The 60,948-nt window shown below is 37.2% G+C and overlaps 1 protein-coding gene across 1 annotated transcript; it reads right to left on the bottom strand.

Moving 5' to 3' along the window:
* Positions 1 to 15,126: 15,126 nt before the first annotated feature.
* LOC147567414 (uncharacterized) lies at positions 15,127 to 36,086 on the bottom strand. The gene is made up of 3 exons (XM_086657415.1): positions 35,261 to 36,086; positions 35,020 to 35,158; positions 15,127 to 15,137 (listed from the first exon to the last, which is right to left on the bottom strand). The coding sequence occupies exons 1-3, from the start codon at positions 36,074 to 36,076 to the stop codon at positions 15,127 to 15,129; spliced, it is 966 nt and encodes a 321-aa protein (XP_086513541.1). The 5' UTR covers positions 36,077 to 36,086.
* Between the last annotated feature and the right edge of the window lie 24,862 nt (positions 36,087 to 60,948).

The raw sequence follows: 60,948 nt of genomic DNA, 5'->3' as shown, positions 1-60,948 counted from the left end.
AACGACGGCTACGAAAACATAAAAATCACACTCCTCTTAGTTGTTTCCTATATTCTTTTGTATCTTGGACATATCTTTGTTGTTTCAATTGAAGTTGACAATCAAATTAAGTCGTTGCTTTTCTTGCCCTCTTCCCTATTCAACACTTCGCTTTCAAAACTTGAATTGAAATCTATAACTGAAACCACATCATGGAGTATGATACAAAAGTTGAACTTACTCTTTTGATGCTCATCAATATCTACAGAAACAAGGGATTACCTCCCCTATTATTTATCTAAGTTTCAAGTTTATTCTTCTATTTTTTTGGTTGCTCTTCCCTTTTGCTGCCAATATCAATATTCGCGTCTGGTCAGTTTAATTTTTTGTTTCACCAATTCAGATGTCTTTTAGAAGGTTTATGTGTTTGCATCTTCCAGCTGACATATTTCAACGTTTACTAATTACTACTAACACAACTTTTATCTAGTTAAACTATTAAATAGTTTAGGAACACTGATTCTTCTTTAGAAAGTAATATTTAAATTGGCGTATGTAGTAAATTTCTCTTGAGTTTGCCTTGCTCAGAAAGTGTTTTCTTAAATGTCAATGTGAAATTGAAATTATTTTGTTTTTCTTACAAAGTGTTATGTTATTCAATTTTGAATTTTTCTTCTTCTCGGTGTGAGATCTTATAAATTTAAGTAACTCGATTAGTAGAACATTAATTAAAAACTCACTTAATAATATATTGAGCGATAAGAGTAGGCCTAGGGTAGTTTGACCATGATCAATAGTACATTGAAATTGTCTTGTCTTGCTTAGAAAGTGTTATGTCAATAAATTTTGAATTTTGAATTCAATGTACTTTACGGGCACGGGTCTTATCTAGTAGAATCTATGACTTAAATTCCTCGCAATTATGCATTTGTTCTATCATTACCAAAGATTTTTGGTGAAAGAGAATCGTGAATAGGAAGGGATAGGAAATATACGATGAGACAAAATATTGGAGGAATAAAATCTTGTTGAAATTTTGAAATTATAAAATTTCCTTACAAAATCAGGAAAACAATATACCACGAGCCTTAGGATATTTCATCTCATGAGAGTATTTATGTGAAACCGGTTAAAATTACCAAAATATCCCGTATCACAAACATATATATGACTAGTCTACTTCAACACCAAAAACACAAACATATAACTAAAATGGGGTTTGTTAGGAGTCAGAGTTATACTTATGTTGTTGCAGTGGTGACAATATTTTTAGCTATGTTTGTTGAGTTTTCGTCAGCTGGTGATGCGTTTCGGATGTTTAAAGTGCATCATGTTTATTTACAAAATGATATATCCAATAACGTAACTCTACGCGTGCACTGCCAATCAAGAGATGATGACTTAGGCGAGCATTCACTTGCTTATAATGAGTTTGTACATTGGCACTTTAAACCCAACATCTTTGGGACAACATTATTTTGGTGCAGTACTTGGTGGACTGATTTTCGGGGGAATCAAATTGACTTTAGCTTTGACATTTACAATTATGAGAGAGAAAATGGTGTTTGCGTAAAAGAATGCAAATGGTCAGCTCGTCAAGATGGTTTGTATCAGTATCAAGAAAAGACCACTCAGACATTTGACTTCAAACTTCCTTGGAAAATGTAATTGATGTAAATGACTGAAACACAAATTGCAAGTTTGAGTTGGAGTGTTTTTTCTTTGTCCAAGGGAGGGGATGATACGTGTCTTTATATTTTATTGTATTTTGTTAGATTATTAAGATCTGTAATGAGGTCAGAAATTTTTATCGATGGGCACACATTTTAGTAATAAAATTTCATTAATAAAAAAAAATCATTTGCTGTTGTTGGAGAATATTTGAAGGATATATGTTTCCTTCTTAGACTTGGATGAATATAACAGTTTAGGCAAGATTTTATCTTTATTGTGTTACCCAAATTAGTGTTGGAATCGGAGCCTATTTTGGCTCGAGCCGACTCGTCAAACTCAGAAACGGAACGCGCCATTGCGTTCGTCTCGTCGAGCTCTACAATTTAGAGCCAAGAATCACTCAAATCCGATTCCGGATGAATGAGAAATTCAAGGTTAAAGTTTGAACGAAAAACGGTTGAAATAGGTACTGAACTGTCAAAGAGGAACAGTCATGTTAGGGGGCATTTGCGCGAAGAGGACGCGCGTCAATCTGGACGGTCAGCGTTCATCGCGCGGGTTTACGCGCGATCCAACAGATGGCGTTCTTTCCGCGTTCGGGATAGATCCGGGCTAGCATCTAACGGTAGCTGCCTTCATCTGCGGGCTTCTCGCGGGCACGCGTAACCGGATCTGACGGCCAGCGTTCCGTCCGCGTTTTCAAGCGCGATCCAATGGCCCAAGATCAAACCGACTATAATATTCAGTTATAGCCCCTGGTTTCGAACAGCTATGTCTTTTGAACCCAAAAGACATTATACACCTATTCAATTCCTATATAAACCCATCAAACCCACTTCATTTTTCATCAATTCAATTCATTCTCTTCTTCTCTTCCCTTCTAACAATTAGAGGTTCTGGTTGGCCTAGAATATCTAATTAAAGAAGTTTTTTCTAGAGGTTCTGGATAGACTAGAATATCTAGAAAAGGAAGAAAGAAGTCTCGAGTGAACTTGAATTTCAGAAGCGTCTAGAAGATCATTCGCATTAGTCCAAGAGCTCATAATACTGACACAGGTTCGTCCGCTTTCAGAATATAGAAGTACCATCTTAAAATTCTGAAAGGTTAGTCGTTGTATCCCGAAGGCATTCACCCTAACGTTTGGTACTGTTACGGGGGTGTAAAATGTCTTAAGGAAAGAGAATTTATTCTTGCCTCGACTAAATTAACACCTATCACGGTTAGCCCGAAAGAAGGAATATTAATTATTCTTTATTAGTTTATCTCTCTATAAGTTAGAGAAAGGAAACTCTGTCTAAATCAAGCCAAGACAGAGAGAAATCGACTTATCGATTAATAACCAGAGAACAACAATCTTAAGACATTTTATTATTATTTCTCTGGTTATAAGATATTAATTTGGTATACTTTCTGTGTGTTTCAGAAAAGGAAATGGCACGAACAAGAACCACTCTGCGAGTTATTCCGCCTAACACAAATAATGGGGAAAAACCAGAGAAGTTCAAAGGAACTGACTTCAACCGATGGAAGTTGAAGATGATGTTCTACCTAACGACATTGGGTCTGGTTAAATACTTAACCGAGGAGAGACCCACCCATGCAGAAATAGAGGATGAGGCACAGCGTACCGCTGAAATAGAGGCATGGAAACAAGAAGACTTCTTGTGCAAGAATTATATCCTGAACAGTCTAGATGACGGACTCTATAATCTATATTCGGTTATAGAAACGTCTAAACAACTGTGGGACACCCTTATCAATAAGTATAAGACTGAGAAGGCGGGTGTCAAGAAGTTCATCGTAGGACGATTCTTGGACTACAAGATGACTGATTCAAAACCAGTTATGATCCAGGTCCAAGAACTGCAGAGTCTCCTACAGGAACTACAGGCAGAGAACATGATAACGAATGAACCTTTCCAGGTCCGAGCCCTAATTGAAAAATTACCCACGGGGTGGAAAGACTTCAAAAATTATCTCCGCCACAAGAATAAGGATATGAGCCTTGAAGAACTCATCCTAAAGCTTCGAATCGAAGAGGACAGTCGCATTGCCGAGAAGAACTCTGAAAGACTCTCGAATGTGAACGTCGTAGAGACCGGTCCGAGTAAGAAGCGTAAGCATCTGTCTAAAGACGGAGGAAAGCCGAAGAAAAAGACGAGGTTCGGCCTATGCTACAACTGTGGCAAACGAGGTCATATGGCAAAGGATTGTCGTTCCAAAACCGGCAACAGACAAAAGAAGCCGAATGACCAAGCCTCGCTGATAGAAGATACCGAAACTCAGAACCTGTGTGCTATGGTTACTGAAGCCGAAGAAGTGACTGAGAAACTTCAGAACTTGAACCTCTGTGCAGTGGTATCTGAAGTCAACCTGGTTAACAACCAGAGAGAGTGGTGGGTCGACACCGGAGCTACTCGTCACATTTGTGGTGACAAAGGCCTCTTCTCCTCTTATAACGAAATAAGTGAAGGAGAAACCCTGTTCATGGGAAACGACTCAACCACCCAGGTCAGAGGAAAAGGGAAGATCATTCTGAAGTTCACTTCAGGAAAGGAAGTAACTTTGAACGATGTACTTCATGCTCCAGATATCCGAAAGAATCTGGTTTCTGGTTCTCTTCTAAGTAAGAATGGGTTCAAACTAGTCTTTGAGTCAAACAACTTCGTCCTGTCTAAGAATGGGATGTATGTTGGGAAGGGCTACTTATGTGGGGGGTTATTTAAACTAAATGTAACCTCTGTAACGCCAAAGGCGTCTATTATTAATAAAGTTAATAATTCAGTTTATATTGGTGAGTCCTTTAATATTTGGCATGAAAGACTAGGACATGTGAATAACAAGTCATTAAAGAAATTAATGAACTTAGAGTTAATTCCAAAAGTCGAAATTGATTCAAAACGAACATGTCAAACATGTGTAGAATCAAAGATGACCAAGACATCGTTTGAATCTGTAGAACGAGATACAGAACCTCTAGACTTAATTCATAGTGACATTTGTGACTTAAAGATGGTTCAAACCAGAGGAGGTAAAAAGTACTTCATCACTTTTATCGATGACTCCACTCGGTTTTGCTATGTCTACTTACTAAGAAGTAAGGATGAAGCAGTCGATAAGTTCGAACTTTATAAAACCGAAGTGGAAACTCAACTTAATAAAAAGATTAAGGCTTTGAGAAGTGATCGAGGTGGAGAATATGAATCTCCTTTCGCCGAGATATGTGCGAAGAATGGCATAGTTCATCAAACAACGGCTCCTTATACACCTCAACAAAATGGTGTAGCAGAGCGGAAAAACAGAACCTTAAAGGAAATGATGAACGCTTTCTTGATAAGTTCTGGTTTACCTCAGAACTTGTGGGGGGAAGCGATATTATCGGCGAATCACTTATTAAATAAGTTACCCCATAGAAAGACCGGTAAAATTCCATATGAGTTATGGAAAGGAAGGATGCCATCCTTTAAGTACACGAAAGTGTGGGGGTGTCTGGCGAAGGTATTAGTCCCTCCTCCTAAACGGGTCAAGATAGGACCTAAAACTGTGGACTGTGTATACATAGGGCCCGCAATAAATAGTGGCGCCTATAGATTTCTAGTACAGAAGTCTGAAATCGAAGATATACACGTAAACACCATTCTGGAATCGAGAGATGCTAAGTTCTTTGAACACATCTTTCCTTTCAAACAGAATTCAGAAGTCTCATCTGAAAGTAGAAAACGTGTAAGAGATGAGGAAGAGGAAAGTCTAGAAACATCTAAAGAATATGATATGGAAATCGAGGAAACAACACTCGAACCTCGAAGAGGGAAAAGGACAAAGAAAGCTAAGACATTTGGTCCTGATTTTCTAACCTATATGGTAGAAAATGAACCTCGGACTTTCACAGAAGCAATGGCTACTCCAGAAGCTCCATTCTGGAAAGAAGCTGTTAATAGTGAAATAGAATCCATCATGGGAAATCATACATGGGAGCTAGTAGACCTCCCACCAGGTTGCAAGCCTCTAGGCTGCAAATGGATTTTCAAAAGGAAATTGAAAACAGATGGATCTATAGACAAGTATAAAGCAAGACTTGTCGCACAGGGATTCCGACAAAAAGAAGGGTTAGATTATTTCGACACCTATTCTCCAGTTAGTCGAATCACCTCAATAAGAGTGTTAGTAGCTATAGCATCCTTATATAATCTGGAAATTCATCAGATGGATGTGAAAACCGCTTTCTTAAACGGACAACTCGAAGAAGAGATATATATGAACCAACCAGAAGGGTTCATAGCTCCGGGACAAGAAAAGAAAGTGTGTAGGTTAGTGAAATCACTATACGGGCTAAAGCAAGCTCCGAAGCAGTGGCACTTAAAGTTTGATGACACATTATTATCAAACGGATTTAAGATCAACGAATGTGATAAATGTGTCTATACAAAGGTAACTGCTAAAGGATGTGTTATTCTATGTTTGTATGTAGATGACATGCTAATTATGGGAAATAATTTAGATGTCATTAATACAACTAAAAAGATGCTTTCGAAAACTTTCGATATGAAAGATTTAGGGAAAGCAGAGGTCATTCTTGGAATTAAGGTTTCCAAGACGGCTGAAGGGATAAGTCTATCTCAAACGCATTACGTTGAGAAAATCTTAGAAAAATTCAGCAAAGATGACCTCAAAGTGGCGAATACTCCGATAGATCCAAGTATTCACTTAATGAAGAATACAGGGAACGCAGTAAGACAATTAGAGTACTCTCGGATTATTGGAAGTCTGATGTACCTAATGAACTGTACTCGACCAGACATAGCCTACTCAGTTAGTAAGCTAAGTAGATTTACGAGTAACCCGAATAACACACATTGGAACGCCATAACGAGAGTGTTACGGTATCTAAGAAAGACGAAGGAGTACGGACTCCATTATACCACATATCCCGCAGTCTTAGAGGGATATGCAGATGCAAATTGGATATCAGATACCGACGACACTAAGTCAACCAGTGGTTATGTGTTTACACTGGGAGGGGCTGCCATATCATGGAAATCTTCGAAGCAAACGTGCATTGCTCGATCCACAATGGATTCAGAATTCATTGCTCTAGATAAAGCAGGGGAAGAAGCAGAATGGCTGCGACAATTCCTTGAAGATATTCCAATATGGCCAAAGCCGGTGCCTGCAATCAACATACACTGCGATAACCAAGCAGCGATTGCACTGGCACAAAGCAAGATGTACAACGGTAAGTCTCGACACATTCGTCGGAGACATAATACCGTTAAGCAACTTCTCTCTGAAGGGATCATAACTATAAATTATATAAGATCCAAAGATAACCTAGCGGATCCATTTACAAAAGGGTTATCTAGAGAGTTAGTAGTTGCATCATCAAAGGGAATGGGGCTAACGCCTAAGTAAATGAGTAAAGGCATGGTGAAACCCTACCTAGATGACTGGAGATCCCACGATCTAGGTTCAAAGGGCAACTGAAGCTATATCCTGACTCGACAGTAACACTGTAAGAGATCTCTATCTCTTACCCATTCCTAGGATGACAACAGTGTTACCTGCGTTGAGAGGTTAAGCATTAAGCTTTTAATTAATCCGAAAACTTAGAACTTGATTCTAACGTGAGGTATAGCAGGATACCTTAGTACGGATAACCTATATGTGTGTGAATTGATGCCGGTTCCGTGAGAAGGTCGTTTAGGCAGACTTCTCTAAAGCACACACGAAATCGGGAATGTTCAGGGCCGAAATGAACACAACCGAGAACCTAAGTTAGTAAGGGATTAGCTGTGTGATAACTATTTTGGATTACAATTCCCAGGACCCAGTTCAAGACGTAAAGTTCACTGCCGTCCTTGTAGACCTTGTAGTTATTCACTAGGAAAGGTTCAAAGTCGAAAGACTACCTTCTTCCGATGCAGCGAAGTTCCGCTTATGAGCTCTGTCAGTGTCAGTCTGTCAGTATAGTATGTCTGCATATATCATAGCATAAAACCTCAAATTTTCATTCATGTGGGGGATTGTTGGAATCGGAGCCTATTTTGGCTCGAGCCGACTCGTCAAACTCAGAAACGGAACGCGCCATTGCGTTCGTCTCGTCGAGCTCTACAATTTAGAGCCAAGAATCACTCAAATCCGATTCCGGATGAATGAGAAATTCAAGGTTAAAGTTTGAACGAAAAACGGTTGAAATAGGTACTGAACTGTCAAAGAGGAACAGTCATGTTAGGGGGCATTTGCGCGAAGAGGACGCGCGTCAATCTGGACGGTCAGCGTTCATCGCGCGGGTTTACGCGCGATCCAACAGATGGCGTTCTTTCCGCGTTCGGGATAGATCCGGGCTAGCATCTAACGGTAGCTGCCTTCATCTGCGGGCTTCTCGCGGGCACGCGTAACCGGATCTGACGGCCAGCGTTCCGTCCGCGTTTTCAAGCGCGATCCAATGGCCCAAGATCAAACCGACTATAATATTCAGTTATAGCCCCTGGTTTCGAACAGCTATGTCTTTTGAACCCAAAAGACATTATACACCTATTCAATTCCTATATAAACCCATCAAACCCACTTCATTTTTCATCAATTCAATTCATTCTCTTCTTCTCTTCCCTTCTAACAATTAGAGGTTCTGGTTGGCCTAGAATATCTAATTAAAGAAGTTTTTTCTAGAGGTTCTGGATAGACTAGAATATCTAGAAAAGGAAGAAAGAAGTCTCGAGTGAACTTGAATTTCAGAAGCGTCTAGAAGATCATTCGCATTAGTCCAAGAGCTCATAATACTGACACAGGTTCGTCCGCTTTCAGAATATAGAAGTACCATCTTAAAATTCTGAAAGGTTAGTCGTTGTATCCCGAAGGCATTCACCCTAACGTTTGGTACTGTTACGGGGGTGTAAAATGTCTTAAGGAAAGAGAATTTATTCTTGCCTCGACTAAATTAACACCTATCACGGTTAGCCCGAAAGAAGGAATATTAATTATTCTTTATTAGTTTATCTCTCTATAAGTTAGAGAAAGGAAACTCTGTCTAAATCAAGCCAAGACAGAGAGAAATCGACTTATCGATTAATAACCAGAGAACAACAATTAGTTTTGTATTCAACCTATAAAGTATAAACTGATGTAATCTCACCTCCAAGAACATATAAATGAAAAATACGAGATCCCTTCTTCTCCTGTGGAGTAGGCTTGGCCGAACCACGTAAATCTTTGTTTCGTAATCGTTATTTTTCTACTATATGGTATCAGAGCAACGGTATAAACTCCTTCCGATTTTGCGAGCAAGGAGAACCCCGAACTGAATTTGCTTGATTGACTGAGATTTGAGTCAATCTAACATTCTACTCCAAATTAATAATTATTGTTTGTTGCTGAACACACAGAACCTTCATAATCCTTCTTTGAAGAAATTGATTTTCAAAGAAGATTTGAGTCACTTTAATCTGGTTGATTGGAAGAAGTTTTTTGTTTGAAACACAAAAAGATGGCTGGAAATCAGAAACATGATTTTTTTTTAGGAAGAAGACTAGGTTATGATCTTGTGATTCTGGGCTGAATCCTTCTTTTCCCATACATCTTATTGAAAGAGATCGGGTGCTACTCCTCTCAAGATAATTCCTATAAATCTTAATCTTTCTTAGATTTTTACTCTCTGTTTCGGCTTTATTGCATTTGCACAATTTTTGTGTTCATATTTTCTGTTATTGCTTCTTCTAATGGCGGAAATAGATTACAATACCAGTTTAAAGTTATCTACAGTTCCTCTAAATGGCCTTAATTATGTTCGTTGGTCGAGAATTGTAAGGCTAAATGCCCTGACTTAACAGACCCTAATTATGACGATTGGATTGTTAATGATCAACTTGTTAGATCATGGCTTTTGAACTCAATGGTGCCCGATATTAATGAAATATTTTCATTTTCTGAATCTGCAAAGGATCTATGAAAATCTGTGGCTGATTTATATGGTCATCAAAATAATGCTGCACGTATTTTTGAACTTAAATGTGAAATTATTAAAATAGAGCAAGGTGAAAAAACCTTTACCGAACATCTCGGTACACTAAAGCGAATGTGGGATGAACTTGAGTTATATCGACCTCATACAACTGATGCAAAGGTTCTATTACAAAGGGCAGAGGAAGATAAAATTTTTACACTTCTTAATAGTCTGAAGCCAGAACACGAGTCTTTAAAAAACAATATCCTCATGAGTTACGTTTTTCCCACTTTATCTAATGTTTGTGCTACTATTCAACGTGAAGAAACTCGAAAGAAGGCTATGAATTTGAAGGGTGTTTCTGATATACCTGAAACGAGCGCTCTCATGGTTGAGAAGGGAAAAAAAGGAAAATATTTTAGTAGTGGAAGAGGTAAAAATTACAGAAATAAAGGTCGACATGAAACATATAATTGTGACCATTGTGGTAAAAGTGGGCATACAAAGCATCGATGTTGGGAATTAAATCCTCACCTGAAATCAAATTTTGAGAAAGGTAAGATCGATCGTGCAGAAGTTGCTGATACTTCTATTACCTTGAACCAGCTAAGTCAATTGTTTCAGCAAATGGGTAAGACTGATCGTACAAATATAGTTGATACATCAACTATTAATCAAATGAGTCACCTTTTCGAACAAATGAGTAAGTCTGTTTCGTCTGAATAAAAACATCTACCTCTACTCACACTTCAGGTACTTTAAATGCCTTTCTTACTTCATTTGGTTCAAAATTTAATATATCGATTGTTGATTCTAGAGCGACTGATCACATGACTAACGATCCTTCATCTGTAAGATTTTTCTTCTAAATCTAATATGCATAATGTTGCGGTAGCTAATGGAAGTACAGCCTATGTTTTATTTTTGTTAGCAATCCTTTGTAAATTGGTTTGAACACTTAGACTAGTTTAGGATCATATGATGAATTATTGCTGTTTTGCTCTGCCCAACTTCTGGTGTGCTTCGAGATTGGAGTGAGACCAAAGCAATCAAACAAGGTTCAAATCAAACGGATGACACACATGGCGCCAAATAAAAGTTGAAATTGTACACCTAAGGTCCTAAGGTGTATGCATACGTTAGTAGAGAGAAATACAGAGAGAAATACATATTATAGCTAACCTATAATTTTTTTTTTCAAACAAGTAGAACGAGAGTAGTGTAGGTGGGAAAACTATAGAAAGGAAAAAAATATATATTCTGCATTTTTAGAATCCATGGGTATATAGTGCAAAATAATGTTCAAAAAGGCTTTAGGATCCAATCTTCCCAAAAAATGGATTTTTAGTCCTTTTACCATATAGACATAAAAACCCTCACTTTCTAAAACATAGTCCCGTCAATGTCCTACCTTCATATTTCACGGGTTTTTAATTTGGGGGCAGAAAGAATCTGGAAAGGCAAGATTTGGACTTGATTTGGGGGTTTTTATAGGAAGTAATGGATCAAGGATATTTTCCAAAACAGATTTTCTCTCGCATCCTTTCAGATATGGAAACCAAATCTATATATCACTTTCTCTCACTTAACTTTCAGATTTGGAAAGAGTATATTTTCTGAGATCAATTAGCGTGATTTGGGGGTTAATATTCAAAACATATATATCAACTTTCTCTCACTTAACTTTCGTTTTTATTCATACATAAACACACATCGAATACAAATTATGAAACAAGTTCGTAAATTATGTGTTATTTATGACGAGGAAACCATCATTTGTCATGTATACAACGTAATTTATCATATGTATGTGTGCCATGTCCATTATGTACCACTGAATACTTAGATTATTTTCTGACATAAATTACTTATTTTTTACGCGTACATGTCCATTATGTACCATAAATTATGGTAACATGTTAGGAAATGTAAATCTGAAATCATATTTTTTGTTATAAAGTATGTGATTTATCATAAATTATGTATACTGTATAGTAAATAACACAATCTTTGTACAACTGAAATGAAATTTTATTAAACAATAATCTGTGTTTTATTGTAAATGAAAATAACATAGTAGACTAGGTAACTTAAAAACAAACTCCGTTGGAATGTTGCCCGAGCTCTCGATCCTTACTGTCTTTGGTCTTCCAGGTCTACGGCGAATCAAACATGGTAGTGTTTTTTACTCTTCATTAAATGTACGTGGTTCATCAAAGTTAGGGGCAGGACTTATATGTTCCTTGTAAGTCTTCACATAAGACTCGTTATCCAAACAGGATCATAGAAACAATCTCCTTCATCAAAATTTATACTTCTATAGTTTATGGGATGATTCTGTAGGAAATTCCATCAGTGCTGGTTTACTACAAGAAAAAAAAAAACATGTACATTAGTTAGAATAACTTATAATTTATCACAAACGACATTAAACAATGAATAAATTATCCATAATGTTTGATAAACTTCAACATGGGTTGGAGATAAATAGTATTTTAGTTTGAATCACATTGACACTGTAATATAACACAAATATGTGTAATTTGCTATAAATTACATGTACTGTTTCAGATATTACGCAATTATACGTACTTTATGAATAATTAAACATTCTTTTTAAATAAGGCTACTAAAGTATGTGTAACTGTTAACAGATTACATATATTTTACATTCTGTTATACAGTTGCAGTACGGACGAAATTGGCGTAATGTACTTCAAAGTATGAAAAATTTAATACGAATTACTTATAATGTACATTCTGTTAAGAGAAACCGTACGGAATAATATCTTGATAAAAAATTGTACGGATGCAAAGTTCTGATGTGAAGAAATGTCAGAAAATCAAAAACCTAATATCAAAAAATCAAAAATCTAAATTACAAATCTGAAATCTTCTGTATGAAAAAGAGAATGAAAAATGTTTCAGTTTTAGAAAGAGATCAAAATCTGGTTTGCAAACAAAATAATTAAAACGATTTATTATCAATAGGAAAACTAAATCTAATGAAATATGATATGATGATTCAATGATAAAGTAATTACAACCATTTATAAACAAAATCATATAAATTTTAAAAGATGTTAAGCGAAAACATAAATTTGAAATATGGTTTCTTACCTTATAATAAGATGAAACTGTAGATCTTGAAAATAAACTTGATATGAAGAGATATAAATGGAAATGGAGTTCTGAGCTTGTGTATTGGATTAGAAGACGAATGTTTGAAAAACAATCTAATGAAGATGGAACAAGATTTCTGAGTTTAATAGAGGTTTTGTTATGTGAATCGGATTTAGAGAGAGAGAATAAAAAGGTTTCGGTTACTGAAAATAATGAATCACGTTTCTTTGTTTAGAAACGTTACTGGAGAGAGAATGTGGGAGATAAAAATGGAAGAAGATCTCTATGGATTTTGAAGATAAATCAGTTATAATATATATTTCTTTGTTTAGAAACGTGATTGGAGAGAGAATGTGGAGATAAAAATGGAAGAAGATCTTTATGGATTTTGAAGATAAATCAGTTATAATATATGAGGATTGTTAGATTAGGAATTATGATTTATTTGGTATTCTAGGGATTTGTGTTTTCTCTCTAGATGAGACCAAATGGACTAGATATCCATTTATATTATTATTTTGGTTTTGAAACCCTTTATAGGATTATAGAGGACTATATCTCCTATTAGGACCCGTTTTTTGGGCTATAAACTCAAAAATTATTTTTATTTTTGCGTTTGACAAATCATTAACGGAAAAATCCCATTTTGACAACCATTCTAATCACATTTTCTATTTTGCTCGGAGATTAGTTAGATGTGTTACTGTGTCAACGCAAGACCAAAACTATATGCGTAAGTTTGTTTTTTTTGTTGAATACTATTTGTGTAAGTTAAAAAAACAAATAAAAATTCCGCAACGAGGGAGTTTGTGTTTGCGCCTAACTGAAAATGATATGTTTTTGTCAGAAAACTACACAAAACTAAACTAAAGATACTTTGTTCAGGATATAGTGTGGTTGTTTAAAATCGAACAATCCTGAAAGACATGATTTTATGAGAGAGATTTCAAAATATAAGATCAAACCTTGAACTTTTTTGCTTTTCTGAATAAAAATATTAACAAATATTTTTTTGGATATAGGTATTCAATAGAACGTATGGAGTAAACAAATAGATGGAGACAAAAGGATATAGGTATTCAGCAGAACACCATGAAAACTAACAACACCATCAAAATAGTTTCGTCTTCAATTAAAGACTGAAAGAGAGAGACAAAGTCAGCTGAAGAAGAAGAAACATAGATGATGAAGTTAACCGAAATAACTGCCGAGTCTGAAGGCACCCACAAGAGCAAAGAAGGTCACACGAGTACTTCACATGAGCGTACCAGAGTTTTAAGAGCACCCTCCCCACATGGGTAATAAGTTTGTGGTAAATGATTCAAGAAGCTTAATACAAAAAATTACTCTTCAAAATATTAAAGCTTTTCATGGTATTAGAGTTAGTGCCACACGTGATAGGATTAAAAGCCACACGTGCTCAACATCACCTGAAAAAAAAACAAGTGGCTCAAAGAACGACGCATGTGAGGGGGCGTGTGAGAATAGTCCCACATGGGAGAATTGGTATCTAGCAACCAAGAATATAAAGTCTAGGTCCTCTCTACTCATTGCCAAATGATTTTGAATTTGACGGCCACAAACTTAACGAAGACCAATAAAATTAAATTAAATCTGGAGGCTTTGATAGACATTTTTATTTATGAAAGTTAAATGTTTTTTCTCTAAAACACATAATGAGAACATAATAGTTCTAAAACCTAAATGTTTCTACCTCTAAAACAAACAAAAAAGGGAGATGCAGTGAAAATGAATGAGACATAAAGATGTTTTGATCTAAAATCAACAAGTTGTTTGCTTTTCTGACGAATTGTTTGCTTTTCTGACGAATTGATTGCTTTTCATGCCAGTTGAGGAGAGAGAATGGAGCGCAAAATTAGATTTAAGGTAGCTCTAGGAAAAAAACCAAAAAATTTCTAAAGCAGTTTGTTGTGTTTATAAAAGGTTAAATTAGGTATAATGAAAACAAGAGTTACATAGATATCCTCAAACGAGACATCTATATAACAAATGACACAGGTTTCTTGCCATGTCATAACTTGCATTTATAAATCTACGCCATGAGGTTATTAGGTGAACTTGACCTTTCTTTTTAGGGGAGATGAGCTTTAGGTCCAAAATCACAGGGTCAATTGGTTTAGAGTCCAAAGATAATATTAAATAGAAAATAAACTCCCTAGGAGTAAATTACATGTCTAACCTTTTTTTTTTTCAACTACTACCTAACCTATCCCATGTTAAATAAAATTACCTAGATTAGAAGATACAAATGTCTTTTCAGTTTCATGAAAATAATTCCTTAATAAGAAGTTTCCATCCCTACAAAAAGTTGTCTTTTCCTTTATGACTCTTTCTTTTTCAGTTCACCAAGAGAAAACCTAGAGAAATAGCAGAGAAAAATCATCCATGCTTTTCAGTCTTCACCTGGAGAAAACATAGAACATAATGATGCTCAATGGATTAAATTTTTTCTTTTACCATATTTGATGCACCCGAAAAGGTTACACACCCAAGCGGAGGTATCAAGTAGTAATCCGGCAAAGTCGGGATCGATCCAAGGATAGGAAGGTAGTTTGGATATCGAAGGGTCTTATCCCTCGGCCTAGATATTTCAAGCTAACTTAGACTAAAAAGGAAAGGAAACAAAGATAAATGGGGGTTTGATCGAATAAGGTGATAAGAGAATAAAGCAAACAAGTAAAATAAACTAAACTAAACAATAAAAGTAAACGGGCGAGAGAGATTCGAGAGAAGAGTCGAAGGAACAAGAGTCGGGAGACGGTAAGACTCAATTCGGGCAACAAATACGTGAGAGAGGTGTCGAAGTCCGGGAATCCATAATGATAAACCTACGACTATGTGTAGTCCGATTTGATGTGTCGAGGTACAATCGATATTCGACTCCTAAAGTAGATGTCTCTAAGTACTATGTATATCCGGAGATCATACTTAGTCAAACAAACGTCTAAATCGGTTAATCCCGAGTCATCGAAAGTGTCGTCTAGTCGCCTAACTATGTGAAGTACATGACAAGACACATGAAATTATGACTTAGACTACGATCGATATCGAATACTTCGTTTCTTCTATTAACTATGCGAAGTGCTTGACAAGACACATGAAAATACGATCAAAACGATAATCGAAATAAATGAACATCAATTTGTAATCAAAACATCAAATCATATTAAACATAATCACGAATTCATCACATTTCATCTCATATAATCGACACACTAAAGTTAGCTAAAAATGGTGATTTAATAAGAAATGGAAAGGAAATGATAAGAGAATCCCCCTTTTTCGATGTGGTTCGAGGCTAAGATCGTCGGAAAAAATGAGTCTTTAAGGTGCAGCCGATCTCCCCTAGCAAATTTCTGGGTTCCCCATAGCGACCGCCATCATCTTCCCCATTTAGAACACAACCTCCATTAAAGCTAACCCTAGCTTTCTCTCTCTAGAAATTTGAATCCAAAATCAAATCAAACCATATGGGAAGCTAGCCAAGATGATGGGGAGTAAAAGCCCTAAGGTTTTGGACCAAGAAAGTGGCCGGAAAACTCATAAAAATCCGGTCAAAGTTTGTGGAAATCCGGCCAAAATCAAGATCCCGGCCAACTAAACTTAGATCCGGCCAAAGGAGGTGTTGTCCCATGCAACCGAGCTGTTGTCGCTGCTGCTGTACTGGCCGTCGGTGCTGCTGTGCTGCTGACGCTGCTGTTGTGCTGCTGTCGCTGCTGGCCGTCGCTGCTGCTGTGCTGTTGTCGCTGAACTACTGCTGCTGCCGTTGCTAGCTACTGCCGTCCCATATCCGAGCTCTAGTGGTGCCGGCCAACTTTGCCGGCACCTTCCTTGTCTCTTTCCCTCTTGCTCTCTCAAATTCTTAACCCTAAACTTTGATGAAGAAGATGATGAACCCAAACCCTAGCCTTCTTTAGCCTCTCTCTCCTCTCTCCAAGCTAGAAGATGATGAATAGTGTCTTTTGACCCCTTTCTCTAACTTCATTCAAACCCTAGACTTAGTCAAACTTGACTAAGTCTTTAGACCACAAATGGGTGGCCATAAAATCTCTACACAATTCTTCTTCTCTTAATATTTCTTGGGCTTGAACTTGGTTTTGGGCTTTGATTTAGAAACCAAGAGAGTGCCTCCATCCTTGTCTCTACATCTTCAAATTCTCACAAAGGACTAGAATACCCTCGGACTTCTTTCTTCCACATCTTCCCCGTCCGAACTCCGAATTGAATACCATTTTCACCGTCGGACCCGTCATTGACTATACTTGTCATTTGATTTGCTTGAAGTCTTTTTCTCTCATTTTCGACACATGAAATGATAGTGATAATTCGCTCCTTTTATTCCGAATCACACGCTTAACTCCAAAATAAGTACCTAACATGAAAAACACATAAAATATTATTGATAACACTCAAAAAGAACTAATTAGTCTAAGTTAGGCTCTCCAAATGTGACATTTTCGTGTCACATCAAGATCCCCAAACTTAAACATTGCTAGTCCTCGAGCAAATAAAACAAAATAAAAACCTAACTCACTTTCGGAGGCATCCCGGTTGCATTTAGCTTATGCAACAAGCCTTTAAACCTCTAGGTTACCCCTAGAGGACGAGTGTCGTCTCGTGAGGGTTTCCATAGATGACACCCACAAACATCGTGGTTTCAAATACACAAGGGTCCAAAATCTAAATCATAGATAAACATGGTTCATATAGTAAAGGGTTTAAGCATGTCAATGCATAATGAATCAAGTAAATGAGCTCTTATAAAAGCTAAAGGCCCCTTCACTAATGATCTTACCCTAAAGTGCTAGTGTCATACCATAATGAGCAACATCTATGTTCCGAAGTCACAAAACCTTGATTCCTAAGTTAGTACATTTCGCCTCGACTTCGGCCTCACGGACATACAATCCAAATATGAAATCACTCAAGAATGGTTCGCTCGTATGTGTGAGTGTGATCACTAACATGGACTCAACACATAAAAAGGGGTGAGGGCAATATTTTGGAACGAATGATCTTCGAAAAGGAATTAGCCACTAAATAGAGTGGGGAAGCTCACTCGCCCTTCTCACCCATTCTACCCTCTAAGAATGCCTTCTAAAGGTTAACGGATACTAGAAATGGATGATGATGGTGGATTCCCGAGAATGTCAAACTCTTCATGATAGAACCTCTTAAGCATTTCCACATTCGTTTCTTGCTTCGAATACTTATTCATGAACATACACACAAACACACATATATACAATCACATCACTCACACAAAAGAGCTAACATGCTCAAACATAACATAAACAACTTTATTCATCATTCATTTTTTTCTTTTTGTCTTTCTTTCTTTCTTTTTTTCACTTTTTCACTTTTTTTTTTCTTTCTTTTTTTCATAACACAACATCACACAAAACAAACATAACTCACACAATACTATATTCGTGCAATCAACTTTTTTTTCATACTTGCGTTTGACATTCTTCGTTCTTTTCTTCTCATGTCTTCATTCTCGGGATATAAGATGATGATGGTAATGGAGTATCCGCCTCCCTCTAGTTGCCATTCTCATCGGGTTTCATAGACTACAAGGACAAGGTTAATTCGCTATCCTAATGTCACTCCTAGTGGCTAAGGAAGTTGAGCACACGAGATTAAATGAGCTCTTTTAATAGGTACGAGGTTGAGTAGCTCTTCATTCTACTCGGAGTTAGCGCGGAAGAGTACACTCGAAGGACAATTTAGGCTTTGAGCTCTCACATGGGTTAAGTCTCCACTAATGACTACTCTAGGTCTCTTAGAGATGTTTCTTCTTCACTAAGATGTTACTTTCATAGTATAACACAAACACTCAAAGACTTGACTTTCATGCAAAGACCATTAGCAATCACAAAACTCATCAACTCGACACATATGCATCAACATTCTTAAAACCATCACTACAATCACATGCAAATCTACTCAAAATGTTCAAAAAATTTCAAATTTTGGCTAATTTGAACCCTTTTGTCTTTGAAACTCATGGTCATGCATTGGTTATGGTCATATCCCGCATCCCCAAACTTAAAACTAACATTGTCCTCAATGTTCTAAGCATACACTCACCAAATGATAAAGAGACACATCAATTTAAAGAGAAAGTGGAGAGATATTACCATAACCGAAGGAGATAAAAGATGATACTACCAAGACTCATGTATAACGAGGTTCCAAGTTGATGCCTACCTCACGCTGATGGGCCTGAAAGGTTACCCTAAAAGGTCACCACCCGCAAGTATACGGGCGTCAAGTGATAGTTCCGGTAAGACCGGTTCGTTTCTCAGAGACTAAGTTAAACTAAATTCTAACCTTAAAACTATTGAGATTTAAAATTGGTTTGATGGTGGTAAAGTAAAAATAAAATATAAAACTCAAAAATAAATAAAGAAATAAGTCGGTATTCAGAAAAAGGGAACCTAGGGTTTTCGAATCCGTCTTCCTAATATTTCTAACGACAATTTAATTTTGATCTAATTAGAGAGTTCTTTATATAACTCAGGTTTTAGTCCATGAACGGTCTAAAAATCCGGAAGATTTTATCGTTAAAATGGTAAAAACTTTAATAAATTATCGAGAAAATAATTATTATGACTTCATCTAAAACCCTAGATATAAAAGATTTAGCTACTCATGCTAGAAACGATAAATATTGGAATTAATATAAGAAAAAAGAAGAAAGAAACTTAACTTTTCTGCGATTTTCTCACCAAACAGAGCCTTAAGGAGTTGATTTCCGTCTGTTTTTCCTGGAAATCTGCCAAACGCACCCTCTGGGAAAACGATTTTCTCGTCTTCCCGGAAATGGTTTCCCTCTGGGAAATTTATTTTCTCATCTTCTTCAACCTTCTTTCTCTCTCTAACCTCCTGTTTCTCTCTTTATCTCTTACTCTAATCTCTCTCTCTATGTTATCTACTTCTCTCTCACTAAGAAACAGGAAACAGAAAGAAAGAGAAAATCGAAAATAAAATAAAGATGACTTTAATTTTTACAACCGAGTCTCTCTCTCTCTCTACAATATCTCTCTGTCTCTCTCTCTAACTTTCTCTCTTCCTCTTTAATCTCTCTCTCTCACTCACTAAGAAGCAGAGGGAACAAAAGGAAAATCAAAAAATTCAAGAAAAACTAAAACTGTTAGCTCTCGATTTCTCTCTCTCTCTCTCTCTCTTCTGTTCTTCTTCAAAACCGTGATAATCCTCCTTTCTCCCTGTTCTCCTTCTTCTGTTTTATAGGAAACTAATAGAGATCTCAACCAAACCGACTCGGAAGATCCCTCTCTATCCTTTCCTCTTTCTGTTTTGAATTTGAAATTGCAAAATCGGAGGAGAGGATACCGGAGAAGCAGTTCACGTACTTTTGGTTGAATAAAAACGACGTATTCAGTGCTTCGCGGCTGGATGAATAAAGGTGCAACGGTACTCGTCAGATTAGGCCACATGTTCAGAAATTAAAATGACCGTCGAATCGTGCATCACGAGCAGAGGAGCATCCTAGTATCTTGCTTCGCGTTGCACAATATTAGCACTTAGAAGCAGTCCCGAATATTACCCATTGCGCCCACCAGAGTCTCGGGAATTGGTCCCTCACCGTCAAGTTGCATGCCACGTGTATTTAAGAGATTTGGTCAACCAAATTTGACTCCAACTTTGACTTTGGCTAATTTGCTCGTCCGGACTCCGATTTGACTCCCGTTTTCGCCCACGGACTCGTCATGGACCCCTCTTCTCATCCGAGCATCAATCTTGACCAAGAAGTCAGAATCAACAAATGACCAAAATGCCCCTAGTCTGTATTCTTTCCGACTTTATCCGTTTTGCACGCGTAACTCTGTAAAAAGGTACCTGAACATAAAAGAGAGTAATTCGTGAGAGTAACTGCTCTAGAGAGACTAACTCGTCTAAATTAAGAGACTCAGATGGGACATTTCCATGTCTCATCAAACATCCACAACTTAGATTTTGCTAGTCCTCGAGCAAAACAGATAAATAAACTAATCCCATTTCACCACTTTCGTAGGGAAACACGATTGCACTTAGCACGTGCAACAAGCCGTTAAACCTCTTGGTTACCCAAAAGGACGAGTTTTGTCTCGTGAGGGTTTGCAGTGAATATACCCACAAAATTCAAAAATCAAAAATGCAAAAGGGTCTAAATATGATGTGGACTAAAAATGTTCATCCGGTAGATTTTTGAAAGTTAATAGAAATGAAATCCAAATCAATCGAGCCATACAAACGCTAAAAATCTTTTCACTAGTAATCAAGACTCGAAGTGCATGTGACCAGCCAATATAAGTATCATTTCGGTTCTGAAAAGACAAGACCTCGATTACCGTCTCGATACATTTCGCCTCGACTACTGCCTCACGGTCATACACTCAAAAATCAAAGTCACTCAAGAATGGTTCACTCTATGTGTTGGTATGAATATGAAGGAAAACTCAACACATGACAAAGACGGACTAAAATTCGGTGGACGACTGATCTCAAAGAAGGAAACAACCACTAATATGGAATGGGGAAGCTAACCAACTCTTCTCACCTGATCTACTATCTAACAATGCTTCCTAGAGGTCGATAGACACTACTGATGATGTGACTAGAACACCTGAGAACTCAACGTCTTCAAAACTTCAAGAACTACTTCAAGGGACTCAAACAAAACCACATAAACATTTTTTTTTTCTTTTTTTTTTTTTTTTTTTTTTTTTTTTTTTGCTACTGACTCTGGTAATAAAACTCAAAATACATAACATACTTTCTTCACATTATTCTTTCCTTGGATAATTGGATAAAATTCTATTCACTTTGCTTCATGCCTTATTCTCAGGGTTCTAAATAATGATGGCGTTCCTATCTTCCTCTAGTTGACACTGTTTTCAAGTTTCTCAGACTACAAGAGAAGGTTTGCATTCCTGATGACATCCCTAGTGGTTGTAAAATTTGAACTCAAGAGATCAACTGAGTTCTAAGGAATACTGCGAGGTTGAGTAGCTCTTCATTCTACTCAGAATTAGCTCAGAAGAGATCACTCGAAACAAAAAGAAAGGCTCAGAATCTCACATGGGTTAAGTCTCCACTAATGATCGATTAAGTTCTCTTAGAAAAGTTTATTCTTCACCTATCTAATACTCACATGGCTAGTGCACAGACAACTTCAAGACTCGAAATTCATGGAAAAACCTTTAGCAAAAGCATAGTACAACCAACTAGACTCTATAACTATTAACAAGCAAAAACAACTAGACTCACGTTTCTAATCCAAATTAAAAAATTTGAACCCTTTTGAATTTTTGAAATAAGGACTAAAAAATTCAATCCCCCATCCCCAAACTTAAACCGAACATTGTCCTCAATGTTCTGAAGACTATGCAAAATAACAGGATTAGGGAAAGATGTTACCAGATTCAGAAGTCCTATGCATGGGTTGCCTCCCAGAAAGCGCTAAGTTTAACGTCTTCAGCCAGACGAAACTGATCATAGCGGATCAGTTTTGATAGACAGGATCTTCGATAGGAACGTCCTCTGTATCGGTCAACATCTCTAAAAATGGTTTCAGCCGTTGTCCATTCACTTTGGACACACTACCATTTCTATCTTCAATGTCAACCGCACCATAAGGATACACAAACTTGACCGTGAAAGGTCCTGACCATCTAGAACGGAGTTTACCAGGAAATAAATGCAAACGTGTGTTATATAATAAAACTTTCTGACCCGGTGAAAATGTTTTTCTTAAAATAATTTTATCATGCAACATTTTCATCTTATGTTTATATAACCTAGCACTCTCATATGCATCATTTCTCAACTCCTCCAACTCACTGAGTTGCAACTTTCTCTCTCTACCCGCCTTGTCAAGCGAAAAATTCAATTGCTTGATAGCCCAATATGCTCTATGCTCTAACTCAACGGGTAAGTAGCATGCTCTGCCATACACTAGTCTATATGGAGACATTCCAATAGGGGTCTTAAACGTTGTACGGTAAGCCCAAAGTGCATCGGTTAGTCGTAAAGACCAATCCTTCCTATTGGTGTTAACCGTTTTCTCCTGAATGCGTTTAATCTCCCTATTCGACACCTCGACTTGACCACTAGTCTGTGGATGATATGGGGTAGACACTTTATGGGTAATACCATATTTATTCATCAAAAGCTCGAACTGCCTATTACAAAAGTGTGTGCCCCCATCACTAATAATTGCCCGCGGTGTACCAAAACGTGAAAGTATGTTTTCCTTCAAGAAAGTGATCACAACTTTGTGATCATTCGTTTTGCAAGCAACCGCCTCTATCCACTGAGACACATAGTCAACTGCCACTAGGATGTACAGATTTCCAAATGAATTTGGGAAGGGACCCATGAAATCGATGCCCCACACATCGAAGACCTCAACTACCAAAATAGGATTAAGGGGCATCATGTTCCTACGTGAAATGCTTCCCAACTTTTGGCATCGTTCACATGCCAAACAATATGCATGGGTATCCTTAAATATAGACGGTCAGTAAAAACCACATTGTAGAATTTTGGCAGCCGTCTTTTTTACTACTAAAATGCCCTCCACATGCATGATCATGACAAAAGGAGATGATTTTCAATTGTTCCTCATCAGGAACACATCTCCTAATGATCTGATCGGGACAATACTTGAATAAGTATGGATCGTCCCAGAAGAACCGTTTCACCTCAGATAAAAATTTATCACGATCTTGCTTGGTCCAGTGTTTGGGTATTTGACCAGTAGCAAGATAGTTCACTATATCAGCAAACCAAGGTAATCGGGAGACACTAAAGAGTTGCTCATCCGGAAAGCTCTCTCTCATGGGTAACTTGTCTTTGACAGACTCGACTACAAGTCTAGACAAGTGGTCCGCTACTAAATTTTCGGAACCCTTTTTGTCCCGAATCTCTATGTCAAATTCCTGTAGCAGTAGTATCCATCTAATCAGCCTAGGTTTTGCATCCTTTTTAGAAAGGAGATATTTTAATGCAGCATGATCAGAGAATATAATGACCTTAGACCCAACGAGATATGATCTGAACTTCTTTAAGGCATACACTACAGCTAACAACTCTTTTTCAGTGGTAGAGTAGTTTAGCTGTGCATCATTCAACGTCTTACTGGCATAGTATATAACGTGAAGAAGTTTATTCTCACGTTGACCTAACACGACTCCAATAGCATAATCAGATGCATCACACATGATCTCAAATGGAGTACTCCAGTTGGGAGGTTGAACAATAGGGGCGGAAGTAAGCATAAGTTTCAGTTTTTCAAAGGCTTCTAAGCAAGGACCGTCGAAGACAAATTTGTTCTCTTTTGCCAAAAGATTACAAAGAGGTCTAGATATCTTGCTGAAATCTTTGATAAACCGCCGATAAAATCCAGCATGTCCTAAGAACGATCGAATATCTTTGACCGTTTTAGGGACTGGGAGGCTTTTTATCAACTCAACTTTTGCTTTATCTACTTCAATGCCCTTTTCAGAAATGACATGCCCTAAGACTATTCCTGAGCGAACCATAAAGTGACATTTCTCCCAATTAAGAACTAAGTTCTTCTCTTTGCATCGAACCAACACGAGTGTGAGGTGATGCAGACACTGATCGAATGATGAGCCAAAGACTGAAAAATCATCCATAAATACCTCGAGAAACCTCTCTAACATATCTGAAAATATGCTCATCATACATCTTTGAAAAGTGGCGGGTGCATTACACAACCCAAAAGGCATCCGACGATAAGCATAAGTTCCAAATGGACAGGTAAATGTGGTTTTCTCTTGATCTTCAGGGGCTATAGGAATCTGATTATAGCCAGAATAGCCATCTAAGAAACAGTAGTAGCTATGCCCAGCTAGTCTCTCTAACATCTGATCAATGAAAGGAAGAGGAAAATGGTCTTTCCTCGTGACCGTGTTCAATTTCCTGTAGTCAACACAAACACGCCACCCAGTGGTCATCCTGGTGGGTATTAACTCATTTGCTCCGTTCTTGACTACAGTAATGCCTGATTTCTTGGGTACAGTTTGAACAGGACTGACCCAAGTACTATCTGAAATAGGGTATATGATACCCGCACCTAATAATATCAGGACTTCAGCTCTAACTACCTCCTTCATGTGAGGGTTAAGTCTACGTTGCATTTCCCTTGACGGTTTAGCAGCTTCCTCTAGGTAGATATGGTGCATGCAAACAGAAGGACTTATACCATTTAAATCTGATATTGACCACCCTAAGGCCTCTTTGTGGTTTCTAAGGACATCTAACAGTCTACTCTCCTGTTCTTTTTCTAACTCAGAAGCAATAATGACAGGTAGAGTTTCAGATGGGCCTAGAAACGAATACTTTAAGTTGTCAGGCAAGGGTTTCAATTCTAAGGAAGGTGATTTTTCTGTGGATGTAGACAACTCTGGGATAGAAGGACCACTGGACTCATTGGTCGATGATAGTTGATTTGTCTCTAAAGTTGGCGAGTCAATTGGCTTTGACAAAATGAGGGGTTCAACTTTCGCTTTCCACTTATCAGTATCCAGTAATGGGGTAGAATCCAGCAAAGCATTTACCTCATTGATACTTCCCTCCTCGTCAAAGTCTAAGCCAAAATGAGCCAACAATGTTTCTAAGGGATCCTCGGATAAAGTTTCAGGTAAAGAATCCTGAACAAACATATCTATCAGATTCAACTCGGTAAAATCCTCAACATCATCTGGAAAAAGTCCAGCTTTATAGATGTTCATCTCTATAGTCATGTTTCCAAAAGACAATTTTAAGAGTCCACTCCTACAATATATGATAGCATCAGATGTAGCTAAGAATGGTCGTCCTAAAATGACTGGAATCTGACTTTGGGTATCACGAACAGGGTCGGTATCCAAGATGATGAAATCTACAGGAAAGATGAATTCACCAACTTTTATTAAAACATCTTCCACTATTCCACGTGGTCGTCTAATAGACCGATCCGCCAACTGGAGAACTACAGGAGTGGGTTTTCTTTCTCCTAAACCTAACTGTACGTACACCGAGTAAGGAAGGAGGTTAACACTAGCACCTAGATCTAATAATGCTCGTTCGATCTCATGTTCCCCTATGGTGCATGGTAATGTAGGACTTCCTAGGTCTTTGTACTTAGATGGAAGGGTTTGTTGGATAATAGAACTCACTTGATTAGTCAAGAAGACTTTCTTATGCACGTTCATCTTACGCTTTCTAGTACATATGTCTTTAAGGAACTTAGCGTAAGATGGGATCTGTTTAATAGCATCTATTAATGGAATGTTAATACTAACCTGTTTGAACATTTCCATTATCTCCTCAAACTGAGACTTCTTCTTAGGTTCTACCAGACGCTGAGGATAAGGGGCTCTAGGAACATATGGCTCAGGCACAATGGGTGGGTTTTCAGACTCAGGAGCCTTCACAGGCTCTTTACTAGGGGTACTAGTTGGTAAGGTTGGTGGTTCAGAGTTTGGTTCATTATCTTCGGGAACTCCTACCTTATTGTCAATTGCCCTACCACTTCTAAGGGTGGTTATTGCATTGGCCTGGTCCATTGACATTTTACCCTTCGGGTTTGGCTCTGGTTGACTAGGAAATATACCCTGTTCTCTCTGCCTAAGGGCTTCTGTAAGTTGACCTACCTCGGTTCTTAGACTAGATATAGTCTGGTTGGTCTGTTGTGCAAACTCCATTTGGGCCTTAGCTAGCTGCTTCATGGTTTCCTCTAAAGACTCCTTGTTCTGAGAAGGATATTGGGTACTAGATTGACCCTGGTTTTGAGCATAAGGATGTTGGGTTTTACACCCTTCTACTAGTGTTTATAGCGGAATTAAGACATCTAATGTCTACACTAGTATTCCCAGGATCACATGCATAAACCTATGATAATCATTAATTAAAACTAGAAAGATAAATACCTTGTTCGCTAGTTTTCCCTCGAACCTTTCCAATTACTTATGAGAAGATCAAGAGCTTCAAGTGTAGCTCCTCTACTTGGGACACGAGCAAACAATTTGATCTCCCACCTTGTTGTATAGCTATCACATCAATGGTGGTTGAAAAAGAAGAACTCCTTTCTTCTTGACTAGATAGATAGTTAATGGGAATTAGCTCACTTTCTCCTCTCTACTTGATGTGGTAGAGTAAGAAAGCTTAGAGAGAAATTCCACACCTTATTCTCTGCCCTAAGAGTGTTTATATAGAACCCTAATAAGAATCCACCTCCTTTTAGGTTTCCTAAAACACCCTTTAGAATAAGATTTAGGGAAATAGTCGAAAATAGCAACTATTGGTATTTTCTCAATTCCCTAAGGAGGAGGTGCCCAAACACCACGAAAATTGGCAGATATAATTTTTATTATATCAGCAACTAACCCTCCAAAATTCAGCCCAATCCGAGTCCTAGAAGTACCCGAACCGGTCTAGGCCCAAAAACCCTTTTTTTGGCCTTTTTGTACTATCTTTGCCTAATTCCTTTTTAGGCCTATGAGATATGTTTATGGGACACTCCCATGATTATATCTCACTCCCACTAGTCATATCCTAGATCAATGTGTCACTCTTATGTGTAACCCGTTGTAGGATCCGATCGAAGTTAGCCGCGAATTACTTCGTAATTCGACGATCGTAGTTGGTCTCTAGCTACAACTCTACGATCCCTAAATCAATCGGACTTGATGATCTTCCACATCAATTGTCCTATCCGACAAATTGTTCGCATTGTCACCTTGGTCGAAGGACATCTCCTTCAACTCCTTCAGACTCCCACTTGGACTTAGAACAAGTACAATGCTCGATTCCCATGTCACTTAGTATCCCATCTGATACGTCACGTCATTCAGACTTTCTTGATCTCGAGTACAACTGTCAAAACAAATGATTAACTTTTAATCCATTTGAGCACGGCCATGCATTTTCAGTTGTTGCTCGTCAAGTGGCCCGAGGACACTGTACCCTAACATGGTTAGGAGGACATAATCCATTCTTGCGCTCCCACTCAACTTCATGTCTATCCTGTCCTTCCCAGTATCCGCCTTTATAACCTCCTTTTACGGCGCGGCGTTTAACGGAACCAAAGTCAGACATTCCTTACATAAGATGAGCTGAGCACTCATGTTCTGAGGAATCTCTTCAATCTTGTCTTTGTGAGAAGTTTGACGATTTCATCATTCTTTGGATGAACTTCTCACGTTGAGGGTTATTCCAGTGTATAATCCCTATTATGCACTCACGTAGTCGAATCGAATACACTATTTCTATAGCCCATGAAACTGCGCTATCCCATCGACTCCCGTACTAGTCTTCGTGAGTCATTGTTGTCCATGCAATGACCTGGACTAGGGAATTGATAATGAATCACTCCAAGTTCACTTAGTAGGGTTTCATTCATCAGATCACGTATCTGACAAGCCTACTCGGAGCGTTTTCATTATCGTGTGGACTGTCTCTTAAAATACCAAACCAAATTTTAAGGACAAAATAAAATTTCTTTTATTTTATTTATCGAATGTAAGTAATTAGGCACATAAACTCTATTATGAATCCAAATTACATTTGTTGCCATTCCCCAATGCGCTTTATACCAATGTCCCTCATGTGTGAATCATGTTTGGGCTGAGGTAACGGTTTGGTTAACGGATCTGCAACGTTATCATCCGTATGAACCTTGCAAATTACCACATCTTTTCTCTCTATGATTTCTCTAATCAAGTGGTACTTCCTTTGGATATGTTTGGATTTTTGGTGTGCTCTTGGTTCCTTGGCTTGAGCTATAGCTCCGTTGTTGTCACAATAGAGAGTCACGCCCTCTTCCATGCCAGGTACGACACCAAGTTCTATCATGAACTTCTTGATCCAGACTCCTTCCTTTGCAGCTTCCGAGGCCGCTAGGTATTTTGCTTCAGTGGTAGAGTCTGCAACTGTGCTCTGCTTGGAACTTTTCCAACATACTGCTCCTCCATTCAGACAGTAGACGAACCCAGATTGTGATTTGAAGTCGTCTCTATCCGTTTGAAAGCTTGCATCCACATGGCCTACAACTTTTAGTGTATCTTCCCCGCCATATACCAGGAAATGATCCTTAGTCCTTTTCAGGTACTTTAGGATATTCTTGGCGGCGTGCCAGTGCGCTTGGCCTGGATTTGATTGGTAACGACTACACATGCTCAAAGCATATGAGACGTCTGGGCGAGTGCAGATCATGGCGTACATGATTGATCCTATTGCCGAAGCATAGGGTACTTTCATCATGTGTGCTAGCTCATCAGGACTCTTAGGACACTGATCTTTGCTAAGCACCATACCATGTGACATGGGAAGGAATCCTCTTTTGGAGTTTGTCATCTCGAACCGTTGAAGAATCTTATCTATATAATTTTCTTGACTAAGTCCGATCATCCTCCTTGATCTATCTCTATAGATCTTGATTCCCAATATGTATTCTGCTTCCCCTAAGTCCTTCATAGAGAAGCATTTCCGAAGCCAGTCTTTAACTGATTCCAACATCGGAATATTGTTTCCTATGATTAATATGTCATCGACATAAAGGACTAAGAAAACTAGGCCGCTCCCACTAACCTTCTTGTAAACACAAGATTCTTCTGCATTCTTGAGAAATCCAAATTCTTTGATTTTCTCGTCGAATCGAAGATTCCAACTCCGGCTTGCTTGCTTGAGTCCATAAATGGATTTCTTAAGCTTGCAAACTTTTCCAGCATTTTTGGAATCTACAAAACCTTCGGGTTGTGTCATGTACACATCCTCTTCCAAGTGTCCGTTCAGAAAGGCGGTTTCGACATCCATTTGCCAAATCTCATAATCATAATGAGCTGCAATTGCTAGAATGATCCGAATGGATTTAAGCATTGCGACAGGTGAAAAGGTTTCATCATAGTCTATGCCATGAATCTGTTTGTATCCTTTTGCCACGAGTCTAGCTTTGAAAACGCTAACGTTTCCATCCTTGTCAGTTTTTACTTTGAAAACCCATTTGCATCCGATTGGTTTTGCTCCATCGGGCAAATCGATCAAGTTCCATACTTGATTTTCTGACATGGAATCCATTTCCGATCTCATGGCTTTTAGCCATTTTTCGGAGTCGGGGCTCGTCATAGCTTGGTTGTAGGTACTCGGCTCATTATCTTCTAACAGTAGGATATCTGTTTTCTGAGATAATTCCTGGAGCCTTTGAGATCTACGAGGGGCCTGAGCAACTTTTGCAGTTTTCTCAACTAGTTGAGATGTCTCCTGCGAATTTGATTCGACTTGAGAGGGAGGTACTCTCTCGACCTCATTTTCCTCTTCCATACTTTGTGTATAGATAGGAGCCGCTAAACCTCTTGATATTTCTATATCTGTGTTTATTTGTTGCTCATATCGAATTTCATCGATATCTACATTTCTCCCACTTGTCTGTTTGGAAAGGAATTCCTTTTCAAGGAAGACACCATCTCGAGCAACAAACACTTTGTTCTCAGATTCGTGGTAGAAGTAGTAACCCCTTGTCTCTTTTGGATAGCCCACAAAGAGACATTTGTCTGATTTAGGTGCGAGTTTGTCTCCTTGTAAGCGTTTTACATAAACTTCGCATCCCCAGACTTTGAGAAAAGACAGCTTTGGAATCTTTCCAAACCATAACTCATATGGCGTCTTTTCTACAGCTTTTGACGGAGCTCGGTTAAGTGTGAAAGCAGCCGTTTCTAGAGCATACCCCCAGAACGTGTTTGGAAGATTTGCTAAGCTCATCATAGATCGAACCATGTCTAACAAGGTGCGATTTCTCCTTTCAGACACACCATTCATCTGGGGTGTTCCTGGCGGAGTGAGTTGAGATACTATACCACAACTCCTAAGATGATCGTCAAATTCTTGACTCAAATATTCACCACCTCGATCGGATCGAATGGCTTTTATTTTCTTGCCAAGTTGATTCTCTACTTCGTTCTGAAATTGTTTGAACATGTCAAACGATTCGGACTTATGCCTCATCAAGTATATGTAACCATAACGAGTGAAGTCATCCGTGAACGTGATGAAGTAGCCATAGTTACCTCTCGCCGGAGTACTCATTGGTCTGCATACATCCGTATGTATGAGTTCCAAGGGTTCTTTGGCTCGGTCTCCTTTTCCTTTAAAAGAAGACCTCGTCATTTTACCCATTAAACATGATTCGCATGTGTCATATGATTCTAAATTATACGAACCTAGAAGTCCATGTTCATGGAGCTTCTTCATGCGTGTCATGTTAATGTGACCCAAACGACAATGCCAAAGGTAACTTGGATTTGAATCATCTGACCGTAGCCTATTGGTTTCTATGTTGAAGACTTCGTTCTCAATATTCGTAATATAGAGACCGTTGTATAGCTTAGCACTGGTATAAAACATTTCACCTTTGTATAAAGAACAACGCTGGTTTTTTATTAATAGGTGATATCCCTCTTTGTCTAATTCTGAGACTGAGATAATGTTTCTAGAAATAGAGGGTACATAATAGCAATTATGAAGTTCTAAAACTAGACCAGTTTCCAAAAGTAGACTGAAAGTTCCTACAGCTTTCGCAGCAACCGTTGCTCTATTTGCTACTCGTAGGACAAGCTCCCTTCCAGATAAATACTTGATTCCCTTAAGGCCCTGCACATCATAAATGATATGAGCACCACATCCGGTATCGAATACCCAGGATTGAGAATCAAATGTATTTGTTAAGTTAACTTCGATAATATAGATACCTTGGTCGGAATCGTGAGTTCCTTCTTTTTTCCTTTTGTTCTTCTGAATCAGTTGAAGTTCTTTCTTTGATTCAGACATTCCAATGCCTCTCCGGATTGCCTTAGAAGTTCCGTACTTCCTCAACCGTGATTTGTTTCGGGACATGTCCCTTAATCGACGGATGATTGTGTGCGCATCCATTTTCCTGAATCTCTTTTGAGGATTAGGCTCCATGGTTGCCAACATAAGGCAAGTTACTGAAATTGATTTCATCCGGATACTTTTGGCCTGCTTTTGTTCCTCAATCTTTGAGTTCGCAGTTATTCTTGGAATAGGGGTATCCAGTACGCTTTCTTTGTTTGTAGATTTGAGAACACTTCTCAATCTCTTTTCCCAATCAAGGAAGTTATCCATGTTCAATTTGTCCTCATCAAGGATTGAACATAGGTTGAAAAGATTGATTTTTGCCATAGTAAAACTACATGAAACAGAAAAAAGGATTTTGCTAAGTATTACATTCGATAATTTTTGCAAAAAGTCCTAAGTTTTTGCCACATTATTCAAGATAAAACGTGTCCCTAGATGAATAATGCGATTCCGAGATCCCATCTCTCAAGGATTAAGCGGACTAGGGCCCTGCCCTTAATTCCCATTGATTTAGGTGAGTGAATACTTTCACTGATCATACCATATGATTCTCGGTTGATGGATTACATGTTTAGTGTAAAATCCATCCTTTTGCCTCGAGTATCCATGACTCTCTTGCTGATCTCGTTGAGTAGAACCATTTAGACATGTAGGCCTCTTCTATAGGCCTACCCGCAATGTCCCAAGGTAGAGGAGGTACTCTGCGAAGGCCGACCCACCTTCCTCGAACAAGGGCGCAAGGAGTGTCTTAATTTGGATAGGCACTGTACTCAAAATTACTTTTAGGGACTTTTACGCTAGTCTGCCGTTCGTTTTAGTGAACTAATTAGCCTAACTAACATCCACGACATAAAGCGTAAATAAGTAAGTAAATGCGCGCGAGAAAGTAAATCAAGCACATATGGATCCTAGTATGGCCCCTAACCTAGAAGATCTAATCTCCTTTGGTTTGCTTCTTGTTTCGCCTTTTTAGTTCGTCTAGATCTCCGTCTTTGAACCTCCATTGATTTCTCCCACTCGCCTTTGAATTTCTTCCTTGAGTTTCATCAATGGACTCATAAACCCTAAACTCTAATTACAAGACTCAAACGATTCGCAGATCGTGTAAACTTGAAATTAAAATTATTACAAAACATGCACCCATCCGTGCTCAAAACAAGAATAAGAAATAAATTCTATGGCCATACTAGTTTCCGCATTCACATCACATGCAATCATATAATATATTTCAAGACTATCAATTATATATGCATGTATATCCGGGAGATACTTTTGTCGACATCCGTATGTCATGTACGCACCTTAAGTCTACATCAAAAGATTAGACTAATGGTGTGTCTTGGTTTGATTTTAAAATTTGATTTTAAAGAGAAATTCCGTTTGGGCCTTGAATGGCCCGGGTTAATTTCGGAAATATTTGGATTGGAATTTTGGGAGAAAATTTGGATAAAACTCCCACTCGAATAGTGGTCCCTTTTCGTGGTCCGAAAAGCCTTGAAAAGACCCGGGACAAGTCCTAGACAAGTCCCGGCCCAAGCCCACAAAAGGGCTTGGACAAGGTCCGGATATGGCACGGCCCATAGGGCCGGCATGTCCGAGCCGAGGCCAATAGGCCTGATCTCGTCCTGGCCGGAGCCAGGACGCTAGTCCAAGCACCAGACGCGTCCTAGACGCATCTGGTGCTGGACCGGACCAGCACTAGGTGTCTCGGACTTAGTCCGAGACATCCAGGACCCCAGACGCGTCTCCAAGACGCGTCTGGTAGTAGCTATTGGACGCGTCTGGAAGACGCGTCTCCAAGACGCGTCTGGTAGTAGCTATTGGACGCGTCTGGAAGACGCGTCCTGGTTAAGCTACTGGTCTAGTCTGGAAGACGCCACCTGGAGCAGCTGGACGCGTCCTCAGACGCATCCAACAGTAATCTGGGACGCGTCTACCAGACGCGTCCTCCAGGCTACTGGTCCGGCCAGGAAGCTTCCTGGCCGGACCTATTGAGTTTCTAAAAAACTCAATAGTTTCCTTTTTTTTTTTTTGTGTTGCAATTTTAAATTGCTTTTTCCAAAATTTGGAACACTTCTAAAATATTTCAAATTCTTTTTAGAACTATTCTAAATTTCCAAATTTTGTTTTTCACAAGTTTCCAAAAAACTTAAAACAACTCTTTTAATCAAACCAATTTGGATCAAAATTTTAGGTTTTGAAATTCTTTTCAAGAACAAATTTTGAAATCTTTTGACAAATACTTGAATCTTATTCAAAATTAATCAAAAATTTTGTGTTTTAAACACTTTTAAACACAATAATCTATCTAGAAAAGCATGGAATTGGTCCAAAACTTAGATAAGATAGGCTAATTGCAAGAGGCTCTGACGCCACTGTTGGGTTTTACACCCTTCTACTAGTGTTTATAGCGGAATTAAGACATCTAATGTCTACACTAGTATTCCCAGGATCACATGCATAAACCTATGATAATCATTAATTAAAACTAGAAAGATAAATACCTTGTTCGCTAGTTTTCCCTCGAACCTTTCCAATTGCTTATGAGAAGATCAAGAGCTTCAAGTGTAGCTCCTCTACTTGGGACACGAGCAAACAATTTGATCTCCCACCTTGTTGTATAGCTAGCACACCAATGGTGGTTGAAAAAGAAGAACTCCTTTCTTCTTGACTAGATAGATAGTTAATGGGAATTAGCTCACTTTCTCCTCTCTACTTGATGTGGTAGAGTAAGAAAGCTTAGAGAGAAATTCCACACCTTATTCTCTGCCCTAAGAGTGTTTATATAGAACCCTAATAAGAATCCACCTCCTTTTAGGTTTCCTAAAACACCCTTTAGAATAAGATTTAGGGAAATAGTCGAAAATAGCAACTATTGGTATTTTCTCAATTCCCTAAGGAGGAGGTGCCCAAACACCACGAAAATTGGCAGATATAATTTTTATTATATCAGCAACTAACCCTCCAAAATTCAGCCCAATCCGTGTCCTAGAAGTACCCGAACAGGTCTAGGCCCAAAAACCCTGTTTTTGGCCTTTTTGTACTATCTTTGCCTAATTCCTTTTTAGGCCTATGAGATATGTTTATGGGACACTCCCATGATTATATCTCACTCCCACTAGTCATATCCTAGATCAATGTGTCACTCTTATGTGTAACCCGTTGTAGGATCCGATCGAAGTTAGCCGCGAATTACTTCGTAATTCGACGATCGTAGTTGGTCTCTAGCTACAACTCTACGATCCCTAAATCAATTGGACTTGATGATCTTACACATCAATTGTCCTATCCGAAAAATTGTTCGCATTGTCACCTTGGTCGAAGGACATCTCCTTCAACTCCTTCAAAGGATTCCTAGGAGCATTAAACCCAGGAGGGTTCATTGAACTACTAATCTGACCCTGACCCTGACCCTGACCCTTTGACCAAGAAAAATTGGGGTGATTTCTCCAACCCGGATTATAAGTGTTCGAATAAGGATCATATTTCTGACGGTTATCTTGCCTAGAGTTGAGATAAAGAGCATTAGCATGCTCTTTCTCGTCAGGAACAAAAAATAGGGTACACTTATTTCCAGTATGAGATGGGTCTCCACAGACCGAGCACGGATAAGAGATGGATTCATTTCCAACACTCATGACTTGAGTGGGATCCTCCCTGAATGCTTTAGGCTGACCAAGTTCTAGGGCTTCTATTCTTCTCGTCATGGCGGCGAGTTTAAGATCTGACTCATCAACTCTATAGATGCCAGCTTTATTCGGAGTAGGATTAGCTCTAGTAGGAGGTCCTCTAGAAGTTTCCCATTGCTGGGATTTCTCAGCCAACTCTTCTAGAAATGCCATACACTCATCGGCGGTTTTACTGATGAACCCGCCACTACAGACTGATTCTACCATGGATGTAATTGGGTAATCTAGTCCGTCATAGAGAATCTGGACTAATCTGATTTTTTCAAAACCATGGTGTGGACACTGTAGTAAGATTTCTTTAAATCTCTCAAGATATTTATAGAGAGATTCTCCTTCTTGCTGCACAAAACTGTTAAGACTTTGCCTTAAAGAGGTAGTTTTGTGTTTCGGGAAGAATTTCAGAAGGAATGCACTGCTCAATTCTTCCCATGTAGTAATGGAATGGGGTTGTAAGGCATACAACCAAGATTTTGCTTTCTCCTTCAGTGAGAAAGGGAACAACCTAAGTCTCAATATTTCGTCAGGCATATTAGGGAAATTCATAGTCCCACAGATTTCTTCGAAATCCCTAACATGGTAGTAGGGATTCTCGTTCTCAACTCCACGGAAAACAGGGAGCATTTGAATAGTGCTTGGTTTCAACTCGAATTGAGTCGTGCATTGGGGTAACTGTATGCATGACGGTTGACACGTTCTAGTGGGATTCATGTAATCCCTGAGTGTCATAGGCTGATTTCCATCCCTGGCTTGGTTTAGATTTTCACCCATAGTGTCACTCAAAGAGAGATTTGCTAAAAGATTACTTAAATGTGCTTCTCTACTAATGAAACGACCTCTCTTATCACGATATCTATTGGGCATAAACTAGAGCCCAACGACCAAGGATATTCGAACCAAAGAATCACTACGAGGAACCTATAGGAAAGCAAACACAATCAGGCTGACTCCACCAAGCAACCTAAACAAAATCTAGACAATAGACCGGTTTGTCAGATTCACCTAAAAAGCTAGACAGCTCCTACTTCGCCACAACACTTGAACTTTGACTGTTATAAAGGTTATTCGATCAGAGTAGTCACTAAACAATTCTCCAGGAAGACAACCAACGATGAACGTTGTGACAGCCGTCTTCCTTCGGCAAACGTTTCCTCTTCTCGAGGCGGCCTTTTTGACAAGAATTGTTTACAAACTTTCCTCTGAGAATGCCTAGTTAAAAGTCAATTTCCCGAGTTGTTTTTGAAGGGTCCTATGAGCTCGATACCTTAGGGGCTGATGTCTAAATAATATTTTAGCTTTTTAAGTGAGGTTTGGGTTCGTGAATGTTGTTACCTATGTGGGCAAGAGAACGGTGATGAAAGCCGTTTCTTATCTTGTAACTGGGTTAGTGCCCTTACTAGAATGATTACACTAACAGTTCGATCAAAGCAATTAGGCACACGAATTCACACAAATACCCACTGACAGGAGATTCGTGGGTGTTCAAGAAATTTACCTCCCGTTCAAGACGGGCGATGACCTTTGTAGATGACCCGCGAGTGTTCCGACCCGAGGCTTCGTTTTGGTTTTCGGTTACAATTTAATTAAGCCCTCCAATTTAGGGTCAAAACTTTAAAACCAAAAATAAAAAGAAAGTCTCTCTCTCACCAAAAATAAAAAATAAAAAAAACAAAAAATGTAAATTCTTCTTCTTGAGCTCCTCTCCTTGTTGCGCCTTCTCCTTTGCTCCTTAGTGTTTTTTTTCTACACCAAAAACGGAAAAGCAAGTAAAATTGTCCTAAAATATAAACTTAAAAATAGAAATAAAATTAGATTAAATTTAAACTAAGTCCCCGGCAGCGGCGCCAAAAACTTGATGGGCCTAAAATGTTACCCTAAAAGGTCACCACCCGCAAGTATACGGGCGTCAAGTGATAGTTCCGGTAAGACCGGTTCGTTCCTCAAAGACTAAGTTAAACTAAATTCTAACCTTAAAACTATTGAGATTTAAAATTGGTTTGATGGTGGTAAAGTAAAAATAAAATATAAAACTCAAAAATAAATAAAGAAATAAGTCGGTATTTAGAAAAAGGGAACCTAGGGTTTTCGAATCCGTCTTCCTAATATTTCTAACGATAATTTAATTTTGATCTAATTAGAGAGTTCTTTATATAACTCAGGTTTTAGTCCATGAACGGTCTAAAAACCCGGAAGATTTTATCGTTAAAATGGTAAAAACTTTAATAAATTATCGAGAAAATAATTATTATGACTTCATCTAAAACCCTAGATATAAAAGATTTAGCTACTCATGCTAGAAACGATAAATATTTGAATTAATATAAGAAAAAGAAGAAAGAAACTTAACTTTTCTGCGATTTTCTCACCAAACAGAGCCTTAAGGAGTTGATTTCCGTCTGTTTTTCCTGGAAATCTGCCAAACGCACCCTCTGGGAAAACGATTTTCTCGTCTTCCCGGAAATGGTTTCCCTCTGGGAAATTTATTTTCTCATCTTCTTCAACCTTCTTTCTCTCTCTAACCTCCTGTTTCTCTCTTTATCTATTACTCTAATCTCTCTCTCTATGTTATCTACTTCTCTCACACTAAGAAACAAGAAACAAAAAGAAAGAGAAAATCGAAAATAAAATAAAGATGACTTTAATTTTTACAACCGAGTCTCTCTCTCTCTCTACAATATCTCTCTGTCTCTCTCTCTAACTTTATCTCTTCCTCTTTAATCTCTCCCTCTCTCTCTCACTAAGAAGCAGAGGGAACAAAAGGAAAATAAAAAAATTCAAGAAAAACTAAAACTGTTAGCTTTCGGTTTCTCTCTCTCTCTCTCTCCTATTCTTCTTCAAAACCGTGATAATCCTCCTTTCTCCCTGTTCTCCTTCTTCTGTTTTATAGGAAACTAATAGAGTTCTCAACCAAACCGACTCGGAATATCCCTCTCTATCCTTTCCTCTTTCTGTTTTGAATTTGAAATTGCAAAATCGGAGGAGAGGATACCGGAGAAGCAGTTCACGTACTTTTGCTTGAATAAAAATGACGTATTCAGTGCTTCGCGGCTGGATGAATAAAGGTGCAACAGTACTCGTCAGATTAGGCCACATGTTCAGAAATTAAAATGACCGTCGGATCGTGCATCACGAGCAGAGGAGCATCCAAGTATCTTGCTTCGCGTTGCACAATATTAGCACTTAGAAGCAGTCCCGAATATTACCCATTGCGCCCACCAGAGTCCCGGGAATTGGTCCCTCACCGTCAGGTTGTATGCCACGTGTATTTAAGTGATTTGGTCAACCAAATTTGACTCCAACTTTGACTTTGGTTAATTTGCTCGTCCGGACTCCGATTTGACTCCCGTTTTCGCCCACGGACTCGTCATGGACCCCTCTTCTCATCCGAGCATCAATCTTGACTAAGAAGTCAGAATCAACAAATGACCAAAATGCCCCTAGTCTGTATTCTTTCCGACTTTATCCGTTTTGCACGCGTAACTCTGTAAAAAGGTACCTGAACATAAAAGAGAGTAATTCGTGAGAGTAACTGCTCTAGAGAGACTAACTCGTCTAAATTAAGAGACTCAGATGGGACATTTCCATGTCTCATCACACGCCATCGCCAAACTTGGAACAACCACGCCTTAGAAGTAAAACAAGTAAGAAATGCTCCTAAAATATCCAAAAATATAATGAGAATGAAGCACATAAAAGACATGACCATGTAAAAGTCTACCACTAACGTGGGTATACACGATTGCATTGAGCTATGCAATTAGCCTTTGATTCTCTTGTTGTCACACAAGAGCACGAGTTATGTCTCGTGGAGGGTTTCCAGAGATGCTACCCACAAACATCAAGACCCATCTTAATCGGCTAACGATCATATAGTAAAAGCCGGAAGATTTGGGGGTCAACCCAAAGAAAACTATATACACATGGTAATCGTCTCACAAATATATACAAGCTATAACGTGCAAGTGAGACGAGAAGCGAAAAGAAGCCATCCCCAAACTTAGTGGATGCACGGTCCACTAAGTTAGCATGAATGCTAGGGCCGACGACTAAGAAGTCGTCAAAAGGATCGACATATAAGTGAAGTGAGAGGAGGTCAGTCGAAGGCAAGAAGTCAAACTCAAGCTTCGTGGATAAAACATCCACTAAGTCCCTAGACATGCTAGGGAAGACGTCCGAAGTGTCCCAAAAGGGGTCAACAACCGAGTCTGAGATCATGTGGAAGGTCGAACTAGACTCTAAGGGTAAGGCAATATGCTCGGGGACCAAGTCAAGGTCCATAATTTCCTTAGGTAAATAATCCAACAAGTTATCCGCTATCTCTTCAACTACTATGTCATCGACGTCCTTAAAGGCATCGGGAGCCGCAAAGTTAGGCATAACACCTTCCATTCTACATAATCCATCCAAGTAATCACAAGTGCTAAAAATTGGAAAGTTCAACATCGTGTGATCCCCAAACTTGCTCTTAGAGCTATCTTCCTGAACATTAAATCTAATGTAGTCTGATCATGGTGAGATGACAATGGTCGAGGGAGTGAGCAACAAGGGTCATCGGTATGTTCAATCTCAAATGGTCTATCAGGAGCTTCATCGACATTTAACTTAAGACTAGAGTTAGGTGTATTATCCTCACCATCATTCATAGTCTCTTCTTGAGTTTGGGGTGCGCAAACCCCTTCCTCGTCGACGATAGGCTCTGACTCAAGTCTATCAACAATTTTGACAAGCCGTTCCGTGATCTCCGTTATATCTCGATTAAATCTAGTGTGGTACTCTAAAATTGCTTGAAGAGTGTCTTCAGACATCTCCTCGTAATAAGGCACATGAGTATAACTAGACGAAGACTCTCGCGGAACACGAATCATAGGACAATACTCGGTCAAATGGTCTAAGCTCGCACAAATAGCACAAACCGGGTTAATGGTCTCCATGGTCCTTTCTTCACTACCTTCATGTAGATACCTAGACTCGACTCTTTGAGTGGAATCATCGAGTCGGGAATTGTCATCACTAAATGAACCGTTCATATATGATTGTCGATAGTCACGAAGACTTCGACGTGGTCGATCAATACTAATAGAACTACGGTTATCATCAAATGACAAATCCATACATGAAGGTGTTGTCATCCCAAATTCTTGTCGATAGTCTCGAAGACTCTTACGGGGTCGATTATCCTCATGCTCATAATCCCTAAAACCATATTCAGGACGAGTTGGACCGACTCCATACATCCGTCGATATTCACCCATGGTCATCCTAGGTCGGTCATGCTCAACTCGCCTATTCCTATCACTAGTCGGAACATTCCTATATAAATTTGAGTAGTCCTGGTGACTTGTAGATGGTCGACTAGTGTTGGAAAGGGTTCGCATAAGGTCATTCTCATCAAATGACCAACTTGCCATGATCTCACAATGTTCAAGGATACTAACACACAATCACAAAATGGGAGCTAACACTTAAAGAACTAAACAATCACACACAAGTAAAAAGGATGAGATAGAATGCGATACTATCGAGTGCTCCTCTCTCTTCGTTCGCCTTTCTTCTTAACTTCTCGAATCTTTCCTTTTCCTTCGCTTTTATGTGTCTTTTTGGCTCTTTTCTGTAAAACGGTACCTAAAAAAAAATGAAATTAAGAAACTACAAAAACAAAGAAAACAAGAACGTCTAAGTAAGCAAAGAACACTAAACTAATGAACAAAACAAACAAATGATATCCTAACTACTAAACCTATCCCCGGCAGCGGCGCCAAAAACTTGATGCACCCGAAAAGGTTACACACCCAAGCGGTGGTATCAAGTAGTAATCCGGCAAAGTCGGGATCGATCCAAGGATAGGAAGGTAGTTTGGATATCGAAGGGTCTTATCCCTCGGCCTAGATATTTCAAGCTAACTTAGACTAAAAAGGAAAGGAAACAAAGATAAATGGGGGTTTGATCGAATAAGGTGATAAGAGAATAAAGCAAACAAGTAAAATAAACTAAACTAAACAATAAAAGTAAACGGGCGAGAGAGATTCGAGAGAAGAGTCGAAGGAACAAGAGTCGGGAGACGGTAAGACTCAATTCGGGCAACAAATACGTGAGAGAGGTGTCGAAGTCCGGGAATCCATAATGATAAACCTACGACTATGTGTAGTCCGATTTGATGTGTCGAGGTACAATCGATATTCGACTCCTAAAGTAGATGTCTCTAAGTACTATGTATATCCGGAGATCATACTTAGTCAAACAAACGTCTAAATCGGTTAATCCCGAGTCATCGAAAGTGTCGTCTAGTCGCCTAACTATGTGAAGTACATGACAAGACACATGAAATTATGACTTAGACTACGATCGATATCGAATACTTCGTTTCGTCTATTAACTATGCGAAGTGCTTGACAAGACACATGAAAATACGATCAAAACGATAATCGAAATAAATGAACATCAATTTGTAATCAAAACATCAAATCATATTAAACATAATCACGAATTCATCACATTTCATCTCATATAATCGACACACTAAAGTTAGCTAAAAATGGTGATTTAATAAGAAATGGAAAGGAAATGATAAGAGAATCCCCCTTTTTCGATGTGGTTCGAGGCTAAGATCGTCGGAAAAAATGAGTCTTTAAGGTGCAGCCGATCTCCCCTAGCAAATTTTTGGGTTCCCCATAGCGACCGCCATCATCTTACCCATTTAGAACACAACCTCCATTAAAGCTAACCCTAGCTTTCTCTCTCTAGAAATTTGTAATCCAAAATCAAATCAAACCATATGGGAAGCTAGCCAAGATGATGGGGAGTAAAAGCCCTAAGGTTTTGGACCAAGAAAGTGGCCGGAAAACTCATAAAAATCCGGTCAAAGTTTGTGGAAATCCGGCCAAACTCAAGATCCTGGCCAACTAAACTTAGATCCGGCCAAAGGGGGTGTTGTCCCATGCAACCGAGCTGCTGTCGCTGCTGTTGTACTGGCCGTCGCTGCTGCTGTGCTGCTGTCGCTGCTATTGTGCTGCTGTCGCTGAACTACTGCTGCTGCCGTTGCTAGCTACTGCCATCCCATATCCGAGCTCTAGTGGTGCCGGCCAACTTGGCCGGCACCCTCCTTGTCTCTTTCCCTCTTGCTCTCTCAAACTCTTAACCCTAAACTTTGATGAAGAAGATGATGAACCCAAACCCTAGCCTCCTTTAGCCTCTCTCTCCTCTCTCCAAGCTAGAAGATGATGAATAGTGTCTTTTGACCCCTTTCTCTAACTTCATTCAAACCCTAGACTTAGTCAAACTTGACTAAGTCTTTAGACCACAAATGGGTGGCCATAAAATCTCTACACAATTCTTCTTCTCTTAATATTTCTTGGGCTTGAACTTGGTTTTGGGCTTTGATTTAGAAACCAAGAGAGTGCCTCCATCCTTGTCTCTACATCTTCAAATTCTCACAAAGGACTAGAATACCCTCGGACTTCTTTCTTCCACATCTTCCCCGTCCGAACTCCGAATTGAATACCGTTTTCACCGTCGGACTCGTCATTGACTATACTTGTCATTTGATTTGCTTGAAGTCTTTTTATCTCATTTTCGACACATGAAATGATAGTGATAATTCGCTCCTTTTGTTCCGAATCACACGCTTAACTCCAAAATAAGTACCTAGCTAACATGAAAAACACATAAAATATTATTGATAACACTCAAAAAGAACTAATTGGTCTAAGTTAGGCTCTCTAAATGTGACATTTTTCGTGTCACATCAATATTCTCGTTTTTTTTTCAATGATAGATTATTGCACCGTGTATGGTTTTGTTGTTCTTATTCTTAAAGTTAGGATATCAATTATTTTCTTTACAAAATCCTTCAGATCTTGTCCCACTGTTTCTCTCTCTACAATCTTAATTTCCTGAGAAAATTTACAGAATAAGTAATTAGATATTTTGCAAACATTGTGCATATTCTTATAGCATTTTCTTGATTCTAGCATCATATTTTTCGTTATATAATTTTCTGACTTACCAAGAAAATCATTTACGCTTGTAATTTTGAATGAGTGAGTTTGTTTATGCAGTCGGCAACGTCCTCAAATTTGTTGTAGCACTTCTTTTGATTTTGTATAAATTGTGAAAATTTTACCAACATTTTATAAACTCTGACAAAAATAACATATTTTACAAACATAACAGTGTTACTCTCAAAATGACTTAATCGGTACTACAACTGTACAGATTTTTCATAAAGTTTTACATTTCAATTTTTTTACTTTTTTGTTTTACCATTTCATGAATTACAAATGCTTGTTTGAACACTAATATATTTTACAAATAAACTGACGAGAGGCTCAATTCTTTATGAACAAACTTTGGGTGTCAAGATTTAATCATCTTCTGAGAAGGAGTTTTGACAAAATTCCTTCGTCGTAACTGAGAGATGGACAACAGAGCAAAGGAAGAGATGGAGAAAGATACATGAGGAAAGAGTGAACAAGAGAGAGAATGGCGAAGGACGACAAAAAGAGATAGATGATGGTGTTGTTGGTTGGAGGTGTTACTGGGGACCGGAGTGCAGTGAGTATGAATGAAAATTGACTTGGTCAAAGTAAATTGACCGAGTCAAATGCGATGTGAGTCTGGTTGACAGAGATGGTACCTAAATAAGAAATTTTCCAAAAAAATATGTATGTTACTTGACTAACTGCCACTTTAAGAGCGAGGAACCAAATAAGTAATAAATATACATATATATCAATAAACTTAAAAGGCACTACTAATACTACTCCCTCCGTCCCATTTTGTTTGTAGTTTTGGGGAATTGAACTTATTATGGATTGGTATTTATTGTTGACAAATATAAAAACTTTCCCTAAAATACCCTCATTTAATATAGAATATTTCATTAAATATAACATTGGTAGAAGCGTAGAACCAATTAGAACCTTTGAATTGTATTCAAACTAAAGGGTAGTCTTGGAAGTTGCATCATTTTAATAATTAAATGAATGTTATAAAAGGAAAGTGACCAAACATTTTGGGACATCCATAAAAGGAATAACAACCAAACAAAATGGGACGGAGGGAGTATTTGATTTGCCACTTTACGACCTCGCCACTTAAAATGTGCTGCTCAAAAGGGTGTTTATTATGGGGCAACTCTAGTAAATTTATGGTGTGTAGGAAGCCTTTGTACGTAGGAACATGCAAATTTGATTTTACTCATTTTCATTTGCCAATTTCTACTTCTCTTTTTAGTTTTCCAAAAGCAAAATAACATACATTGAATCAAAAAATTGAAGCCAATAGGGTGAAGTACCCAGGCGGTCGCCTAGGGTCACCAAATTTAAGGGCCCCCGACTTATAAAGCATTATATATAGATAGTATTATTTTATGTACTTATATATCAAGTCTATTTGGGTTGTAGAGTGGTAGAGTGGTAGATTAGTGTACCACAGCTTAAGGGTTCAACTCCCACATCTTACATCATTTTTTAGATAATTCTTTTCTTAAAAAATAGGCAGTTAAAGTAAAAATATAGATACCAAATAACAAAGCTTACCCAAATCTACTAAAATTAATTAAAGTTAGAGTTTTAACAACAACTTAATTAATATTTGTGCAATGCAGCAATTTAATTTGTCCAGCTTTAGGCCCAGCAGTATTTTCGCAGTTATCGTACTTATCTAAGATCGACCCGAGCATAACTGGGGCCCAAAGCCAAGTTAAGAATAGGGACCCTTAATGTGTGTGTAAAAAATTAAAATAAAATACTTAGAAGTTGTTTTAGGGGGGATTCGAACCTTCAACCTCTACTTCTTGTACAAAGTACTTAACTGCTGAACTATATCACGACCTTTGTCAATTTCCTAGTTTTATTCTATGTATTCTAACCGTAACAGCCGGTGGAATTCTTAAAAATAGGCCCTTAATGAGGTTGGGGCCAAAGCAAATGCTTTGGCTGCTTTGGGCTTGGGCCGCCACTGTGCTTATCACGTCGTCTTGATGTATAGCCTTGTAATGACTAACGTAGATCGTAGTCGGCTTCTCAAAAAGAAAAAATCAAAATATCTAAACTTAATTAACTACTTATGGAAGCTTAAAAGACACCTTAATAAAAGAACAAAAATCAATATTTTATAATTTAGTTTTTTCTCTTTTTCCAATTTCTCTTTAGTTTCACATTTCTATTTCATTCTCTAGAATCTCTACAAGGGTTTATCAAACATTTACACCTGAATAATCATTTCGAGACAACTACTTTTTGCATATTGTTGATCAAGTTATTTCATCCATGAAAATTAGGTTTGAACAGTTTCAAGTATATGCAAACATTTTTGAGTTTTTATTTGACTTAAAGAAATTAGACAATGAGAGTTTGAAGGTCTGTTGCACCAATTTAGAAAGTTTTCGACAACACGCCGACATTAATGGAGATGATTTGTGTTCTGAACAGAAAGTTTTAAAGAGGATTTTGCAAGAGAATTCTAAAAGACTAATTGAAGTGTTAAGTGTATTTGAAATTAAGGGAAGGGTGTCCGAATGCGTGGATCGCTTATAGAATTCATTTGACCATTCAGGTTACTGTGACTTCTTCTAAGAGAAGTTAATCCAGTCTTATTTGCGATCTATCATGTCTCAAGAAAGTGTAAATGGATTAGCTTTGTTATCTATAGAACATGAATTAACTGAGAATATTAACTACACACTGATTAGTGATTTGCATCAACAAATGCAGAAAGAGCGGTCTTTAAGTATTATTTGTTTCATGTATAATTTTAACAACTATAAATTTTATTAAAAAAATATCAACATTTTATATTTTAACAACTGTAAATTTTATTAAAAAATGTCAAAAAATGTCGATACGTTCGCCTAGGGTCCTCGAAAAGTCAGGGATGGTACTGAGACTAATGAGTGAAGTCGTTGATAAATATTAATGGTATATATTTAAGAGATAATATTTTTTTTCTCTCTCGATTTAATCATATCTCATTATCACTGCAGTCGTTAGTTAGTTTTATTATTGATTTTCAGCTCATCTATTTGTTAATGGGTGCTTAAGCACCGGGCCAAAAGGCTGTTAAAAACCAGTTATTCTTTTTCTTTTGGAAGAAAAAGATGGAAGAAGCAAATGAAGGTGAATGTCACCCATATTAAAAACCGGTGCTTATAGAGCACTCGGGTCAATGGCTATTGACCCGAGTCAATAAAATTTCCGGATGCTAACAGCCTTTTGGTTGAGCCATTGATTCGAGTCAATAAAATTACCGGATGCTAACAACCTTTTGGTCCGGTGCCTTTAGAATCACCCTTTGTTAATTCCAAACTCCCCTTGCTTCAATACAGAATCTATGACTTAAATTCCTCCCAATTAGTCATTTGTTTTCACTCATTACCAAAGATTTTTGAGGAAAGAGAATCATGAATAAGAAGGGATTGGAAATATACACGGGGACAGAATATAGGAGGAATAAACTCTTTTTGAAATTGTGAAATGACAAAACTTCCTTACAAATCAGGAACAACATAGCATGAGCCATAGCATATTCCATCTCATGAGGGTATTTATGTAAAACCGGTTAAGAATTAGCAAAATTAACAATATCACAAACATATATATATATATATATATATATATATAACTAGTCTACTTCAACACCAAAAATACAGTTATCATAATCAACATCAACAGATAAACTCTCATAAAAAAAACATCAACAGATAAAATGTGGTTTGTTAGGAGTCATGGTTCTGCTTATGTTGTTGTAATGGTGACAATATTTTTAGCAATGTTTGTGGAGTTTTCGTCGGCTGGTCATCCGTTTCGACAGCTTGAAGTGCATCATGTTTATTTGCAAAATGATATATCGGATAAGGTAACTCTAAATGTGCACTGCCAATCAAAAGACGACGATTTAGGTGAGCATTCGCTTAGTTATAATGAGTATGTACACTGGCACTTTAGACCAAACTTCTCGTGGACAACATTATTTTGGTGCAAAACTTGGTGGGCTGATTTACACGGGAATCAAATTGACTTTAGCTTTGACGTTTACAAGGCTGAGAGAGAAATTGGTGTTTGCGTAAAAGAATGCAAATGGTCAGCTCGTCAAGATGGTTTGTATCAATATCAAGAAGAGACCACTCAAACATTTGACTTCAAATATCCTTGGAAAATGTAATTGATGCTCATGAGTCAAACACAAATAGCAAGTATGAATTTTATTGACTTGTCTTAATCTATGTTGGCTGTGATTTGACTTTAAATAAGATGATGTTAATTATAATTACAACATATACGACTTTGCTATTTTATTTGTTAAATCAGATGAAGATTTTATACAGAGAAACTTAAGATACTCCTTCCCACTTGTGGTGTTAATGGGGCTGCCTCTGATATCTTAGCCCAATCCGAGTTGGGACCAGGCATCTTTTGGACGTGCTAGGCCAAGCTGGCCTGCCTGGCCCGCGAGCCTACCAACCATCTCTTTTTTTAGAACACTTTTCATTATGTCTGAGAAGAATGTACGGGGCAACGTTAACACTGATCAACAGTCTGATTTGGAGGGTCAAATGATACTTTTAAATGGTTATCTAAAGTGGTCAACTATGGTCTAACAATGATTGAAATGAATAATTATGTCAAATGAATGTGCATGGGAGAGTTCAGAAAAATAAAACAAACTGATACAAAAAATGATATGTTATGTAGCATATGACGAGTGTACAAGCAAATAAAATATTTATTTATGCATTTTCAATTTCGCTTGAGAAAAAGTTACATGTTATTGCGAAAATATTTATGTATTTCTTGTACACTGTACAAGACAAACAACAATTTTGCTTATGCATTTTTCATTTTGCCTTGAAGAAAAAAATAATATGTTTAGCATTTGCCTTGTTGCATATTGCAAATAGAGTAACAAACAGATGATATCTTCACTTGTGCATCTTACTTCTTCCACTTGACTAACAAATTATCGAACAAATAACATTTTGACTTAAGTATTTTTCATTTTGCCTTATGAAAAGTCATACTTTGCATTATGCTCTGTATTTTACTAAATTTTGCATTTAACTAACACATTGATGAACAAATAACATTTTGACTTAAATATTTTTCATTTTCCCGGTTGAAAAAGCAATATTTTTCATTTTATGTTTTGCATTTGACCAACACATTAACGAACAAATACTATTTGACTTGAGCATTTTCCAAATTGCCTTTTAAAAAAAATATACATTTACCTTATGCATGTGATAAATAAATTAATGGAGAAATAACATTTTGAGTTAATTATTTTTCAGTTTGTCTCGAGGAAAAAAATGTAATGTCTAGCAATTTACCATTTGCATTTGACAAACACATAAACAGAAAAGTAACATTTTGACTTACGCATATTCTGTTGTTTTCGAGGTTTATGATTCGATTCTTGACAATTAAATACATATCACACTAAAAAATTATATCGATATAGAAAAGAAAAACTAATCTTGTTTGATGATCGAGGCGAGTGGTCACTCTCAGTGGCAGACCCAAATTTTTCTTTTGTGGGGGCACATTTTATTATATTAAACATTGTCGGATGTCAAGTATCATACGAACATATACTGAAATTAGTAAAAAGTATTGTGTTATAAGTGACTGTAGAAATAACTCGTGTCAATCAAACCAGTGATATTTCCATGTCATAGCAACAATCTAGGGTACAGCCGGTTGTGAGTTTATTTGATAAAACCTTACATAAAAATAAATATGTGCAAATTATATATCAAAAGAATAAAATGGTTTTTTATTTTAAAAAATCTCATAATTCATGTTTTGCATTGAAGTTAAATGAAGAGCGATTTAAGAAAGAACATTGCCAAAAGTATACTTAGAAATAAAGGATGAAGAAGGCAGAGGAATAATATAGGAGTATAAATAATTCTACCGGAAGTTGGACGAATTCTAGCATCAAGAACGAACAAACTCGAATTTACAAAAAATAAGAACAAAGAAAAATCAAAACAGGTTATAGGAGTTAATAAGAAATTTTGAGGGGTAAAAAAGATGATTACAAAAAAAGTAGGGGCAAAAACAAATTACCCAAAGAAACCAAACAAAATACATGATGGCCGGAGGACTTGAAGGTGCGACCTGTCGTGCGTGCAACCAACCCACTTTCTATCCATCAAAGTTTTAGCTAGTGATATTTTACTTCAATTACATCCCTTGAGTGATAAGAAACAGACGAAAATGTAGACCCCGTTACACTTTCGAGTCGGGCATGTCACAAAGTAAATTCACCTGTCCTGATGAGCTATCCAGTTTGTATGAGACTGCTCCAGATTGGGCTCGTATCCCTGAAAATAAAACCTGTCTTGAACAGTAGTAAACATCAAGTAGTTATTGAGTGCAACACTTTTGAAGAAAATCTAATTTAAGTTGACTACCACAAATGGTGATCTCACCATCAATATTGTTCCTTCAGGTGCTCTCTCAAGCTCGTTTGTATATTTAAAAATGTCGGTGCTCGATAAGATTCATCTATATTTTGTTCATTAAAGATCTTAATCTGTTTTTGGGTGGGTTATATATTTAAAAATGTCGATACGTTCGCCTTGGGTCCTCGAAAAGTCAGGGCTGGTACTGAGACTAATGAGTGAAGTCCCTGATAAATTTTAATGGTATATATTTAAGAGATAATATTTTTTTCTCTCTCGATTTTAATCATATCTCATTATCACTGCAGTCGTTAGTTAGTTTTACTACTTTTGATTTTGAGCTCATCTATTTGTTAATGGATGCTTCTAAAGGCACCGGGCCAAAAGGCTGTTAAAAACCGGTTGTTCTTTTTAGTTTGGAAGAAGAAGATGGAAGAAGCAAATGAAGGTGAATGTCACCCACATTAAAAACCGGTGCTTATAGAGAATTCGGGTCAACGGCTATTGACCCGAGTCAATAAAATTTCCGGATGCGATCAGCCTTTTGGCCGGGTGCCTTTAGAATCACCTTTTGTGTATTCCAAACTCCCCTTGCTTCAATACAGAATCTATGACTTAAATTCCTCCCAATTAATCATTTGTTTTCACTCATTACCAAAGATTTTTTAGGAAAGAGAATCATGAATAAGGGATTGAAAATATACACGAGGACAGAATATAGGAGGAATAAACTCTTTTTGAAATTGCTTCCTTACAAATCAGGAACAACATAGCATGAGCCGTAGAATATTCCATCTCATGAGGGTATTTATGTAAAATCGGTTAAGAATTAGCAAAATTAACAGTATCACAAACATATATATAACTAGTCTACTTCAACACCAAAAATACAATTATCATAATCAACATCAACAAATAAAATGGGGTTTGTTAGGAGTCATGGTTCTGCTTATGTTGTTGTAATGGTGACAATATTTTTAGCAATGTTTGTGGAGTTTTCGTCGGCTGGTCATCCGTTTCGACAGCTTGAAGTGCATCATGTTTATTTGCAAAATGATATATCGGATAAGGTAACTCTAAATGTGCACTGCCAATCAAAAGACGACGATTTAGGTGAGCATTCTCTTAGTTATAATGAGTATGTACATTGGCACTTTAGACCAAACTTCTTGTGGACAACATTATTTTGGTGCAAAACTTGGTGGACTGATTTACACGGGAATCAAATTGACTTTAGCTTTGACGTTTACAAGGCTGAGAGAGAAATTGGTGTTTGCGTAAAAGAATGCAAATGGTCAGCTCGTCAAGATGGTTTGTATCAATATCAAGAAGAGACCACACAAACATTTGACTTCAAATATCCTTGGAAAATGTAATTGATGCTCATGAGTCAAACACAAATAGCAAGTATGAATTTTATTGAATTGTCTTAATCTATGTTGGCTGTGATTTGACTTTAAATAAGATGATGTTAATTATAATTACAACATATACGACTTTGCTATTTTATTTGTTAAATCAGATGAAGATTTTATACAGAGAAACTTAAGATACTCCTTCCCACTTGTGGTGTTAATGGGGCTGCCTCTGATATCTTAGCCCAATCCGAGTTGGGACCAGGCATCTTTTGGACGTGCTAGGCCAAGCTGGCCTGCCTGGCCCGCGAGCCTACTAACCATCTCTTTTTTTAGAACACTTTTCATTATGTCTGAGAAGAATGTACGGGGCAACGTTAACACTGATCAACAGTCTGATTTGGAGGGTCAAATGATACTTTTAAATGGTTATCTAAAGTGGTCAACTATGGTCTAACAATGATTGAAATGAATAATTATGTCAAATGAATGTGCATGGGAGAGTTCAGAAAAATAAAACAAACTGATACAAAAAATGATATGTTATGTAGCATATGACGAGTGTACAAGCAAATAAAATGTTTATTTATGCATTTTCAATTTCGCTTGAGAAAAAGTTACATGTTATTGCGAAAATATTTATGTATTTCTTGTACACTGTACAAGACAAACAACAATTTTGCTTATGCATTTTTCATTTTGCCTTGAAGAAAAAAATAATATGTTTAGCATTTGCCTTGTTGCATATTGCAAATAGAGTAACAAACAGATGATATCTTCACTTGTGCATCTTACTTCTTCCACTTGACTAACAAATTATCGAACAAATAACATTTTGACTTAAGTATTTTTCATTTTGCCTTATGAAAAGTCATACTTTGCATTATGCTCTGTATTTTACTAAATTTTGCATTTAACTAACACATTGATGAACAAATAACATTTTGACTTAAATATTTTTCATTTTCCCGGTTGAAAAAGCAATATTTTTCATTTTATGTTTTGCATTTGACCAACACATTAACGAACAAATACTATTTGACTTGAGCATTTTCCAAATTGCCTTTTAAAAAAAATATACATTTACCTTATGCATGTGATAAATAAATTAATGGAGAAATAACATTTTGACTTAATTATTTTTCAGTTTGTCTCGAGGAAAAAAATGTAATGTCTAGCAATTTACCATTTGCATTTGACAAACACATAAACAGAAAAGTAACATTTTGACTTACGCATATTCTGTTGTTTTCGAGGTTTATGATTCGATTCTTGACAATTAAATACATATCACACAAAAAAATTATATCGATATAGAAAAGAAAAACTAATCTTGTTTGATGATCGAGGCGAGTGGTCACTCTCAGTGGCAGACCCAAATTTTTCTTTTGTGGGGGCACATTTTATTATATTAAACATTGTCGGATGTCAAGTATCATACGAACATATACTGAAATTAGTAAAAAGTATTGTGTTATAAGTGACTGTAGAAATAACTCGTGTCAATCAAACCAGTGATATTTCCATGTCATAGCAACAATCTAGGGTACAGCCGGTTGTGAGTTTATTTGATAAAACCTTATGTAAAAATAAATATGTGCAAATTATATATCAAAAGAATAAAATGGTTTTTTATTTTAAAAAATTTCATAATTCATGTTTTGCATTGAAGTTAAATGAAGAGCGATTTAATGAAGAGCGATTTAAGAAAGAACATTGCCAAAAGTATACTTAGAAATAAAGGATGAAGAAGGCAGAGGAATAATATAGGAGTATAAATAATTCTACCGGAAGTTGGACGAATTCTAGCATCAAGAACGAACAAACTCGAATTTACAAAAAATAAGAACAAAGAAAAATCAAAACAGGTTATAGGAGTTAATAAGAAATTTTGAGGGGTAAAAAAGATGATTACAAAAAAAGTAGGGGCAAAAAAAAATTACCCAAAGAAACCAAACAAAATACATGATGGCCGGAGGACTTGAAGGTGCGACCTGTCGTGCGTGCAACCAACCCACTTTCTATCCATCAAAGTTTTAGATAGTGATATTTTACTTCAATTACATCCCTTGAGTGATAAGAAACAGACGAAAATGTAGACCCCGTTACACTTTCGAGTCGGGCATGTCAGAAAGTAAATTCACCTGTCCTGATGAGCTATCCAGTTTGTATGAGACTGCTCCAGATTGGGCTCGTATCCCTGAAAATAAAACCTGTCTTGAACAGTAGTAAACATCAAGTAGTTATTGAGTGCAACACTTTTGAAGAAAATCTAATTTAAGTTGACTACCACAAATGGTGATCTCACCATCAATATTGTTCCTTCAGGTGCTCTCTCAAGCTCGTTTGTATATTTAAAAATGTCGGTGCTCGATAAGATTCATCTATATTTTGTTCATTAAAGATCTTAATCTGTTTTTGGGTGGGTTATATATTTAAAAATGTCGATACGTTCGCCTTGGGTCCTCGAAAAGTCAGGGCTGGTACTGAGACTAATGAGTGAAGTCCCTGATAAATTTTAATGGTATATATTTAAGAGATAATATTTTTTTCTCTCTCGATTTTAATCATATCTCATTATCACTGCAATCGTTAGTTAGTTTTACTACTTTTGATTTTGAGCTCATCTATTTGTTAATGGATGCTTCTAAAGGCACCGGGCCAAAAGGCTGTTAAAAACCGGTTGTTCTTTTTAGTTTGGAAGAAGAAGATGGAAGAAGCAAATGAAGGTGAATGTCACCCACATTAAAAACCGGTGCTTATAGAGAATTCGGGTCAACGGCTATTGACCCGAGTCAATAAAATTTCCGGATGCGATCAGCCTTTTGGCAGGGTGCCTTTAGAATCACCTTTTGTGTATTCCAAACTCCCCTTGCTTCAATACAGAATCTATGACTTAAATTCCTCCCAATTAATCATTTGTTTTCACTCATTACCAAAGATTTTTTAGGAAAGAGAATCATGAATAAGGGATTGAAAATATACACGAGGACAGAATATAGGAGGAATAAACTCTTTTTGAAATTGCTTCCTTACAAATCAGGAACAACATAGCATGAGCCGTAGAATATTCCATCTCATGAGGGTATTTATGTAAAATCGGTTAAGAATTAGCAAAATTAACAGTATCACAAACATATATATATAACTAGTCTACTTCAACACCAAAAATACAATTATCATAATCAACATCAACAAATAAAATGGGGTTTGTTAGGAGTCATGGTTCTGCTTATGTTGTTGTAATGGTGACAATATTTTTAGCAATGTTTGTGGAGTTTTCGTCGGCTGGTCATCCGTTTCGACAGCTTGAAGTGCATCATGTTTATTTGCAAAATGATATATCGGATAAGGTAACTCTAAATGTGCACTGCCAATCAAAAGACGACGATTTAGGTGAGCATTCGCTTAGTTATAATGAGTATGTACATTGGCACTTTAGACCAAACTTCTTGTGGACAACATTATTTTGGTGCAAAACTTGGTGGACTGATTTACACGGGAATCAAATTGACTTTAGCTTTGACGTTTACAAGGCTGAGAGAGAAATTGGTGTTTGCGTAAAAGAATGCAAATGGTCAGCTCGTCAAGATGGTTTGTATCAATATCAAGAAGAGACCACACAAACATTTGACTTCAAATATCCTTGGAAAATGTAATTGATGCTCATGAGTCAAACACAAATAGCAAGTATGAATTTTATTGACTTGTCTTAATCTATGTTGGCTGTGATTTGACTTTAAATAAGATGATGTTAATTATAATTACAACATATACGACTTTGCTATTTTATTTGTTAAATCAGATGAAGATTTTATACAGAGAAACTTAAGATACTCCTTCCCACTTGTGGTGTTAATGGGGCTGCCTCTGATATCTTAGCCCAATCCGAGTTGGGACCAGGCATCTTTTGGACGTGCTAGGCCAAGCTGGCCTGCCTGGCCCGCGAGCCTACTAACCATCTCTTTTTTTAGAACACTTTTCATTATGTCTGAGAAGAATGTACGGGGCAACGTTAACACTGATCAACAGTCTGATTTGGAGGGTCAAATGATACTTTTAAATGGTTATCTAAAGTGGTCAACTATGGTCTAACAATGATTGAAATGAATAATTATGTCAAATGAATGTGCATGGGAGAGTTCAGAAAAATAAAACAAACTGATACAAAAAATGATATGTTATGTAGCATATGACGAGTGTACAAGCAAATAAAATATTTATTTATGCATTTTCAATTTCGCTTGAGAAAAAGTTACATGTTATTGCGAAAATATTTATGTATTTCTTGTACACTGTACAAGACAAACAACAATTTTGCTTATGCATTTTTCATTTTGCCTTGAAGAAAAAAAATAATATGTTTAGCATTTGCCTTGTTGCATATTGCAAATAGAGTAACAAACAGATGATATCTTCACTTGTGCATCTTACTTCTTCCACTTGACTAACAAATTATCGAACAAATAACATTTTGACTTAAGTATTTTTCATTTTGCCTTATGAAAAGTCATACTTTGCATTATGCTCTGTATTTTACTAAATTTTGCATTTAACTAACACATTGATGAACAAATAACATTTTGACTTAAATATTTTTCATTTTCCCGGTTGAAAAAGCAATATTTTTCATTTTATGTTTTGCATTTGACCAACACATTAACGAACAAATACTATTTGACTTGAGCATTTTCCAAATTGCCTTTTAAAAAAAATATACATTTACCTTATGCATGTGATAAATAAATTAATGGAGAAATAACATTTTGACTTAATTATTTTTCAGTTTGTCTCGAGGAAAAAAATGTAATGTCTAGCAATTTACCATTTGCATTTGACAAACACATAAACAGAAAAGTAACATTTTGACTTACGCATATTCTGTTGTTTTCGAGGTTTATGATTCGATTCTTGACAATTAAATACATATCACACTAAAAAATTATATCGATATAGAAAAGAAAAACTAATCTTGTTTGATGATCGAGGCGAGTGGTCACTCTCAGTGGCAGACCCAAATTTTTCTTTTGTGGGGGCACATTTTATTATATTAAACATTGTCGGATGTCAAGTATCATACGAACATATACTGAAATTAGTAAAAAGTATTGTGTTATAAGTGACTGTAGAAATAACTCGTGTCAATCAAACCAGTGATATTTCCATGTCATAGCAACAATCTAGGGTACAGCTGGTTGTGAGTTTATTTGATAAAACCTTATATAAAAATAAATATGTGCAAATTATATATCAAAAGAATAAAATGGTTTTTTATTTTAAAAAATCTCATAATTCATGTTTTGCATTGAAGTTAAATGAAGAGCGATTTAAGAAAGAACATTGCCAAAAGTATACTTAGAAATAAAGGATGAAGAAGGCAGAGGAATAATATAGGAGTATAAATAATTCTACCGGAAGTTGGACGAATTCTAGCATCAAGAACGAACAAATTCGAATTTACAAAAAATAAGAACAAAGAAAAATCAAAACAAGTTATAGGAGTTAATAAGAAATTTTGAGGGGTAAAAAAGATGATTACAAAAAAAGTAGGGGCAAAAACAAATTACCCAAAGAAACCAAAGAAAATACATGATGGCCGGAGGACTTGAAGGTGCGACCTGTCGTGCGTGCAACCAACCCACATTCTATCCATCAAAGTTTTAGCTAGTGATATTTTACTTCAATTACATCCCTTGAGTGATAAGAAACAGACGAAAATGTAGACCCCGTTACACTTTCGAGTCGGGCATGTGGGGGCACGTGCCCCCATATGCCCCAACGTGGGTCCACTCCTGGTCACTCTTTCCTTAAGACAATTATGTCCCCGCAATGGTGCTAACGATTCCACGGACACTTGTTTCCCAAGATACAACGATCGTGTCATATAGAAAGAAGCACTACAATTCTACACGCTTCATCGAACTTTCTAGATACTATGATCTTATAGAGGACTCTAGCAATATTTGTCCCAATTTTAACTAAGTGTTGCCCAAAAAACTGATATGAAAAAAAAATCAAGTTGGAGTATTTATAGAGTTAGTCATGACTCTACAAGATACCTCTCCATTGGGTTGTGACCATCCATAAAACTTGTGTGTTTTCACAAGCATCTATGGAATATAATTTCACTCAAACAAAAACTTGTTTATAAAATAAATAATTTCCAATAATCCCCCACATGAATGAAATTACCAACAATAGACAGACAAACAAACATACATACATATATATATATATATATATATATATATATTTATATGAAAGCATAACAGGAGGTACTATGCATCTGGAAAGATAACTTTTTTCTTTGAATTTTCCGTAGTGAATAGATACCGAGTTTACAAGGACCCTAGTGAACTATGTCTTGAACTAGGTCCTATGAACTGTAAACCAATGCAGTCGCTACCACACATGACACTCCTTATAAACTTCAGTTCTCGGTTGTGTTCGTTTCGGCCTTGAACATTCTCGGGTTTCATGAGCACTTTAGAGAAGTCGGTCATTACGACCCTCTCACGGAACCGGCACCAGTTCACACTCGTTTAGATTATCTCCTATTAAAGGTATCATGTTATACCCCACTTAGAAAAAGAATTCTAAACTATAGGAATCATTAGAAGATAATCTTATCCTCTTTCATTACAGGCAACACAGATTCATCCTCGGAATGGGTAAGAGAATATTCTCTTTCAGTGTTACTGGCGAGTCAGTATATAATTTAATTTTTCATTGAAGCTAGATCTTGGGATCTCCAATCAACTAGGTTGAGTTTCCGTTATGACTTTACTCATTTACTTAGGCAACAGTCTCATTCCCCTTGATGATAATTGCTCGCGATTGACACACTTTTTCTAATTGAATCTTGTTAGGTTGTTGTTCAACTTTATATGCATGCATAGTTGATTCAGTTTATCAAACTGTATAGAGCAATTATTTAATGGTAATATTATGTCGACGCATATACCATGACCTACTATTTTATGGTACTATCTTGCTGATGCGTATACCATGACTTATCACATTTTATTTTTGAATATCCTCCAAGAAATTCATTTTTCTTATGTTATCTATTTCAGTTGAAAAATACACCTGTTATGTGGATTTCGACAACTGATTGGACATTCATTTAGTTTTATAAAACTATTACGTTGGTATACTATTGTTTGTAGTCAGCAATCAAACAAGATATATACCTTTTATACCTTTCTCGAATTAATCAAAATCAGCTCCTTATTCCAACACACAAATTCTCAACATTCATGGGAAAACAACTATGACATATCAAAGATCCACAATTCCCCAACATTTCATAACTAAAACTAAGTTATCATGAAACCAAATCACAAAACTGAAATTGAGCTTCTCTCACTAGAAAATTACGTTGGACGATAATGGTCAAGAATTTCCATCCTTTTAAGATAAATTAACAACCATTATCTATATAGATAATATGCTAGCTATCTCGTTATATATATAAGGCATTTTTTTTCTTTTGATCATGATGGTTGTTATATACTCAAATATTTAAATAATGCTCTTTCAAAGATCAATGTGAGATATCTCTCCAAGACTCCAAACCGGCATTCATCTTCTCATTACATGCAAATTCGTCAAGTAAGAAATTTTTGTTGTATAAGGACTTCATGAATTATGACTCGCATCAAATAAATTCATTTACAAGAATATATCCCGTATGTTACCTTCATAAAATAGTTCAGAACTCATGAAAGTAGCTAGTAATGACATGAGTATGAACCCTACTTCACAGTGATGTAATAATACATCCATTTGTCCCTCAAGTATTCTCTAAAATTTCATCTTTAAGTGATTTGGATTTCCAAAAGATTAGAACTAGATGATGCTAATAGATATTTAGTACCACAGTCACATTCCTAAAGGATTCCAATGTCTATCTACGGTACTCATTCGTCTAATTATCACCATTACCCCCACTGTTCAAATTAAGAAACTCCAAGTAGCTTCTCCCACTCCTAGTATCAAACAAGAAAGCATTAAATTACCTCTTCTTCAGTTTCAAACGATTCAGAGGAACATTATGTAGTACCCCTATTAATTTTTGGGTTGCCTATAGTAGCAGCCCTTGCGAGCCACTAAAATCCTTACCATCATCTGTGATTTCCTTCTTGCTACCGTTTGGATCCTAGAGTGAGAAAGTGGGAAGGTGATTTCCTTCCCTTCCAATACAACCCCATTAAACCCTTATAACCCCTAAACCCTACACCCACTTTGGGAGTTCCCACTTTCTTCTTTTTCTTATTGTAGCCATTAGTGTTAGAGAGACGGACTTTGGTTCTAGAGAGGGAAACTAGGGCAAGTGAAGGAGAAGAAGGGGGCATCAAACTTGGTGGTTTTTCTTTGGTTCTTGGTGTGGGAGTTCTCTTCATTGGTTTGCTTTGGATCTAAAGTAGGTTTTTATCTCTCTAGGGCTTGAATAGCCATTTTTATCGAAAAAAAACCTAGACAAATTAGATGAAACTACAAACTCTAGATGTTAGTATTACTTGAACATAGATTAGGGTTCTTGACACAAATATTTAAAGTTGAAGTAGTAGATTTATATTTCTACAAACTCATTTTAGGTCACTTTGAATCTCATCTATGAGTTAGATTTTGAAGGATATTTGCCCTAATGACATAGTTGATGAACTGTACAATCTCTGTCAACATTCTCATGCTACATTCATGTACTACAATGATAATTAGGGCTGAACCCCTTTATTTGCCATGATTTTATTATATAACTCTTATAATTAGATGTCTCTTACTATAGAACAATATCCTTTATATAGATACATGAACATGTGTTAGAATTCAACATGATATGAGAATTGTAGGCTATTATTATACATCGATCCATTACTTGCAAAATGTTATATATATGAAACTCGTATGTCGTAATATATTGGCGAATATGATTTCGATTTATGTATGTTGCGGTATGATGCTATTATATGTGTGTGATGTGATGGAGTTGGTGGAGGATTGAGGGAGTTTTGTGGTGTTCGACCCTCTCTATCGGATGCAATCTAGGTATGGAGTGTATGGGGTTGGCGCTAACACAAGGGTAACCTTGTGGATCACACTCTTATACAATGTGGACGCCAACTTGTCATATCACTTTTGGTTGTTTGTATATGATAAGATTGGTGGCGAATTGTGGGAGTTTTGTGGTTGGTTGACCCTCTCTACCGGATGCGACCTAGGTATGGAGCGTATGGGGTCGGCGCTAACACAAGGAGAACCTTGTGGACCACACTCTTACACAACGTGGACACCAACTTGTCATATCACTTTTGGTTGCTTGTTACAAATGTGTTTTACTTTATTTTAACGGCCACAACTTGAATACTTGTTACGAACACCTTTATGTGTGATAGGGTTGTCTATTTGTTTTGGTAGCTTTTGAAACTGTCTCTTGAGGCTTTAGAGGTTTCGAAATCTACTTGTTGGGGTCTGAACCAACTTATTATTTTTCAGGACAAGAAAATCGGGAAGTGCCACCTGCTTGGGTCGTAGTTAACATTGGAGGAGTCTCTTAGCATTCTTCTTTCTTTCTTTAGGTAGTTATTTTGGAGTTGCATCTCCTAAATACTTGTTTTTGCTTTTACTTGATCTTTTCCGACATATGTGTCGATGATTTAGAGACATCCTGCGAGTTTTAGGGTTCCAAACCTAGGTCCGCTGTGCCTTATAGTTTTTAGAAACTTGGTAAAGTTTCATTAGTTGATTTATTGTTTCATTTGAGCTTCATGTTCGATGTTATTTCTCTCTTTGATGAGTATATCGTATATGTTCACTGTTCTGGGAGAAATGCTTTAAGTTTAGGTTTTCATCGCAGCTGACGTGGAAATCTTGATTTGGGG

This window comes from Eschscholzia californica, unplaced genomic scaffold (assembly GCF_041429995.1).
Source record: "Eschscholzia californica isolate CP2 unplaced genomic scaffold, dmEscCali1.0.p SCAF_1, whole genome shotgun sequence".
In the NCBI taxonomy this organism is placed as follows: domain Eukaryota; kingdom Viridiplantae; phylum Streptophyta; class Magnoliopsida; order Ranunculales; family Papaveraceae; genus Eschscholzia; species Eschscholzia californica.
The sequence above is the reverse complement of the archived record's forward strand: the minus strand, read 5'-3'. Positions and strand labels throughout refer to the sequence as shown.

Excerpts from the sequence above, each read along its gene's own strand:
- LOC147567414 (XM_086657415.1), bottom strand. The coding sequence starts at position 36,076 with ATGGGTGAAAATCTAAACCAAGCCAGGGATGGAAATCAGCCTATGACA. Across the intron at positions 35,159-35,260 it reads TCAGGGAGGATCCCACTCAA|AAAGAGCATGCTAATGCTCT; the intron begins GTCATGAGTGTT and ends GTTCCTGACGAG.